General features: G+C 41.2%; 9 protein-coding genes across 9 annotated transcripts; 4 read left to right on the forward strand and 5 right to left on the reverse strand.

The window, feature by feature from the left end:
• Positions 1-12,459: 12,459 nt before the first annotated feature.
• On the forward strand, positions 12,460-12,630 carry K441DRAFT_559184 (uncharacterized protein; the record flags this gene model as incomplete). Its single annotated transcript, XM_067643439.1, has 1 exon — positions 12,460-12,630. A coding segment is annotated over one exon (171 nt), but the record flags the coding sequence as incomplete, so codon positions are not given.
• A 9,127-nt stretch (positions 12,631-21,757) lies between these two features.
• On the reverse strand, positions 21,758-23,608 carry K441DRAFT_489123 (FMN-linked oxidoreductase; the record flags this gene model as incomplete). The annotated part of the gene is made up of 2 exons (XM_067641965.1): positions 21,758-23,398; positions 23,483-23,608. Coding segments are annotated over 2 exons (1,767 nt in total), but the record flags the coding sequence as incomplete, so codon positions are not given.
• An 893-nt stretch (positions 23,609-24,501) lies between these two features.
• On the reverse strand, positions 24,502-26,481 carry K441DRAFT_91759 (FYVE-domain-containing protein). Its single transcript, XM_067654540.1, has 2 exons — positions 25,790-26,481; positions 24,502-25,260 (listed from the first exon to the last, which is right to left on the reverse strand). The coding sequence occupies exons 1-2, from the start codon at positions 26,207-26,209 to the stop codon at positions 24,895-24,897; spliced, it is 786 nt and encodes a 261-aa protein (XP_067504430.1). The 5' UTR covers positions 26,210-26,481; the 3' UTR covers positions 24,502-24,894.
• Positions 26,482-28,637: 2,156 nt separating this feature from the next.
• On the forward strand, positions 28,638-31,432 carry K441DRAFT_705392 (long-chain fatty alcohol dehydrogenase). Its single transcript, XM_067653593.1, has 4 exons — positions 28,638-29,150; positions 29,344-29,422; positions 29,464-29,809; positions 29,864-31,432. Exons 1-4 carry the CDS (start codon positions 28,777-28,779, stop codon positions 31,270-31,272), a joined length of 2,208 nt encoding a protein of 735 aa, XP_067504431.1. The 5' UTR covers positions 28,638-28,776; the 3' UTR covers positions 31,273-31,432.
• Positions 31,433-34,065: 2,633 nt separating this feature from the next.
• K441DRAFT_91824 (uncharacterized protein) lies at positions 34,066-36,388 on the reverse strand. Its single transcript, XM_067654542.1, has 4 exons — positions 35,909-36,388; positions 35,185-35,829; positions 34,348-34,950; positions 34,066-34,297 (listed from the first exon to the last, which is right to left on the reverse strand). Exons 1-4 carry the CDS (start codon positions 35,924-35,926, stop codon positions 34,166-34,168), a joined length of 1,398 nt encoding a protein of 465 aa, XP_067504432.1. The 5' UTR covers positions 35,927-36,388; the 3' UTR covers positions 34,066-34,165.
• K441DRAFT_558945 (kinase-like protein) lies at positions 35,905-36,444 on the reverse strand (the record flags this gene model as incomplete). Its single annotated transcript, XM_067643429.1, has 1 exon — positions 35,905-36,444. A coding segment is annotated over one exon (540 nt), but the record flags the coding sequence as incomplete, so codon positions are not given.
• A 130-nt stretch (positions 36,445-36,574) lies between these two features.
• Positions 36,575-37,551, reverse strand: K441DRAFT_91819 (uncharacterized protein). The gene is made up of 2 exons (XM_067654541.1): positions 37,439-37,551; positions 36,575-37,379 (listed from the first exon to the last, which is right to left on the reverse strand). The coding sequence occupies exon 2, from the start codon at positions 37,254-37,256 to the stop codon at positions 36,705-36,707; it is 552 nt and encodes a 183-aa protein (XP_067504434.1). The 5' UTR covers positions 37,257-37,379; positions 37,439-37,551; the 3' UTR covers positions 36,575-36,704.
• Positions 37,552-37,984: 433 nt separating this feature from the next.
• On the forward strand, positions 37,985-39,385 carry K441DRAFT_659379 (uncharacterized protein). The gene has a single exon (XM_067648518.1). It carries the CDS (start codon positions 38,394-38,396, stop codon positions 39,249-39,251), a length of 858 nt encoding a protein of 285 aa, XP_067504435.1. The 5' UTR covers positions 37,985-38,393; the 3' UTR covers positions 39,252-39,385.
• Positions 39,386-53,759: 14,374 nt separating this feature from the next.
• On the forward strand, positions 53,760-54,026 carry K441DRAFT_659381 (uncharacterized protein; the record flags this gene model as incomplete). The annotated part of the gene is given in 5 exon segments (XM_067648519.1): positions 53,760-53,860; positions 53,875-53,877; positions 53,893-53,896; positions 53,916-53,919; positions 53,937-54,026. Coding segments are annotated over 5 exon segments (157 nt in total), but the record flags the coding sequence as incomplete, so codon positions are not given.
• Between the last annotated feature and the right edge of the window lie 17,148 nt (positions 54,027-71,174).

Below are 71,174 nucleotides of genomic sequence, written 5' to 3' on the forward strand. Positions count from 1 at the left end.
AAGTTAATACGTTAAATCTAGTCCTTATTATAGCGGATGCTATTTAGTACTACTAAAAGCTTTGCCCTCTATAGTAACTATAAGGTTTTACCTTTTAACTACTATATATAAAGCTTAGTAATAGCGAAGACGTAGCTATTTATAACTAAGTATTAGACTATCTTATTAAATAGGGCATCTAAAGCCTCTTTATCTTATACCTCCCCTTCCTCTTTTATAGTTTCCCTCTCTATACCTACAGCTGCCCCTATAGCTACCCCTATAGCTACCTTCCCCCCTAGCTACCTTACCTACTTAACCATCTTCTACCTCTTCTCTACCTACTTACTATTTTTCTATATCTCTTTCCGTTTTAACTTCCGTTTTTAATAGCTAGCAGCCTATAATTCTTAGTTAATAACTTGCTACTCTTATTACGGGATACCCCCGTAACACCTTGCACACGTCTACCTGTTTTTATTAACTTAGCAATTAGAGACTAACCGCGAAATAGCAATTTAATGGCAATCTAATGGTAATCTAATAGCAATCTACGGCATTCTGCTATATTTTACTAAGTTCTACTAAGTTCTGCTAAGTTCTGCTAGGACTATAACCTAAACCCTATTCTACCCTATATATATATTAACTAAGCAACTAAGTTAATAATATATACCCTTTCTTCCTGTTTTTCTACCTTCTTTCCTTATATAATATCTTAACCTCCTTATATAGTTTATATATATAGCTTAATAATATCTACCTTGCTATATATTATCGTCACTTATACTTACTCCGTAATACTACGTTATATTAACTACCTATACTATTATTAATATGCAGAACGAACCTAAAGCCCCTATAACGGCCACTAGTATTATATCTACATTTTAAGAACAATTTATTAGGATATAGAAGCCTTTTATAGACGCCCTTAAATAGAACTAAACTACTTTAAATTAATAATAAGCCGAATAAGAAGTATAATACTAGCAATTAATTAAGGACCTCTAAGAAGAAGTCTGTGCCTTTAAGATGCCTACGCTAGGACCTTAAGACTAAATACTATCTCTAGAGATAAATACGCGGAACGCAAGCCCTAAACCTATAGTAGTTACTTACCCTAAGCTAACTACTACACTAAAACAATCTAAATAACTATTAGATCCTCTAGTATTTACTAGTAAATAATAAGAGCTTTAATTATTTCTAAGCTAGCTTAAAAATAAGCTAACTAGTAATGCTAACTGTTACCTAACTAAAGCTAACTAACTCTGTTACGCCCTAAGTTAACTAAGAGAAGATATAGCTAACCTTATTAAACCCTTTTAGCCAAACTTAGTGTAAAGCCTAGTTATACTTCTTAAAGCTATATATAGTAACCTAAACTACTAAGCTACTACTTAAAGAAAGATAAACTACATAACTTAAGGAACGAAAAGTTTCCTAGTATACTTTTTTTAATTTAACCATTACGTAAAGGAAATAGGCTAGAATAACTCCGTACTAATTAACAGCCTTATTAAATCCCTAAGTCCTAAACTAAAACCCTCCCTAATAGGCGTAGACCTACTAGGAGCCCTTAATACCTACATAAATGTTATTAATAAATGGTATAATAATATACTACGCCTAATACTAAAGTCCGCTCCTTAATATAATATAATAACCCCGTAAACATTTACTAAGTTATTATTTTAGCCTAAGCACCCTAACGCTATAGATATTAACACTAGGACCCTAGGGTACGCCTTACTAGGGTCCTTTAAATAAGAATAACGTATTAAGCTAGGCCTCTGCTTTAAATATAGAAGTAGCTCCTACCTCTCCAACTATTACTCCGTCTCTATACCTAAATCCTAACGCCTGCCCCTGTACATTTTATAGTTTATTTCTGTTCTTTTGCTCACTACTATCTATTTACTAAACGTCTAGTAGGAGTTACCTCCTTCTAAAGCTTCTGCTTCCATTAGCCACTTTCTAGTAGCTATTTTTGTCTTACTTAGAAATAGGAAAAGCGCCCTTCTTCCTTTCTCTGTATAAAAGAGCTTCTCTAGGGAGAGAGAAGAGCTTAATTGTCTTTATATTTCTTTTCTCTCTTCCCAGTATAGTCTATATTCTAGTAATAGGCGCTTAGAAGTCTATATAGCTCTATAGTCCTTAAAGTATCTACCTTCTTTATCCTTCCCTATTGTCTTAGAGAAGGATTTAAAGAAGCCTTTTCCTAGTTTTAGTTAAAAGAAAGCTGATTATAACCTTTTAGGATATTTATCCTTAGGGGCTTTAAGAGATAAAGAGTAGTTTTCTCTAGAGATCCTAGTATAGTATTTTCCTTTGTTTTTTTCTATTGCCAGTTGCTTTTCCACTATCTTAGTATTTTTTCTCTTGCTACTCTCCCTATATAGGCTAGGGATGTATAAGAAGATTATATTTTTCTTCTAGAGAGGCCCTTTTTAGCTAGCTTATTTACTATTTCGTTTCCATAGATTTCTAGGTAGCTAGGAACCCAGTAAAAGTTAATAGAGATATTCTTACTAGCTAGATAAGAGCAGCTTTACGTAATTTTAAAGACTAGTTCTTATCCCCCTATAAGAGAATTAAGCTCTAATCTTTTAATAGCTGCTTGGCTATCTATAAAGATAGCCCTGTATTTAATAAGCACTATTTATAAGAATAAAGCTATAACTGATATCCTATAAGAACTCCACCTTAATTACCTCTAAAAGGAAGGTTTTAAAGCTAAGTTACTCTTTAGGAAGGCTTTACTATAGAATCTTATTAAACGCATTTAACGTTATAAACTCTAACCCTTAGGACCGTAGCATAACTATTAACTACTATCTTTGGCAGAATAGTTAATAGGCTAACGCTTAAATCCTAATTAATATAGGAGCTAGCGGTATAGGATTTATTAATAAAAATCTTTATATAAGATAATAGTTTTACCTTAACCCCCCTTAACTAGTATATTAACGTATTTGGATTTAATAGTAAACGCACTATCTTAGGCTGTATTACCTACGTAGTATTCCTAAGACTCTAATACCTAAACTATAAAGAATTAATTAAACTTTTTATTACCATCCTGGGTTACTTAATAATCCTTAAACAACCCTAGATAAAGCTATATAAGGTAACTATTAATTAGGATAACCTTAAGCTTCTATTTACCGCCTTCTATTATAAGTAGAAGTACCTTATAACTTGCTACTTAGACCTAAAACTAAAATTTAAAAAATCCACCAGGATCTACTAGTCTAAAATTTCTATAACTATCTACCCTATACCTAAGAAATCTACCAGATTCCACTAAATTTTATTAATATAAGATTTCTACTAATATCTACTCTACGCCTAAGGAATTCACTAGATTCCACCAGTATAAAAATTCCACTAATATCTACTAAGGATCTGAAAACTCCACTAAATTCCATAAGTTATTACTAAGCACTATACCGCCCCGAGCTAAGTAAAAGCTTAAGCTTTATACACAAAATACTAGAAAAACTGGTATTTTACCATAAAAAGGATTCTTAAAGAACCCGAACCTAAATCTAATACTAACTCTATACTTAATACCGAACCTAAACCTAAATAAGAAACTATAGATAATCTAAATAAGCCTAACATCCTAGATATCCGCATAATTAGAGCTATACTATTAGCGTAACTTGCTAAGAAACCTAAGTATACAATCTTTGCTATTATAATAGCCGATATTAAGAAGGCCTTAGCACTAAAGAAGTACACCAACCCTACTATAAAGGTACTAGTAGAGTATTATTATCGCCTAGATATATTCTTATAAAAGGAAGCTAATAAGCTACTAAAACACCGACTATATAACTATAAGATTATACTTAAAGAAGGAAAGTAGCCTAGATTTAAACCCTTATATAGAATGTCCTAAAATAAACTCTAAGTGTTATAAAAGTATTTAGATAAGAACCTAAGCAAAGGATTTATTAGAGCAAACTTGTCGCCTATAGCCGTACTAGTAATCTTTGTTAAGAAACCTAGTAGTAGTCTACGCTTCTATATAGACTACTAAGCTCTTAACGCCATTACCGTTAAGAACTAATATCCGATCCTATTAATATAAAAGACGCTAAACTAACTAAGTAAGGCTTATTACTACACAAAGCTCAATATTATCTCTATATTTAACCGTCTCCGCATTATAAAAGGAGATAAATAGCTTACTGCATTTCGTACTCAATATAGACTATTTAAGTACTTAGTAATACCCTTTAGCCTCACAAACACTCCGAGCTCGTTTTAACATTATATAAATAATACCCTACGTCCCTACCTAGATATCTTCTATACTGCTTATATTGACAACATCCTAATATATAGTAATAACCTAACCGAGTATTAGAAATATGTTAACCTTATCCTATAAGCCCTATATAATACTAGTTTATAATTAGATATAGATAAATATAAGTTCTATAAAACGGAAGTCCTATACCTTAGACTCCTTATTTCTATAAATGGTATATAAATAGACCTAAAGAAAGTTAAAGTAATTGTAAACTAGCAAGAACTTAAGAACGTTAAGGACGTAAGAGCCTTTATAGGATTTACTAATTTCTACTAATAGTTTATTAATAACTTTTTCGCCCTAGTTTTACCCCTTATAGCTTTAATCTAAAAGGATAAAGTCTTTATCTTTAATAAGGAATGTAAAAAGGCCTTTACCTATTTAAAGGTTATATTTACTACTGCGCCTATACTCTAACACTTTAACCTAAACTAAATAAGTATTATAGAAGCCAACTTATCTAACTACGTCACTAGAGGCATCCTGTCTTAATATAACGAGGATAAAGTATTATACCCTATAGTATACTTCTTAAAATAACTAAGTTTAGCTAAATATAACTACGAGATCTACGATAAGGAATTATTAGCTATTATTAGATATTTTAAACAATGGCAACCTAAACTAGAAGGCGCTGGATTTTTAATTAAGGTCCTTGGCAACTATAAGAACCTATAGTACTTTACAACTATAAAACAACTAAGTTATTATTAGGCCCGCTAGTTAGAATATCTATCTCGTTTCTAATTTTTAATTATATACTACCTTATTGTTTAAGGTTAGAAGCCTAATGCTCTAACCTAACGCTTATAAGACGCGCTAGCCCTAAAAAAAGCACGCTCTTACTAAAATTAGACCCTACTTTGCCCTAAACTATTTAACCCTCCTACTAAAGATTTTACGGTATACGTCCTTAAAATAACTAATTAATTAATTAAATAGATTATATCTAACAAATACCTAAATAATGAGTTTATCTAAGAGACGCTTAAGCTATTTTTTTTTAAATCCGATTGTACCACACTACGTATAATACTGCGCATGCAGCCTCTAGGCTATAGCGCTATAGTTCTATATACATGAATCCTTTCTAGGCAGCTTAATATGTACTAGTAGCTAAGTGGACACTCTAGCCCGTTTTAAATACTAGGGGGAGCTTCTAGCCTATTAGTGTTTTGTCCTGATATTTTGCTCACTATAGTCCAGTTTATACCAAGAAAATCGCACTAAGGAAATCCTGGCTCTTTTATCTATTTCTGCCGTATTCTGCCGTTCCTAGAGTAGAAAAAGCGCTCTAAAAGATAGTTTTTTAATATAGTTTTATATATAAGAATAAGAGAAACCATATAGCTTACTAGCTTGAAAGTAGCTACCAATTACCCCCATACGACTGTTTAATTCTATACCCTATTCCTCCTCCTTACTAAAGAAATAGGTAGGGAATTAGTAATTAATAGGTACTCTCCCTAAAAGTAACCTACTAATTCTAGATTTACGTTCTAGAAAACGGGTATTTTATAAGGGCGAACCTCGTTACATAAACCTACTCCCATAGGAAAATTTTTTATAAGGTTGTCTGTATAGGGTATAAACACCAATTCGCCTATACACCTTATATTTAACGTGCTAATAGTAACACGGGCCGGTCCCCTTCCCCTATCCCCTACTATAGCTACCCTAGCAGTGCATTATCTGCGGTGCGCCTGCGGCACGCCTGCGGTCCTCTATAGTCTGATTGCCTATAGCGCGATAGCCGTGGACCGGTTACAGTAGAGGTCGTCTGCTCTGCAGCAGACTGGTTATAGGAGGTCGTCTACTCTACAGCAGACTGGTTATAGAGGCAGGTAGTTATATATTAGCTAGTAATACAGTAAAGTTCTATATGCCTACTTATCTAGGCCTCTACGCTAGTTTTCTAGTGCTTTAGTCCTAGTCTATAAGCAGTTGGCTGCCACCACCCATAATATGGGGAATCTCACTAGTTCTTTCGGATATCTTATAACGGGATTAGCCCGAGTACTAGTCCGCCCCCTAGCGGTCTATATAAGAGTTTCCTCCTAGAGTTGGTACGCTTTCGCACGGCTTAGGAGCCTTCCATAGCCTCTAGTTTTACGCCTCTCTTTATCGTTTCCGCCGGCATGGGCATAAGCTACCATTTGCAGGGGTCGCAACTCCCATCTTATGCGCCTACTGGCGTAATCCTATAAGGGCGTCGTGGCTGCATCCTGTAATATAGCTAGGTATACCTTTTACGGTTGAGGCCTAGCCAAAGCCTCTCCCGCCTGAGTAACTCCTGTTTGCTCCTTAAGCGTCCCTCACTAGCGTACTGCCCTAGCGAGCAGTCCCGTCTATTGGTACACCGATACGCGCATCCGTTCTCTCAAGCTACGTAGTAGTCTCTTTAGCCAGGACGTGATCCTGCCTGCCTACTAGGTGCACTAGGGGTTAGAGCCTAGCTAAGGGGTAAGGTCCCTAGAGCCAGCAGTGGCTACTACGCACTACGCCGCGCGGGAGGTTTTAATTCCCGTTTCGCGTTGCCTGTAAGAGTCTCCTCATAATAGGCCGACCGTGTCTTGCAGGAGGGGGCCGTAGACTAGGTCCCGTGCCAGGCGACCTACTTCCCCCTCTCCTACTAACCGAGCTTGTGTCCCCCCTTCCTATAAGCTGGCCTGTGTCTCTAACTGTCGAGTCCTTGTACGACTGGCCTGTGTTTCCTTAGAGCCTCCCCCATATATATATGCGCAGGTTGCGTGCACTACGCCTATTAAGACCCTCCTGTGAGTCACCTGGTCGCCATGGGGCCGTTAAAGCTGGCCTGTGTTTCCGCTGCCTAGAGCTTTGCCCGTGTTTCCACCTCGTTAAGCCGTCTGGTCGCCGTCGCGTCGCTGTCGCGTCTCTGTCGACCAGGTCGCGCGTACTACGCCTATGCTTAAGCTAATATAAGATAGCATTAGACGTTTTAAAAAGATTTCTTTAAGTAAATGCGAAGCCTGCGGAAACCGCTTATATTACTAAAACCGCCTAGTTATACCTAACTATAACAAACTTAAGCTTAAGCTCCTTAAATATATACACGATCTACCAATAGCCGGCTACCTAGGCTAAGGAAAAACCCTAGAACTGCTTTAATAAGAATACTATTGGCCGAATATATATAATATAAGACGAAGGTATATCTCTAGCTGCTATATTTACTAACGAGCTAAAGCTTTATATAAGACGTAAAACGGCCTTCTAAAGCCACTGCCTGTTCTAAACCAAAGATAAAAGGACATCTTAATTAACTTTATTATTGACCTCCCTATAAGTAAGGGCTATATAAATATTATAGTAGTTATAAACCGACTATTTAAGATAAGACACTTAATCGCCTACCTTAATATATTAACACCTACCGTCGTTTAACTATTCTTAGATTATATATAGAAACTCTACAAACTCCCTAAAATAATTATCTCTAATAAAGGTAGCCAGTTTATCTCTATATTTTAGAAAAAACTAACTACCTAACTCTGTATTAAAGCACTATTATTTATAGCATACTATTTAGAAACGGATAGCTAAATAGAATATATAAATACTATAATAAAATAGTATATTTAGATATATACGTCGTACTTATAAGATAACTGGATTAACTGGCTTATATTTACTAAGTTTACTATAAATAATTCCGTCTTAAAAACTATAAAAGTCTCCCCGTTCCTAGCTAACTACGGCTAGTATCTATAAATAGGTTTTAAACCCTTTAGTAATGTTCCTTACCTTGCTTATTATACCTTATAAGTTATAAAAGCAAATAAATTTAGGACAGCGGTGGAGGGACACCCCCTAATTGATACACGGACACCCCCTAATTGATACGCGGACACCCCCTAATTGATACGCGGACACCCCCCACTGATTGAGTTTAGTTTCTCCCTAATTAAGTTAGAATATCACGTGAATTTAGGTTGTTTGTGTCTGCATCGCGAAAATTAAATGATAGGGTCTATAGGGAGTCACGTGACCCACGGCGCACGGCTTGAAGTCTCTTTATTGAGAACTTTAAGCAGCAATAACATTATCTAATTGAATTCGAATATGCTAGTTCTCGTTAATTAAAGCTACTGTTAATTTATTTAGGTCGCCACTATTCATACACCCCCTAAATGATACACGTACACCCCCCAATTGATATGCATACACCCCCTACCTCATTTGGTTTAGATGCATCCTTATTAAGTTAGATGTATCCTCATTAAGTTAGATGCATCCTCATTAAGTTAGAATATTACGTGCGTTTGACTTGTTTGCGCCTACATTACGAAAATTAAAGTGCGAGTTCATAGTATTTCGCTCAAATGCTGAGGGCTCTCTACGAGTTGATCTGTTGACGCGATTGGCAATTGTAGAGCTAGCTATAGGGTTAATTGGCCGACTGCCGCGACGCTCTATAATTGTAGGCTCTTAAATGCGAAGCAGAGGTGTTGATTTAGGTCCCACCGGGCGCAGGCGCGGGCGCGGGCGTGGGCGTAGGCGTGGGCGCGAAGCAGAGCAGCACCCAAATTAGTTTGCGCGACGCCTCACAAAGCACTGCGCAATCCAATTAATTGACTCAGGCGCGATTCAAATTTAGACTCTACTACTTATACTATAACTAAAATCAAGACTTAATCGTGATGTTGCAGCCACAAAACTTACATTGCGCGCACTTTGATTTTCGCGATGCAGGCGCAAACAAGTCAAACGCACGTGATATTCTAACTTAATGAGGAAGCATCTAAACCAAATGAGGTAGGGGGTGTATGCGTATCAATTGGGGGGTGTACGTGTATCATTTAGGGGGTGTACGAATAGTGGCGACCTTTATTTATCCTAATCTAACTTAACTGTTAAGTCTCCTCCCTTAAAGCCTCGAATTTAGGCCGTTGCTATTACTTCTTTTTATCTACTTTATATAATAGACCCTTTTAAAGACGCCCCCGCATATAGTACACGCTCTTATTCTTATGTTCCCGATAGTAAAGGCTTATAGATATGTCGCCCCTCTATAACTATGGCCCCTACGCCCTCTACCATAGCCGTAACGGCAGCTAAAAAGCGCCTATAGGACACTTATAAATAAGAGCTAAAAGACTGTAAGTAGGAGTGTACTTATAAGGCAGCTTTAAACTAGGCTACCCTTAAAGCACTTATTGCTTTTATAGCCTAGGCAAAGTTAGCTATAAAAGAAATACACTAGGCTTGGCTCGCCGCTATTAAGAAGAACTCTACTATAATTAACACGGTAAAGGTTAACTCCAGTAAGTCTTCTCTTCCTTTTATAGTAAAGAGCCTAGACCTACTTCTTCCTAGGATCCCAGTCTCCAAAGTTACTATAATTTAAAAGGGTATATTTATTCTAGAGAACCTTATAAAGCTACGCAATAACCTATCTAGGATTAACTCCAATTAAATAGAGTTAATAGTAGATGGAAGAGTTATTACCTCTAGTAATAGCTTTAGAAAGGACTTCTCCTCTATAGGTATTTAGCTTAAGGGCTTTACTAACTATAGTATTATCGTCTAAACCCTCTAGGCTATATTAACCCCCTTAGCTATCACGATGGTAAAATTCCACTAAGCTATTATAGGCTTCTTTGCACAGTTTATCTAAAACAGCGTCCTTAATTTAGCTATAGTTGTCTACTAAAGAGCTATAAGGCTTAGTTAAACTAACCCTACTAACTAGGCTATCCCTATTAAACTACAAATAGCTAACTATAACTTTACCACTTTACGCCTAGCCCTATTATTCTCCTATAGTAGCTTATTATTAAAACGCCCTTAGGCAGATATATCTACCTTATCCCTATAGGGCTAGGTATATAGTAATTAGAATATAGGCCGGCCGTGCTTTAAATTACTATGTTCCTATTAATATCTCTATAAAGTATATAGAGGGAATTACATTAAGAAAGACTATAAGGGGTCTCCGTAATAATTTATACCCCCTTTATACCCAAATTTAACGCTAAGATTTAAGGCGTTTACCCTAGAGTATTTACTTTATACTTTACTATCGCTATTAAACGTATTGGCCTAGAGGGATAAGCTACTTCTATACCCTAGAGATCTTGGCCCCCTAATTAAGGGTATCCTAACGTATAGCGCGCGGATTAGAGTTACTACCTTACTACTAGCGCGTACGTGTTTAAATTAACTCCCTTCTAATGCCGACCCTAGGGTAATTACTATAAAAATTGCTATTAATCTGCCCATCGGCCGCATTACTATTCGTCCGCCTAAAGCAACCTACTGCTTCCCCTTAGGACTTATACCTAAGCTAGATGGAACCTTCCGCCGTATTTATAATCTTTCTTCACCTAAGCCTCGCTAAGGCCTCTCCATTAACGCTGCTATTCTAGAGGCCTACTCTACCCTTATTTATAGTACCGTAGATAATATTTTAGCGCTTATCCTCCTCGCTAGAAGAGGCGCCGTTATCTTTAAACGCGATCTTAAAGACGCTTTTTGGAATATCCTAGTCGCTATTACTAATTAACGCCTACTAGGATTTAAGTAGGAGAAGATAGTATACGTTAAATACTGCCTTCCCTTTAGTCTAGCCACTGCGCCTTTTCTCTTTAACCTCTTTATAGAAGCCCTATATTAGGTCCTTAAACGCCACCTCTATCTAATTATTGCCTTCTTTACACTAGTTTATTATCTAAATAACTTTATATTTATTTTACGCCTAGACATAGGTACGCACTAGTAGTTTGCGTATATAACTTTATAATTATACTACTTAGTTTCTCTTTTAATGCTGTAAAAGACTCCTATAGCATGGTGTTAGACATATTAGGCTATTAGATTAACATTAATATCTTCTCCCTATCCCTTAGCCCTGCTAAGTAGATAGCACTATAAAATATACTTACCTCCTTTGTTCTTAGGCCCTAAGTCTCTCTTAAATAGTGCTAGTAACTTAGAGGCAGCCTTACTTAGGCCATAAAAGTTATCTAGTTAGGGCGATTTTATTTAAGATCGCTATAGGACCTTATTATAGCTTTCTCTCTTATAAACCGCCGTACTTTGCCTATCTTACTAGCGGTAATCTTTAACCTAGCTTAGTAGAGTAAAGCCCTAGCGCTTTAAAATGGGGTTTGTTTCTTTTAGGAGGATATTACTTACCCCTAGATCTATCTCTTTACAGACGCCTTATCTAAATACGGTTATACTAGCTTCTTCTATAGCTGCCTAGGCTACTCCTTCGCCGAGACCTATTCTACTCCTTATAGTTAATAGCGCCCTTACGCCTCCGCGCTGCTATAAGATAACCTCTTTATAGCATCCCCTACCCCTAAGCACCTCTATACCCATATTAATATGCTTAAAGTACTCGCTATTACTGACGTATTTGTAAAATAGAGCCCTACCTAGTAATATTTATTTATTTACGTCTATATGGACAATATAGTTACCCTTATAGGCCTGCAAAATATAGTGCTTAAAGGCCTTACCAATTTGCTCCTTTAATAAATCTTAGTCTAGGCTACCGCATTTAATATCTAGTTATAATCTTCCTAGATTTTATCTAAAGATAATATACTAGCTAACGTACTCTCCCGCTTTAACTGGGCTATAACTAAAAATCTCTGTCCTTAAATTGATCTCTTAGTGCTAACGGCTTATCTTTAGGCTCGTTAATCGACCTACTGGGCCCGCCGCCTGCGTTTATTACCTAATTAGGCCAATCTTACTTAGTTTTAAGCCTTTTATGGCACGGCATTAAGCCTAGCACCTGTAAGACGTACGCCTTAGGTATAAAGTCATGGGAGTTCTTCTGTGCTATAAGGGCTGTAGCGCTATACCTAGCCTAGTTATCTAACCTTATAGAATGGGTAGCATAGAGAACGTATAGCAATAGTTCTCCGTATATAGGTAGGGTAGCTTTAAAGACCATACGCTTATACCTCGCCGTAATCCGCTTTATATACATTAACTACGTTCTCCTAGTTACAGTATTTAAGAATACGTTACTTTGTTATATACTAGATAGGGCAACCTCTTTTAACCCTAGCCTAAAAGAAGCTACTCTAAAGTTGCTAATCTTACGCAGTATCCTCGCTAAGATTGCAACTAGCAGCAACTTAATCTAAGAGGTAAATACTAACGCTGCCTTCTGCCTTGCCTTCGCAGGGTGCCTCTATATAGGTGAGATCTCCTATACTAATAAGCAACGGTCTAAACTATTATTTGCCGCGACTAAGGCTACCCGCTTAGACGTACAGATTAGCCCCTCTAAAGATTACCTTACCTTCCATCTTAAATGGAGTAAGACTAATAAGGATAAGTAGGGCATTTAAATTATAGTAGCCGCCACGTTTAACGCGGTTTGCCCTATAGCAGCGCTATAAAGGCTTTTTCTCCTAGACCCCTAGGCTCCCTTTACGCCACTATTTACCGCATCTAGTAGCGCGGTGTTCTCCGCCTTATATGCGCAGAGGATGCTTAAATTAAGGCTAACCCTCTATAGTATCTAAGCCGCATAGTATATAGGTTACAGCTTTTATAGGGGCGCGGCCTAATACGCCCTAAACTATAGCTTCTCTAATGAGGTCTAACGCCTAGGCCGCTAGTTATTAAATGCCTTTCGCCTTTATTACTTAACCTTATAGGCTAACGCCTTCCGACTTTTACGGAGGTTTTAACTAGGCACCCCGCTAGCGTTTTCTTTAACTTAGCCTTGCGTATAAGGCTAACACCTAAAATATATCTTTTTACATATATTTTCTCCTAATTTGGCTATAGTTATGCTTTGCTCTTCTTAGACTATAGGCTTATAAGTTTAGGGCTATTTTTCCTACCTTTTTATAGTAAAAACAGCTTATAAAAGCTGGAAAATAAGCCCGCTATTTATAGGCCCCTAAGCCGCAGCTACTAATTAAAAAATTAATAAAAAATTATGTATATAAAGAGATAGATAATAGGGTCTATAGGGAGTTACGTAACCCATAGCGCACGGCTTAAAGTCTCTTTATTAAGAACTTTAAGTAGTAATAATATTATCTAATTAAATTCGAATATGCTAGTTCTCGTTAATTAAAGCTGCTGTTAATTTACCCGCCTACCTAAGCGTTCGCTTCTTTACTTTATATATATATATATTGGGACGGTGCTAGGGCATACCACCTACTACGTCCTATTCTACCACTATCGTTATATAATTGGGCTTGCGTAGAATTACGTAGAAACTAGCTAATTAGGATTTTCCATTCCCGGGATAAAAAATCGCTATTAGCTCGCTTACTACTAGCGCCTTAGCGGCCCCCTCTTCTTCTTCTCTTTAGCTTAGCATCTTTATATAGTTTAGACGCACTTATATAAGCCCGTTATATATATAGCTTATGCCCTACTTCTTATAAGTACGCACCTTCGCTAGTTAGACTATGGGCTTGCAAGTTTAGGGCTATTTTTCCTGCCTTTTTACAGTAAAAACAGCTTACAAAGGCTGGAAAATAAGCCCGCCATTTGCAGCCCCTGAGCCGCAGCCACCAATCAAAAAATTGACAAAAAATCACGTGTATGAAGAGATAGATTACTCTTATGACCGTAACACCTCGATTGCGCAGTACTCTGTGAGGCGCCGTATGAATTTATTTAGGTGCTGCTACCTCTGCTTAATGTTTACGAATTGCCTGTACAGTGCCAAGACATTAGTCTGTGCACACACGAATTCTCACCAAAATTGACACGACTTTGAACAATCGCACAACGCCGCAGCAATTAAATGCAGCCAAATCAGTATGAGATTATTTAATTATAGTTAATACTTTATCTGCCAGCCATGCGCTTTTTTTACTGCCTCCAGCCTTCGGTCCATACTGTCGATTAATTGTCGCATAAGGCCTTAATCGATAGCCAACCACGCCTCTTTATATGCCTCAATTAAACGCTCTAAATCCTCCTTACTTTGTCCCATCTGTTTAAGCTCTAGATAAAGCTTAAGAATCTTCCGTTTTAGTGCTAGCCAAAGGTGCTTAATTGGATTAAGATCGGGCGAGTATAGGGGGAAATCCAGCGTCCAAATACCGTGTATTTCCAACTACTCTTTTATAAGATTCGACATATGGATTGGAGCGTTATCCATTTAGTAGATATCTAAAGGCTTATAGACTGGCATAAGACCCTCTTCTAGGGCCCAAATATAGCTTCGGGCGCTATAGCCTTCCTTCCACGCTAAAACGTCTCTTTCTATAGTAATTAACTCCGAACGGCCATCGTACTAAAAAGCGGCGTAGATTATCTATATAAGATCCTTTTCGTTAGACACCTCTATAATAAAGTCATAATTCTACTTTTATAGAGACGTCCGGAAGACCCAGACAGGCTTCTTTCCTAAGCCTCGTTCGTATAAGCATTCATCAGAAAACTTAACACGTCTCTAAGGGAATCCCTTATACTTTCGAGCCCAAAGATACCTCAATTAAGCTACCGCTGGCGTCAGCTTTAGTCTCTTTTTGGCGAGCCACTTCGTAATATAGTGTTTTTTAAATAGACGTTGCAAAGTTCTATGCTTAACAGTGACCCCTACAGCCTGACACTTAAGAGCTGCATAGTCGATTCGAGGGTTCCTGCGTACAATTCGAAGAAGTAGACGCTTCTGCCGTCGAGTAAGCTTTTCGGGCTGTCCGGGTCTTGGTAGAGATTTAAGCGTGTGGTGGTTATTCCATCGATCGATTGTATTATTGACCCGAGGTACGAGTGGTCTATACTTTCAGGTGTAGGTGTTCAAATTTTCAAACCCCCGCCAAGCTAGCTTCTGATTGGTTGGAAATCCGGCTTCTAATTGGTTAGAAAAAAAGTCGCGGGCGGTATCTACCTGCAAAATACACGTGACGAACTTCAAAACATTGGGTTTAACTAAAGCTCTGCAAAAGCTCTGCAAAAGCTCTGCATCGAGCTCTACTAAAGCCCTGCAAGAGCTCTGCACGAAGCTCCGTACGAAGCTCTGCAAAAGCTCTACCAAAAGCTCTACCAAAGGCTTTACAGCACCTCTGCCCACTCAGTGTACTAGCTACGTAGTGAATGGAGCACGCAGTGCGCAGGGGGGTCTAAGGGGGTCTCCCCCTTGAAGCTCTGCTCGAAGCTCTGCTCGAAGCTCTGCTTGAAGCTGTACTCGAAGCCCTATACGGAGCTCCAAAGCTCTACTAACACGCAGCACTAATATACTAGGAAGTCTCACAATCGTCTCGATGAACGTCTCTACAAACACCTCTACGACGGCTCTACAATTGCCTGTATAATCGTCTGTACAAACGGCTCTACAAACGGCTCTACAAACGTCTACACGATCGCCCATACGAACACATACGATCGATTAATCAAACGTCTATACGATCAATCGACCAGACGCCTATACAATTAATCAGACGCCCGTATAAACGTCTCTACGAGTGTCTATAAACGTCTCTACGAAGGTCTACAATCGCCTATACAATCATCCGTACGAACGTCCGTACGAATGCCTACACGAACGTCTGCACGAACGCCTGCACGAACGCCTGCACAAACGCCTATACAAAGCTCTGCTCAAAGCTCTATACAAAGTCGTTTATAAGGCTTTCAAAAACAAGCCTAAATACAAGCTCTATCAAAGCTCTACATAAGGCTCTATCAAAGCTCTGCATGGAGCTCTACTAAAGCTCTACAAAAGCTCTGCACGAAGCTCCGTACAAAGCTCTACAAAAACTCTGCATAAACCTCCGTACGAAGCTCTGCAAAAGCTCTACTAAAAGCTCTACTAAAGCCTCTACCAAAGCCTCTGCAAGAGCTCTGCCCACGCAGTAAATAGAGCACGCAGTGCGAAAGGGGGGGGGGTCCAAGGGGGTCTCCCCCTTAAGCCCAAAGTTCTACTCGGAGCTCTACTTAAAGCTTAATACGGAGCTCTAAAGCTCTACTAATACGCATTACTAATATCCCTTAACACGTCAATTCGGGTCCTCAGGTTATCGATAAGGAGTAACCAATCAGATCGCCTGAATTTGGTGCCTGTACTCAGGAATATGAGGCCGGTGATATTCGTAATATTTTATACAAAATTAATATATAAGCTTAATCTTTGGAGTTAGATCGCTTAATATGAGGCCTCCAGCAGTCGTCCTTCCTGCAGAACGGTATTTTGCATATACTGCAGCCAAAATGAGTCCTTGGAGGATGCGTACGCGTTGATTTGAAAACGGTGTTCCCGCACGGGCCACTTACTCTGAGGACCCTGACGTGTTAAGGGATACTAGGAAGGTTCTATAATTAGCCGTACAAACATCCAGACGATTAATCGCCGTATAATTGTCTCTACGAACGGCTCTACGAACGGCTCTATAAACGTCTATACAATCGCCCGTACAAACGCCCATATAAACGATCAATTAAACGTCCATATGATTAACAATCAAACGTCTATACAATTACCTATACGATCGTCTCTATAAACGTCTACAATTAATCGCCTATACGAACGTCTACATGCCTATATATAGCTCTATAGAAGCTCTATACGAAGCTTTATATAAAGCTCTACACAAAGCTCTACACGAAGCTCCGTAAAAGCTCTACTAAACGCTCTACTAAAGCCTCCGCAAGAGCTCCGCCTACGCAGTAAACGGAGCACGCAGTGCGCAGGGGGGGTCCAAGGGGGTCTCCCCCTTGAGCTTAAAACTCTACTTAAAGCTTAATACGGAGCTCTAAAGCTCTACTAACACGCAGCACTGATATACTAGGAAGGCTTATAATCATCTACACAAACGGCTCTACAAACGGCTCTACGAACGTCTGTACAATCGCCCATACGAACGCCTATACAATCAATTAATTAATTAAACGCCCATATAATCGATCAATCTAACGCCCATACGAACGATCAATCAAACGTCCATGCAATTGCCTATACAATCATCTCTACAAATGTCTCTACAGTTAATCGCCCGTGCAAACGCCTGCATGTAGCTCCGTATAAGGCTCTACACGAAGCTCCGCACGAAGCTCTACTAAAGCTCTATACGAAGCTCTACCGAAGCTCTACCGAAGCTCTACATAGGGCTCTACAAAAGCTCTACAAAAGCTCTACATAAACCTCTATATAGAGCTCTGCAAACGCTCTACTAAATACTCTACTAAAGCCTCTACAAGAGCTCTGCCTACGCAGTAAATAGAGCACGTAGTTCGCGGGGGGGGGGGGTCTAAGGGTGTCTCCCCCTTAAGCTTAAAGCTCTACTTAAAGCTCTACTTAAAGCTTAATACGGAGCTCTAAAGCTCTACTAATATACAGCACTAATATACTAGGAAGGCTCTGTAATTATCTACACAAACAGCTCTATAAACGGCTCTACGAACGTCTATACAATCGCCCATATAAACACCTATATAATTAGTCAATTGATCGATCAATTGCCTATATAAACGCCTATACAATTAATCAATTAATTAACTAAACGCCCGTACGAATATCTCTACAAACGGCTCTACAAATAGCACTATGCACGGCTTTACGCACAGCTCTATAAACGTCTATACAATTAATTAATCAATTAATTGCCTATATAAACGCCCATACAAACGATTAATTAAACACCTATACAATTGCCTATATAATTATCTCTATAAATATCTCTGCAATTAATCGCCAGAATAAATAGCTATATGTGACGGCTCGAACTATCAAACAAATGTCTCAATAGAGACTTAAACGAATGCTTGCAAGATCAAGCGAACGAATGCTGTATTACGAAGATATTAAGCTAAGGAGCAAGAGAAGGTGGTGAGGCGACGTCTATATACACATGCCAAGTCTTACGCGAACCCCTAACTAGGTGACGCGCTCCAGCGCCGTCACACTATATATCTACACGCCTATATATAGCTCTGCGCAAGGCTCTACACAAAGCTCCGTATAAGGCTCTACTAAAGCTCTGTATAAGGCTCTACTAAAGCTCTATATAAGCCTCTATTAAAGCTCTATATAAGCCTCTACCTAAAGCTTACCCCTTACTATAAAGTAGCCCCCACAGCGTAATACAACGGAGGTATATATATATTACTTCTAAATTAAGCCTAACTTAAGTAGGGCGCCTTAGTTACTATAGTAGATCCTTTTAATAAGATAATACTACCTAGCAGTAACTAAGGCGCTTTAGCTTTACTACTACTTCTAAAAGCTCTATAAGGGGGGGTCTAGGGGTCTCCCTCTAGAAATCCTTATATATATATACAAATATTAATTAGACTCTATATTACTTCTAAATTAAGCTTAACTTAAGTAGGGTGCCTTAGTTACTATAATAGATCCTCTTAGTAAGATAATATTACTTAGTAGTAACTAAGGCGCCTTAGCCTTACTACTACTTTTATTAAACTAAAAACAAGAAGGTTAGGAAGACTTATATATAGATTAATCTATAAAGAAATAGAGACTATATATATATAAGGTAGCTACGTAATAAATAGGTAATAGAAACAGGTGTGTAAGATATTAGCAGGGTAGTAAGATATAGTAGTAGGGAAACCTAATTTAGGTTAACAACTTTTAAATTAAGTAAAAGCTTTATAAAGGGGGGGTCTAGGGGTCTCCCCCTAGAAAACCTTATATCTATATATATATTAATATATTAATTAAACTCTATATATAAGGCTTTAAGTTAAAGCTTTTAAACTCGGGTCAAAGTTTACGTAGGGTACCTAACGTTCCGCATGTTAAATAACGCGACGACTGACGCGATACCTCGCCGCGATTTTAGTCTTCTCCTCCCCTGCTTCTACTGCACTAAGGATTCTGGCTCTTTATGCATCTAAAAGCTCTGCCCCAGGCCTTCGATTTCCGCTAATTTCTGTGCCAAACGAGCGTTGCATTGTAATGTAGGAAATGATTGAATTTGGTGACAATATTGCGATCGTGTGGTGTTGGTTCGCGTGTGCATAGACTAATGTCTTGGCACTGTAAGCATGCCCGCACTCGCGCCTGCGCCCACACCTGCACCCGCGCCCGCGCCCGCACCAGCGCCCACGACTATGCCCACGCGTAGCATACCCAGTGTTCTGTGCGAATGCTAATAGCTCGCGCGACAAGTTAATGTGTTAATGCAAACAGAGCCAGCCGGGCGGCCGCGGAGGCGCTCAGCAGTTAGAGGCTGGGGTGGGAATAGGGAAGGCAAATGCGAGGTAATATTTTGGGTATGGGCACGCGACGTGCGCACTAATGCAGATGCAAACAACCTAAATTCACGTGATATTCTAACTTAATCAGGGAGGAACTAAACTCAATCAGTGGGGGGTGTCCGTGTATCAATTAGGGGGTGTCCCTCTACCGCTGTCCTAAATTTATAGGGAAGATAGAGGAACTATAACAGTTTCTTACTAACGAAATAATATGGGCTTAATTTATCTATAAAACCGTAGCGAATAAGAAACGAATCCTAGCACTAGCCTACTAAATTGGTAACTTTATTTAGCTAAATATAAGAAATCTAAATATAAAATAACCTGCTAAGAAGCTTAATTAGAAAAACGCTAGCCCTTATAAGGTTAAAAAGGTTATCTCCTTCTACGCCTACTAACTAAAGCTCCCTAATACGGTTAAAATCCACACCGTATTTTACACGTTAGTCCTCCGCCCCGCTACCTCTATATTAAACGCCCTACCCAAACAGATATAAGATCCTCCCCTACTAGTTAAAGTAGATAGTAAGAACGAATATTTTATTAAAAAAATTAATGACGTTAAGTATAATAAATAGAAACGCTAATATATATATCTTATAAAATAAAGAGGCTTTATTAAGTCCTTATAAGAACCTATTAACTCTATAGGACTTATATAAGCTATAGAAGACTTTTATAAACTTCACCTAGAACTACTATAGCCCTATCTTGTAAAAGCTTAAGTTTAAAGGGGGGGTACTATTATAGGACACCCCCGTAATACCTTGCACACGTCCACCTATTTCTACCAACTTAGTAATTAGAGACTAACCGTAAAATGGCAATTTAATAGCAATCTAATAGCAATCTAACGGCAATCTATGGCATTCTGCTATATTCTGCTAAGTTCTACTAAATTCTGCTAAGTTCTGCTAGGGCTATAACCTAAACCCTATTCTGCCCTATATATATATTAATTAAGCAACCAAGTTAACAATATATGCCCTTTCTTCCCGTTTTCCTACCTTCTTTCCTTACGTAACGTCTTAACCTCCTTATACAGTTTATGTATATAGCTTAATAATATCTACCTTGCTATATATTATCGTCGCTTATACTTACTCCGTAATAACTCTAAAAATAGGTAAAGCTTATCTTTTATTATCTAGGCGCCATCTATATTACCTTTTAGTCTTATATACTAGTCTTCCTACTTTTTCTACTTTAGCTTATACGCCCTTATAGTATTCATTAAGCGCTAGGCCTTATAAATATCCTATAGCTATTACGGCACCGTAACGGATCTAGTCATGGGGCTTGCTTAAGCCTTAGCATATGTATATAGACGTATCCTTTTCCACCTTCTGCTCCTTATCTTAATATCTAAGTCTATAGACTACCAATTGTACAGGCTTGCGCTCGTTGTATTACAGTGCTAGAGTCTTAATTAACTAAGTCGCCGTGATAATAGCCGCGCTATTTAGGCCTTAAATATGTTTTAAAGGCTATAGAAGGAGGAGGAGGAGGCTAGGGGGGCTTTCTTTAACTATAAGGTAGACCGTAGGGTAAAAAGATTTTTAAAAAAACTCTATCTCCGCAAGAGGTTAGGGGAAAGACGCGTAAGCGCGGCGTGGGTACGGGTAAATAAAGCCACTAAACGCGTAAATATTACAGGAGGAGAAGAGGGCTCTATATTGTAGAATTAGAATCATAGTAGGCCTTTCTATATAAAATTAGAAGCCCTATATAAGCTAAGAGCTAGCGCGGGTATAAGAACAGAAAGAGGGTTAAAAAATATATTGTTAAGGCGACAATAAGGTTAAAGGCGCAATGAGGACCTCTATACTAACCTAGTACTAACCTAGGCCTCAAAAACGCGTCCGAAAAGTAGGGGCCACCCCCTAAAGGGGGGGGGGGATATATGGACGATATGTCACGGACCTTGGGGGGTCGTGCGTAACCTAAGGTTACACCAAGCTTAACCCGGACCTCCGATACTATCGTAGTGTCGTAGACACCTAAAGCCAACTAGACGCTTAGCTTGTACTGTTCATGTCCCCTGATATCAGAAAGGATCGGGAGATCGAGTTGCCTTCTAAAACCGACTCTCTTTGGAATTAGGACGATTGTGCTGGAATTGCTTCTTGCGTGTTCTCCAGCTATTGCCTCAGACGTCTTTGGTGAACAGGTGCTTCGCGTTTGCTGTCGTCACTCAGCGTATCTTCGCTTGACGCCCGGCATCTCCCCTCCATCAACCCCGAATCTTAAAGTCATTAAACCTTCTGCCACTCTTCACCCACAGACCACGCCCTCCCTAGGCACTTCGACCTCCCTCCCCTCCCTCCCATCTTTTACCCCATCTGGCCCTTCCTCCACCACTTCGACCTTCTCAACCCTCCCCTCCGGCTCTAACCCCACCGCCCTAACCTCCGCCTCTTCTTTCGCCAACCGCGCCTTCTCCTTCTTACTCAGCGTCATCGACCCCTTCTCCAGCGCCTCTTTCGGCAACGGCCTGACATACGGCTGGCACACCCACCACGGCCGCTTACACCGCGCCACAGCCGCCAGCGACGACGTGTACGGATCGACCTCTGCCTCCCCCTCTCCCTCTCCCTGTCCCTCTCCCTCCACCCCAGCACCCGCACCCTCATCTCCAGCCCCATTCTCATACTCCACCAATCCCACTCTCACCGCCTCCTCCACCAGCCGCAACACGTTCTCAAACGCCGTAATGTCCCCGACGCGGCAGCGCGCCAAGGCGTCGCGCACGTTGTGGTGCCGCGAGACGAGCGAGCGCAGCAGGTGGAAGAGGTGCGCCTGCATAGCGGCCAAGTTGGGGCTGCTGACCCTCTGCAGCCTCTTGTCCGCCCTGCTCCGCTTCTGCTTCTTGGCGGGGGGTTCGGCGGACGCGGGGGATTCCGGGCGGGGGCGCGCGGGCGCGTCTCCGGGCAGTCCCGGCGAGTTGGGGGGGTCTGGGTCTGGGTCTGGGACGGAGACGGGGATGGCGCCGGGGGTCGGGTCCGAGGGCAGGAAGAGCGGCGCCCGCGCGGGCGGCGCGACGTCCAGGACGTACGTGTATACGATGTCCATGTACCGACGTATGACTGCGTCGACCCTGAACCCGCCCTTCCCGTCGCGCCCACGCCAGTACTCGCGCCCTTCGTCCCCCCTCGGCACCGGGTCCGCGAAGATGGTCGGGTCGGACAGATTGCCCTCGGCGCTCATGACACCGTCCGCGCCCGTCGCCTCCAGACAGGCGTCGATGTCGCCCCGCTGCAGGATGTTCCCGTTCGCGAAGATGACCGTTTCGGGCGGGAGGTTGTCGCGCAGATACCGCAGCACGCTCCAGTCCGCCAGCCCCGTGTTATGCCCCTTTTGCTCGCGCCGTCGCCCATGCACCGTGATAATGCTCGCGCCCGCCTCCAGGACCATCCGCGCATACGCCAGGCTCTTCTCCTTGGTCTCCAGAATCCGCATCTTCGCGGTAACCGGGACGTCCAGCTCCGCATGCAGCGTGCCGATCATGGATGAAATTAACCCCCAGTCCTCCTGCAGAAACGCCCCGTAGTGCCCGCGCCGCGCGATCCCCTGCGGGCAGCCGAGATTCAGGTCGATGGCGTCGCAGAAGGGCTGGACGAGGCGCGCGGCCGCGAGCAGGTCCGCGGGGGTGTTCGAGCAGAACTGCACGAAGAGCGGGCGGTCGAGCGCCGGGTTGCCGTCTAGATAGCGGTCCGCGGCGGCAGGGGGGATCTGTGGCATGTGGGGGGAGGCGTCTGGGGGCGGCGAGGGCAGTGCGGTCTTGAGAGGCTGGAAGTGCGAGGCGCGGTAAGGGGGGGTGTCGGCGAACATGCGCGAGTGGAACATGGGCGTGTAGGTTAGGAGGGACTTGGAGCGGGTCGGCGGGAGGAAGGAGCGCGTGAGCATGCGCCAGGCCTGGTTTTAGGGTGTCGTTAAGCTGGGGATTCTTATATCTAGGAATTTTTTTTATACTTCGGTGGGGGAGTTGATGGGACGTACGAACTCTGACTGGTCTACCATGGGCGCAAGGATGAATTTTGGACTCCCGAGACTCTCGTAGAATGTTCGGCCGTGTAGCTTTGCCTTTTGGGCTGGCTTTGACGAGGCTGCTCCATTGCTGTTCCCAAGAGGGGGTGGAGTTGGGACCGCGGGTGCGGCGTCGGAGGTGCTCATGTCGCGGAGGAATCGTCGAAATTGGAGACGTAAGGTCCAACGCCAGGCCGCAAGGACCTCTGAGGCCCTTGGGTATAGAGAGAGTATGGCGAAGGGGAGCTCAGAGGCTCTTTGGGTCGGTGGTAGTCAGTGTTGGGGTGAGTAATAACTAGGAGAAGCACACCTTGAGGAAAAATATTGGATCCCTGGGTAAAGTTCGGTGATGGAATATTAATATTTTCAACCAATGAAACGTTTATATTTGTCGATTTTTGCAATTCTTTTCCCTTCACGTTTCACCCTTTTTTTTTAGTTTTCAGCACCCTCAGCAAGCAGGCCTTTATTTTGTTATATTATATGCGCATTATTTCAATATCCTCTGCATGTATGGCTCCTACTTAAGGATGGATAGTTCGACTGTCAATAGCTCTTTTATGCAACCTTGGCCGAAAAACTTAGCATTATCGAAATAGGCAGTCCTCCAACGCCACGCCGATTACCGGGATTGAAATCCTATACCCATACTTTACTTCCTCAGCTTCTCAAAGCACAATGGGTCAAACGATGAGTTACTAAACACAAAGATTCCACCAGCATAATATTGTCGCATACAGAGTACTGACGGCAAGCACGATCACTCATACAAGCACTAAGAGCTTACGGTAGAACCATTTATATTTACCATCTCCATTATCATTATACGCACACCGTGGTTCTCATAATCAGCCTATCTTCCCGAACGCCCTGGTCACAAGGAAACCAGCATTACACAAGAATGAACCCATGCAATCCCAAACCAGAGATCCTCCAACGCCGACACCAAACACCAAGCGCCGCATTCCGGTCCAATCCCCTTCTTCTAAACGAAGGGTAGAATAAGACGAAATTCTAGATGAGCAACCAGCTGCTGCAGTTTTCTTTTCTTTAAAAAAAAAGACAAACCGTGATCTGGGATATACGCAAGTCGTGTTGAAAATAAAACCCGAAGAAAAACCAAACAATACAGGATGTCTAGGATGGATATCGTCTCTGGAAGAGTTCGCTGAAGCGGAAATCGTAGAGAAAATGCAGGCCTAGAAACACCAAGACCGAGAGACGCCGATGCCAGGCCGCTGAGAGGCTGGATGCAGAAACATTGGTGGGAATGGAGAAGCAGGAACGATGTTGAGTCCGTGAGAAATGGGTATTGTGGGTATGATTACCGTAACGCCATGAAATCGAGTCGCTTCGCTCGAAGCGATTCAGAGAAGTGGCCGTGTTCAGAAGGTACTCCAAGCCCAATTTGATGGTACGCTGGAGGCTAGGCTCCCAACGCGCAGTGCATCGGGGCGTTTGGCAGCAGTAGGAGAGTCGATGCAAACTGCATTGCTACTCCCAGAGTTCTCGCTACCCGCAATGCTCTTTCGCCGAGATTCCCAGTCTCTGTAGTTACTGAAGCAGCGGTCGCAAGCACGGTAGTACGAACCACTGGGGTGGAAAAGAGCATGCTGGTTCAGTCGAACATTGTTCAAGCTATGGGCGCCACAGAAAATGCCACCACAGCGTCTGCAATGGTGTCGACGATCGAAGAAGGAGAAAGGCTTGTGGCAAGCGGAGGCGCTGCAGACGGAGGTCGAATTGTCAGGCTGGAGTTTGAACAGGGTCAGCATGATTGGACAAGAGCATGTTTGGGGTTATAAAGATGCACAGTAAAAAGTGGGGAAGCGAAGGTGTGATGAAGGGGGCCAGTTGCGCGTAGGCGAAAGGAGTTAGCGTGGGGGTAAATGAAAGAGTGAGACGGCTCGTGGACCTTATAATGCGGGATGGCGCAATTCAGTCAACAGGAGTCGTAAGGGTCTCGCTTCATTAGAAAGGGGAGAGTGCGCCGCTGTTACCTCCGAGTTACACGGAACCACAGACTTCTCATGCTTTTTGCACTTTCGCATTTTCGCAAAGTTGTGCGGAATCCCGAAAACCCGCGAAGAGGAACGCAAAGAAATCCGGCCCGGCACTAGAGGAGCATTGTACGTAACGGCAAAAAAAAGGTGGAAGGGTGACGAAAACAATACAAAGGAAAGCACGCGACATGCTAATAGTACGCTAACAGAGTGGTAGAAGTACGAGATTGTTGCGAGATTGTTGCAAGACTGTTGCGAAATGTTGCGAAATACATACCTTCCAGTGGTTTCGTGACGGAGGTCCCGTCACTGGACCCTGAATCTCCTCATTCCACTCCTCGGTGACAACTCTAGATATGCCCGATTCCAGACTATCACCCGTCGCGCGCCGTCCTGATGCACTCCAGCTGCTATCGGCGCTATCCAAGCCAGAGTCCGCATTCTTCGGTGGCGACTGCCGAGCTGGCTTCTCCGTCGGGCGCAACACGGCTGGCACGTAGAGTGGTGACTTGGGAGGTCGCATGTGAAGGTGAAGCGTCGAGAGGTTGCTGGTATTTCGTGGAGATGTGGGTGAGACGTTTGCGGGAGTAGTTGTGCCCGAAGTCATGGGTGTGTAGGGTGCAGATGTCTTGTAGGCATGCTGCTGGAACGCTGGAGGCGATACAACAGCCGGTGCAGTCGAGAAATCGGCAGCCATGGTGAGAGTGTCGAGTGTAGAAGGTATTGCAACGGCGCGACGCTGCGAGATGTATTAATTAAGATATTAAGACGGTCGGAGGGCTCCGGGGAGTCGAGTGGAAGCTCCGGGAGGTGAATCGAAGTGAATCGGGTTGTTATCTGGAGGCTCGTTTCGAGCACGGTGACGGATCGTGTGCTCGCAAGAGGCAAAAAGAGTAGGGACGAGGTAGGAGTGTCGGAGGTCAGAGTCCTGGTCGAGCAGTCGAAGCAGGAGGTTTTACAGTCGGTTCTGCAGCAGGCCCACAGCCAGAAGAGAGAGGCTGTCCGGCTGTACAGGCTGGGGAGCTCTGCTAAAAAGACGCTCGTCTGAGGTTTGGCGATTGTTGAGGTCGACCGGCGATTGGCGACGCTGACGTGCAGGCGCGGACGCGGTGAGCGATAAGGATGGGCGAAGGGATGCAACGAGGACCTAATCGATACGTCGCTCAATGCAATTGCTAGCAGAGCATTACTCGCAGGACGGCAACGCTCTGACAGCGCGGTTCTTTAGTTTCGCAGCACTGCATGGTCGGGGGAATACGGTGGAGAGAAATAAAGAATAACGGTCTGCACATCGAGGCTGAAGGGTCCACGATCAATCAGAACGATGGCTGTTCTGGGCAGTTCCGTCCAGTCGAGATGCCTGCAGGTGGGTACCACCGGAGCGCTTCTACCGTGGTAGCCAAAGCGGTTTAATTTCTTTGGGCAACTGCTCACGCTCCACGGCCGACAATGGCCGCTATAGAGCCCAAGACAAACCGCTGTGATTCATGTAGTGGTGATGTTATGTGGTGTTTCGCCACGGATTTCGGCCCGCGCGGAGCAGTCATGACAGCGAACGGCCGCCTTTTCTCTCAGCAATTCCATCTCGTTGACACCTGCCCACTCTGAACCGCCTCGTGGGAAGAACTCCTTCCGCCGGGATCATCCCGGATTGCCCGCTGCACGCCAAGCTTGCCATTGCCGCTTTGGGGCCCGGTGACTGGAGCCTTATCTCTGTCCAATCAGAGTGCCTTCCAGCTTGCCTCTCGCTTAGAACCGGGTGATGCGGGTCTCCAGACCCCAGCCCGCCACCTTGATCAATTTCACCGTAGGCCCAGTCTCCCGTTTGGATTTTTATATAAGCTATATAACAATTCTCGAGCTCAAATTAAGTAATAACTATAACTTATATGCTTTAAAAGGTAATTTTATTAAAAAGAACATAGAGAATAATATACTATTAAGTTGTTTACTTAATTTTTCTTAGTTATTGTAAGGGATAAAATCCCTACTGCCCGAAGCCTTGCCCAAGGCCTACTCAGGGGTAGGTCAAGGCCTAGCCTTTGGCTGGGCTTGGCACCTCCTGATAAGCACCTTCCTCTGTACGAGGTTTTGCCTCAGGTATACTCTTTACCATATCGTCCTCTTACATCGACTCCTATAACTCTTGCTCGCCTTGCCTGCTCCCTACCGTTTACCTGGCAATTATGCCTTACAGTCATTTTATTATTAATATAGAAGCTTTATATAGACAGGAACCTAAATCCAATCCCTTGCAGCGGTACTACGGTATCAGGCATAAGTTTCGTTAGTATGGTGGCGTTCTTGGCTTGCAGTGGTAACTTTATAATAAATAGTTAGTAAGAGCGCTGAAAGATCTTATAGGACTGATTGGTAGAAAATCCTAGTAAGAATCCTGGCTAATATTTCACGCTAATTTTCGTACTAACGAAACTTATGCCTGATACCGTAGTACAATTCGTCCCGCTGCTATCGATAAGATTCAGCCCAATCGGATTAAGTCGGAAAGCCTAATTGTTGTTTTGCCAGCGCACGGATCACCTGATGGTAGGACGCAACCGTTGCATAGGATAATAACTGCTAGGCTATTTTAAATATTTTATTAGGCTCTACAACTTTATATTGCCTAAATTTTAGTAAAACCGTTCATTCTTCCCAGCGCTCGCTTCTACCAAAAAATTGAACAGCATGTCAGACGATGAGGGAAGCTTATCTAATCTGCACGTGATGGCCGTCTTGCAGTGAGATAAACAGAACGGCCGTCTAAGCTTCATTGCTAAGTCGTCTGTGCCACCTCCCTCGGTTCGTCAGGATTCAAGTCCCTCAGGCACAACACTAAGCTAGGCCTGCGTCTCCCGCATTTGTATGCGTGACAGACGGATGCCCTCCGCATACGCACGTATTCACCCCATGCCCCGCTGGATCGGCTTGGTAAAGCACGGGGAGCCACTGGACCCCATTTATGCATCTTACACCCTCTCGTCAATTCCGTTGGTTAGCGCAGCCACGTCTGCACGGCTTTTTTGAAGGGGAAGTTTTGGTATTTTTGCTGTTTAAGGGAAAGTTAATAAAACACGCTAACCACCGGACGCGCCTGGGTGCTGTACTTTGAGGGGCAGCCCGATACTGGGTGCAGTTGATGTCTGGTGTGAGCCGGAGACAGCCAATCAAACTGGCCGACGGTCAACAACAAAAACACCTATAACGCCCACTAATGGACTAAGCTAAGCCTCGAGGAAGCAAGCTTCACGACATTCTCCAAATATGTCAGCTCTTCCCACCGAGACGGCTACGCCAAAGGCTGCACCTCTTCAGCCTCTTCCGGAGGTTGATCCTCTGACCCCGGCGCAATGGAAGACACTCCTAGCCATTACCGACGCCGTTATACCATCGATTCAGCCCTTCACTAAGGCCAATCCAAGCTTAGAGCTGGCCATCACGGATAATGGCTACTCCACAGCCTTGAACACGTTGAAAGGGCTCGCCCCACAGGGGACGGACGATGCAGTTGTAACGGCTTACCTGAAGGAAAATGCGTCATCGGACCCTGCATTCCAACAGACGCTTTACCGTCTGTTCGGGTTTTACATGCCGCAAAGTACCAAGAAGGGACTGACTTTGGTCCTGAACATTCTCAAGTAAGCCAGGATCGTTTCGCTGACTACTCTACACTAGCTGTTCGCAAGTCTTTGAGATCCATATATCCCAGCTACTAGTCATGAATCTCTATTCAAAATCTAAAAAAAATGCAATGAGTGTTCCACCATCTCAGTGTCGATCAAGCATGTCTTCTGTAACAACCACATGACTCAACACTAACACGCAATTCAGTAATCGTGCTGGATCGTTGGTGATGACAGGATACACAACCCCGATTTCGGAGCAGCCAACTCACATCCGCGAGGCCATTGTCCAAAGCTGGCTACAGCAAGGCTGCCACTGCTTCGACAGCTCTATCGGTCATTGACGATGCTCTCTAAGCAAACCTGGCTAAAAGTCAGCCCAACTCTCCCTCGTGTGCTCGGCTATCCGCGGGTTCCAGTTGGCATGACTCCAGGCAAAGGATTCGATTACGAGTTCATTCAGGTCCCACCAGGAAGCGGTGCGGAGACCATTGAGACAGATGTAGTCATTATCGGTAGTGGGTGCGGTGGAGGAGTCGGCGCAAAGAACCTCTCGGAAGCTGGACACCGAGTGCTTGTTGTTGAGAGGTCGTATCACTGGACTCCGGAACATTTTCCCATGACAGAGACAGGCGCTTCCAACCATTTGTTCATGAATGGAGCTTTCATATCTTGTATGGCCTTTTCTATAAACATCATTTACACTAACATCGGCTAACATTGACCAGCGGATGACACCACCGTGAGCGTGGTAGCAGGGCAGGCTTGGGGTGGTGGAGGCACGGTCAATTGGTCCGCATCTCTTCAAACCCAAGGCTACGTTCGCAAAGAATGGGCGGAACGAGGTCTCCCTTTCTTCACATCAGCAGAATTCCAGACGTGTCTGGACCGCGTGTGTGATCGCATGGGCGTATCAGCTGACTACGTCAAGCAAAACTACACAAACAAGGTCCTTTTAGAAGGCGCAAGGAAGCTCGGCTGGACCAATAGGCCCGTACCGCAAAACACAGGAGGCAAACAGCACTACTGTGGCCACTGCACACTCGGCTGCGGATCGTGTGAGAAACAGGGACCTGTGGTTTCATTCCTTCCAGACGCAGCCCGAAGCGGTGCCAAATTCATCGAGGGGTTTAGCGCACAAGAAATCCTATTCGAAATGAAAAATGGGAAGAAAACAGCAGTTGGTGTGAAGGGCGTTTGGGCTTCTCGCGACGTAAACGGAGGCGTTGCCGGGCCTTCAACGACGAAGCGGGATGTCCTGATTCGCGCAAAGAGGGTTATTGTATCTGCTGGCACGATGCAGGGCCCGTTGCTTCTCCTCCGCTCCGGCGTCAAGAATTACCACATCGGGCGGAACCTCCACTTGCATCCCGTGTCGCTAGTTGGAGCCATCCACAAGGAAGAAGTCAAACCCTGGGAAGGTGCGATTCTGACAGCAATCGTCAGCGAGTACGAGAACCTAGACGGGAATGGCCACGGAATCAAGCTGGAAGCGACAAACATGATCCCATCATCCTGGCTCATCTGGCTGCCGTGGAAAGGCGGACTCGACTACAAGGTCTCGGCAGCACGAATGAAGCACATGGTCGGATACATCTCGATCTCGCGCGACCGCGACACCGGACAGGTCTATCCCGACCCCGTTGACGGCCGCGTCCGACTCAAATACCACCCGTCGGCCTTTGACAAACGCCACATCCTGGAAGGCGTTGTCGCACTCGCCAAGATCCAGTATGTTGCTGGCGCGACCGAGATCTTCACCGTCATCCCAGGCGTGTCAACTTTTGTTCGCGACATCAATCCCGCCGACGATGTGGACGGCATCAACGACGTGCGGTTCAACGCATGGCTAAATGAGATCAGGAACACAGGCTTCCCATCCCCAGAGTCCATGTTTGTGTCGGCCCACCAGATGGGCACGTGCCGGATGAGCTCGAGCGCTAAGACAGGCGTTGTGGACCCGACTGGCAAGGTATGGGGCACAGAGGGGTTATTTATAGCAGACGCGAGCGTGTTTCCCAGCGCGAGCGGGGTGAATCCTATGGTCACGAACATGGCGATTTCAGATTGGATATCGAGGAATATTGGACGAGAGCTCCAGAGGGAGAGTGTGGTGCAGGAGGGTGCAAAACTGTAGTAGGGAAAAACTCGACTGAGTATTGTAAACTTGAGACTTGTAAATTATGCTAGATGGTTTGGCGTCGCCCTATCGGATATATAAACTCGCTCCCTTCGCTAGTTTATCACTTATCACGTAGGGTGCACAGGTATCAAAACTCCATGAGGTGAAGGTCGCCGTTGGCGACGAATGTGTACGAACGCAATCATGCAGTAGCCTGCAATACGTAGAACGTAGTTCTAGCCCGCAGTGGAGCTCTGCGTTCTAACATAAGTAAACAGTATCCTTAAGGTACTCCAATATAAATTAGTAATAGAGCCTATAGATGCTAGCAGACGTCATTCTAAAGGCTCGGCATGGTCAGAGGATCAGTAGGCATTGAATTTATACCATAAAGTTGCCCTATGGTCTGATATTCGACTATCACCCTTTGGTTCTTGCCGGCGCAGAAAAACTCTATGGCAGCGGCTCTAGCAGCGTTAAACTCTCTACAACCAAGAAATGCGGCGTTCAAACTTGGAATTCCACCAGTTGCCGTTATTGGATGCAAAGTAAACCCTGAACAACAGTCAGTCGGTGTGATTTAAAGGGAGGGACGGGTACTCCATAGACGAAAGATTACAGAAGACTTACTATTCGAGTACGAGCGGAATTGGTTTGCTGCAACGTGACTGCGACGACTTCGAATTCTTATCTAAAAGAGAGTTTCCATTCATCTTCATACCCGATAGGCATCTTCTCGGGTGCGGACTTCGGCAACTAACTTCGAAACAACCAGACAAAACCTTGGATCACGTCCCTCCGATGATCCATCAAGGATGATAGAATAGGTCCATTGCAAGCAACCTTTTGCCAGCAAGCTGGTCCGGGTCCGCATGTTGACCAAACCCAACCCACCAGGTCCGGAAAGCGGCGGCCAGTTCTCCGTCGGACTGGATGATAACAGTTTCGTCTCGGTCGATGTATTTCAACTTATGGGGTACAACATCTTGGGGATATAGCACTTCCACTTCGATGAGGTGTCGTATATCCTCGAAGCGAATTGTTGGCTGTACTTCCAGGGCTCGAAAACCGTATATGGCAGAATAATGCACCTGGATTTTGATCAATGATGGCAAGGGGAGTGGAAGGACAAATAAGGGAGCTAGAGCAATCAGCTTCAGCAATTCAGAGTTTCTCGCCCTCAATCGAGTATATTCCACCATGCCATACGGAGAAATGAAAGGCTATGCGTCTTCGGCCTTCAGCGGATCAGGCTTCTGCGAGGTAGTGCCAGGCTTTGATCATAATTCTAGTAGCAGAGCCATAATATCGTCCCCTTCGTCCACATCGTCGTCGCTGGAAAAGTACTCTTGAGCGTGCAAGTCAGAGACGGGCATTCCGCCAGCGTTTCTGAAGAAAGGAGAGGACAGCGTTGCAAGTTCTTTCCATGCTTGTCTTTGGGCATCAATCTGGCTTTTCCATTTCCTCATCATCTCGTCTGTTGTGAAACGTATAGCCAGAAATTTGAATTTTGCTGCTTCACCCAGAAATATTTGTAAATCATAATGTCCTGCACATTGTGCCGTCAGATTAAATCTTTAAAATATCTAAACCAAAGCTGAGATCAAGGGACATACCGGAGGATCTTCTCAGCGACATAGTCCCCGTGATTCTTTTAATCCACACAACACCGCATAAGCGAAGCGTCGAACTCACTGTTCCGCCGGAAAGCTTCTTGCGAATCCTACCTGGAAATTCCTCTAACAAGAAGAATAGAATGAACTCAAAAAGATAAATTTTGTACTATTCGGAAACTCGGTTATTAGTCCTCGCATTCGAACGCGCAGTGTAACGCAAAATTATACCACATCACCGGCAAAAATTGAATAAGCATGTACGGATATAATTCTCTTACCTCGCGCGGGCGTCCGTCGACATCTTTTTGCACTTGGAAAGTGCCATGAAGTATTAGTTTTCCGTAGTCTCCAAGACACATGCCTTTCCTATCCTTTACTCGGCGCACAAAATCGGTCGCTACGTCTCCGAGCCAGTGATGCAAATGGACCGGTTCTATTTTGGATTGGTTCGGTTTTCCAATATTCAAATCTTGAACCGGTTCGGAGCTTTGATTGGTCTAATTTGGATCGGTTTTGGAGCTTGACGCGAACCGGTTCAACCAGTAAAACCAGATCTAGAGGTAGTATAGAGCCTAAGTAGTGAGCCTAAGGAGCCGAGCCTATTGAATCTGCTATACACTTACCAAGCTGTATATCAAGGATTGTTCTGTAGTGCAGCGACACCCCGATTTGATCCGCTGAAGCCTTGTAGATAATCCTCATCGCGTCACTCTCGCGTCGCTCTCGTCGCGTCGCTCTTATCGCGTCGCCCTTATCTTGGCACTCTTACTGTCGCCCTTATTGCTGCCCTCATTGTTTAATACCGCCAATCCTATGGAGAGCTCCGTCACTGCGACCGGCCGAACAACGCGTGGAGGTGGTAGTAGTCATGCTAGTAGTAGCCGTGCTACGGGCAAGGCTCCTGCTCAAAAGCGCATTAGTAAGGTCTCTGGTAGTAGAAAGCAGAAGCACCAGAAGATGGGGACAAATGCAGTTGAGCCAGAATCTCTCACCTGCTTCTCAACACCATGCCAAGACTAGTGATAGTAAATCCGCGCCTCTTATCAATTCGTTAACCATTAAACTAGCCGCTAACGTCGCTCAAGCTAGATAGGTCCTAAACCGTTTTATATCTCTATTTAACTACTCCTTCCCTCCCTTAAACTCTTCTACTACTTTATATAGTACATTATACTCAAATATATACTATTTTATCTGGTTTATCTGGTTGAACCGGTTCTAGAACCGGTTTGGAGCTTTAATTTGATTTTTGGATCGGTTTGAAGGCAAATTCTAGAACCGGTCCAAACCGGTTACATCACTGCTCCGAGCTTCTCTCGGGCTACTACTAGGCTAGCATGACCAATAATTTCCGATAACGCCTCTATTGCTACCGTCATTTCGTCGTTCTCATTTGTGCCAAGCTCCAGAGTGCTGCGAAATTGCTGTATACGGTAAGCACGAGAATGAAATAGCTGATCAAAGAGTTTTGCACCATTAGAAATGACCGATATCTCACTAAGCGTTGCACTGGCCGCAATAGAGAGGATATTACATGGCTATGTTCTGTGATTGATTCGAAGAGCTTCACTGGTGCTCCTGCTGTTGTAAAATATTTATCGAGATTTCGTGTCGCCACCCCTACATTACCTTTTGAATCATGCAGGAAAGGTAACAATGCACCACCGAACGCTTGGCCTTGAAAATAGAAAATCTGTGTCCAATTCCGCCGATGTTCTGGAAGAGCATACATTTGCTCGATCCGGAGTAACAGGCGATATTGAAATTCCAAGGTTGAGCGTAGCCCAAACAAAATTCCACGGGCGTCGTCATTGAGGATTATGTCTCTTTTCTTAGCAATTTCTTTGAACGAATATAAAACCTCGAGATCCTGGACGTATTCGCGTTCGCTGCTGACAAACTCGTCAACGATGCGCACTCTTTCCGAGCTATTTCGGACATGAGGATTCCCATTGCTAGAACCAGTTTCTTTATGTATCCGCAGAATCGATTTCGATGCTATAACATTGACATGTTCAGGCCTTAGAACGCTTGCTTGATCTAAGAGGTTGAGGATATGATCGACCAACTTAAAGACCTGTAACATGTTCAGGCCTTAGAACGCTTGCTTGATCTAAGAGGTTGAGGATATGATCGACCAACTTAAAGACCTGTAACATGTTCAGGCCTTAGAACGCTTGCTTGATCTAAGAGGTTGAGGATATGATCGACCAACTTAAAGACCTGTAAATAAATGTATTAGTTCAGGTCGCTTCGGCCGTTTCACGCTTTCGTCAACAGTAAAGAGGAGCATACAAGAAAAAGTGCTCACCTTCTTGAATCCTACCACATCATCATTAAACAGGTCGTTGGGGCAAAAGTATAGAAAATCATCAATCTTGGGATCTTTCTCGCAAGCGTCTAAGAACGAGTCGACGGCCCATGCTCTCTGCTCCTCCGCCAGATCTGGTTTTATAGCTATCTGACGAGCAGGGTCTAGAGCGTTATACAGCCTTACCAAGGGAATCCCTTGTCTGAAAATCTGCCAGAGCGAAGTAACTGGGCCCAGTGTTGTCTTGATGTTTGAGATGCTTTGGTTATTGTCTTCCCACCAATGATCTAATCCGGGAACTCTACTGAGTCGCTCCTGAAGAGCAGCGCACCGATGATACAGAGATACAACTCTCCTGCTATTCATCGTCCTGCCATTTTTTTCCATCCCCTCAGTCTCCTTAACAAGACTCTCGGCGGAGAACGGATCCGGGCCAGTACCCAAAAGGCAGCATGGGGTGGGAGCTTCGAGCCAGGAAACCACAGTATCTGCAGAGGGACGGCGAAGTGGGTTGGCATCGATCATTTGCCAAATCCTATCCCGTAACGGGCTGAGTTCGATGAAATGAGGACTACAATTATTAAGCCCATTAATCTCCCGCAGCCACTGGGTCACAAGCGGAATGTTTCCATGATACGATCTGGGCTGTTCCTCATCAGCCGAAAGAACTGCTAGCAAGTCTTTTCGCTTTGATTCATTATCTGATTCAGCAAAGACGGCTAACATTTCTGTGAAAACGCATCCAAGAGAGAAAATGTCGGCGCTTAGTCCTCGCTTGCGTTGGTCAACAACTTCCGGAGCAGCGTATAACGGTGTAAAGGAGGTGGGCGAATCAGTTTCAGCATCGGCGGCGCGCTTGTACGAACGCGTAATTCCAAAGTCGGCGATATAGATCTTATAAGGACCTTGAGAAGAAAGCGAGTTGTAGCGTAAATCCTTTATAAGTAAGTTCTTCGGTTTAATATCCATATGCTTCGTAGCATTGCTATGAAGAAAGTTGATGGCCCGACTAAGGCACGAAAAGAAGGTTACCATCGCCCGTAACTTTGGCTGAGTTTCCTCCTTGTGAAGATAGTTGGTCGAGCCAGGGGATTCGGCAAGTATAGACTCCATAAACGTCTCCAAATTGAATTCAGCTGCAGGATATAACAGGATAGCAAGGTCTTGCTTAAATGTATAAGTTCCAATAACCTGAACTATATGAGAATGCTGAGACCGTTTTAGTTGTTGTACCTCTCTAATTGCATCAGTACGTTTCATTCGACGGTTGCAATATATGGTTTTTCGGGCGAGAAGAAGTCTTCTACATCGAACACTTTCAACGAGAGCATATGCTGAGTGTCCTAAGCGCTCCTCCACTACTAGCAGCTCCGATATCTTGGACGCTTCATTCGGTTGGAACTCGGCATGTTCGCCTCTACCAGACCAGTCTTTCTCGTCCAGAGGGTCTGGAATTAAATCCTCGGACTTGAGCCAATTATACCATGAACTCCTGCAAGATCTTGTTAGTATTGTACTAATTAGAATTCAATCCTAAAGAGGATAGTGTTGCACCTTGACAGTGTAGACTCGCGGTTGATGCTACGCTGTCCTGACGTTGCCGTCTCGAAAGTTGCTACGCTACTACGGATACTTCTCGCAGTGATATAAGTTGAGCTACTGGATCTTTTGCTTCCCACGGTATGGACGCTAACTGAAGTTAGCCGCTTCAGGTTTCGTTCGTCGGATATGCTGTCGTTCGATATCTTCGAGCCCTCTGGGACGATTTCTGCAGCAGCCGAACTAGCAATACGTCCATGCATCGGACGCAATCCGGGCTGGGGTTCTAGCTCAGACGTGCAATCCGCAGCACTGTTTGCAGCTGGTTCCAACTTCAGAGCTGACCCAATTGTTCCAACCGTTGAAATGCTCTTCCTCCTAATTTCCGGTTCAGGAGGGGTCTGCGGAACACATAGCTCAATAGACTCGCGTGTAGCCGATGTTCGAGCAGATCTAGACCCTTCTGCGACCCCAGCCTTCTCTTTAACCTGGAATTCCCCCTCAACATGATTCATAGCCATTGTACGTCTCATTATGAGCCGAGGACCAGAGAAGCCTAATGATGTGATAAGAGAGGTCTTGTTCGAGGATATGGTACGAGAGCAGAGGGGAGAGTATCTTCACGGGGATCGGGTAGTTGAACACAGGGTCTCCCACTACTGCTCGTATTAGCTAATGAATGTACACAATACGATACAGAAATGGATTGGCCTACTCGAGCGGCCCAAAATTGAAGAGCAGACCACCGCAGCATCGAAACCAGGACTTAAGAGAGCCAGAAGAGCCCGTCGAAAGTAGTTGTAACAGGACCAACCCCCGTGAAATGGTAGATGAGGCTCCGAGGCCCACCATCTCTCGTAAGACTTTCTTATGTTGGTCCGTGCTTACATTTTGTTGACATCCAGAACGTGATCATTTGATACTTCGGTACTGATGCTAGATCCAATGGACATGGCTGCTCCAACTTGGTCTAAAAGTCCTTTCAGAAACTCCACAAGCGGCAGAGAAACAAGAAACATATATCCCCTTTCGGCGACCAATTCACATGTCCTTAGAGTCCAGTTGTACTTCTATGTTGTGCTTGTAGCTAAAAATGTATTGGTTGCTCTTGGTTGCTATTGGCTGCTCTCAAATCAGCCGCTTCGTGCCTGAGGCCGCCAAGTTGGACCCCGAAAAGCCGGGCTAAAATCAGGGTCCAGAAGCTCCCATGCGGCGACGTCATACCCTTTCAGACCGCCTGACACAACACTACACGCTCTGGCGACAATCCCGCCATCGCCATCCCGCTACCCCGCCATCCCCTCCTTAGTAGTTCTGTAATAAAAACCCCGGGGTCCAACGGGAACGGCCTAACAGACTTTTCCATCTCATGTGTTTTTCTTGGCTGCAGGGCGTCAGCCCATGTGGTGTGCCTTGTTAAAATACACCTAATCCACGCCCTTTAATCCTTCAGAGTCTTTTTCCCAACCTACAAACAACACATCCCCACTCGCAGTCTCACAAGGTGGAGCGCCCTTCGGACTGCTGACGCTACTCCAATAAACTCAAAAAGAAAAAGACTCCGGTCCTACAATAACGACCATCTGAGCGCCCCAGCGCGCTCCTCAATATAAAACCGAGCACCCACCTCCTCCGCGCTTTGCAACCACAGCTTCCATCTCACCTACATCATGTCCACCGAATTCCTAACCCTCCTCCCACCCCCTGGCGCCGCCCTCGCCGCCTACAACCGCACCAAACGCTCCGACCAACAACCCGGCTCGATCCCCCAGCTCTTTAAAGACGCAATGTCCGTACGCGAAGCCGTCTACGTAGAAGAGCAAGGCGTGCCCCTCGCGAACGAGCTTGACGATGACGACGCCCGCAGCTGGCACTGGATCGTATATGCATCCGTCGGCACAACTTCCACCAGCAGCAGCAGGTCGCCGCCAAAATCCCACACCTGGCACAAAAGGAGAGCGAGCAAGGAGGACCAGGAGGATGCGGACCGCCGCCGCAGCTCAGCCACCGCGTCCCGCGTCCCCGTCGGCACAATCCGCCTCATTCCGCCGCCGCACCCACCGAACCCTTACATCACGCACGACCTGCACTCCCTTACAACATCGACAACAACAGCAGCAGCAGCAGCAGCACACGACCCGCACCCGGACGCCGACCCCCCCACTCCCGTCCCGCTCCCCACCGAGCCCTTCGTCAAGCTCGGCCGCCTCGCCACCCTCCCCGCCTACCGCAAACTCGGGCTGTCGCGGCTGCTAATCAACGCGGCGCTCGAATGGGCCGCCGCCAACCCGACGCAGGTACTGCGGCCGCCGTCGCCGGCGACCTTGGAGGCGGCGCGGCTGGAGGGCCGCGAGGAGGAGGAGCGGTGGCGCGGGTTGGCGATGGTGCATGCCCAGGTTAGTGTCGAGGGGTTGTGGGCGAGGTTTGGGTTCAGGGAGGAGTTCGAGGGGGTGCCGAAAGAGGGGAGGTGGTGGGAGGAAGGGATTGAGCATTTGGGGATGTGGAGAAGGTTGAGGGTTAAGGAGTAAAGGGGGTACGGGGGTTTTGGGGAGTTGGGGTGGTGAGTGACTGTTGGCAGGCCAGATTGGGTTCGCTTTCCTACTCTCGTCTCTTGCGTTCTTGGGCCTTTTGGATGTGGAGGTGGAGGGGAGGAGTGCCGGGGTGAAAAGCTCGGTGGAGCGTCTCTTTTGCATCTTTTCATGACTTACGGTCGTTTATGATTACGACCAGACTTACTAACAAGCAAACCGATCCAATCAACCAGAAAGGTTCAAATTTTGCAATCAATCAAGCTTTTGAAGCTATGATTCACTGATTGAAAGCATATTGATTTTATATGTATATAGGTGGCGAATATAAAGTTTGTGGTAAAATTTTGTATTGACTTTGTTGTAGGGCTGGGTGCAAATATAGCAAGCATACCGCTTTAGGCAGCTGGAAGCACACGGGGTTCAAAAAGGTCACTGATTTGATGAGTAAGTAGAGCAATTTATCTTGAGGCAGTAGCTAACGATGCAACAGGTGCCTCTTGCACTCCTGCGTCCACTCCGCGAGCCTCGACACTATGCCAAGATATAGACCCTTCCTCTGTATGAGCTGCCCCATCAGCCTTGCGACTCCAACGATTGATACATCATAATTGGCAAGATTTCAGCTACTGGAGGACCTTTTGTGCACCGCTCTGCCATATAGCGAAGCTATGTCGAATTTGGTGTAGGCTCCATAATCTATACAATCAATCAATCAATCAATCAGTCGAGAGACCGCCCAGATAGGCAATCAATCAAGCCGAAGGCTTGCGGGATTGATTGGTTGGTTGTTAGCAAGTCTGATCACGACTCTGTGGCACTCTTAATAGACAATATCCTGGATTCCGCTTGGCTTATGTAGACCAAAAGTTGCCGCTTTACGCTCAGAATAGCTCGATTCGTTTTGGTAAAGTAGTGGTAGGAGTTAGACCGAGATGCTTGGGATCAGTGTGGTCATCGGCTGTCGACCTGTGAAACTTTAGAAGTCGCATCAGCCCTTGATCAAATCACTGACGTTTGAGGCTTTAACTAAGTAACCAAATACGTCGCAGATCAAATGAAGCTAACGACGACTTCTTGACGTATATAGAGGCCCTAGAGCCATATTCAATACAGCAGAGTTGTCGACCTGAGTCGGGTGTCATGCCGCCGACTCAGTTACCTACCCCTTGACTCGGTCACCGACTCGGTCACCGACTCGGTCACCGACTCAGTCACCGACTCCCTATTACGTACCCCCCCCCCTGTACCTGCATCTACCTTATGTATATATAGCCTCTTTTTCTTCATAGATCAATCGACACACGAGTTCTTCTTTTCTTACAATNGGTGCACGGACTACCGATTGACAGTTATGAGCCTGGGGTTGTTTCCTATGCGCCGATTATTCTTTTAATCAGCTGTTCCTATAGGCTCGTGTCCGGGTACTTTAGCCATTAACGTACTTAAGATTACCTTTATATTAAACGACGTCCTTCTACCAATATTACGACCGACGATGCCTATAGTGCTATAGCTAGTAGAGCGCGCCAGAGACGAGACAGCTAGATATAAGGCAGGTGCCAGGAGCTAGACACGAGGCAGCAGAGCTAGACACGAGGCAGGTGCCGGGTGCTAAACACAAGGCAAGAGTTAGAGACGAAGCCGCTTAAGAGTTTAAGCTTATGGGGTAGCGACCTAGTATTAGATAGGACTAGACGCTGGCACCGTACTACTAAGGACTGACAAGACTCCGCGCTGATTTGCCTACGGATACTAACCAGTCGCTAGTATTGTACTGCTATTCTACCTCGGAGCTAGCACCTTACTACTACGTTATTATAAAGCTGGCGCATTGCCACTTTACCCTAGAGCTAGCACATTGCCGCTTTTACCTAGAGCTTGCACTTTACTGCTATGTTACCCTAGAGCTAGCACCTTACTGCTATATTATATTAATGCTAGCACTGTACTGCTAAGGATAAGATAATAACTAAGCTACTACGGCGTAGCTAGATATTAGATGGATAATTATTAGACAGTATAGGAGGATCTAGGTATAGATAGACGATTATTAGAGTGTATAGGAGGATCTAGGCATAAATGGATAATTGCTAAACTGTATATAAGAATCTAAATACTAGTACGGCTAGTATTAACTAGACGAAGACTAATAACGTAGCTACTGACCTGCGGCCTTATTAATAAAGTTGGCCTATATATAGCCTTACCGACGATATCCTATTTAAGATTTGGATTTGGATTTAATTTTAATTATTAGCTTAAGTAGCACTGCTGCTAAGCTAGGAGGGTGTGTTGACCTAAGTCGGGTGTTATACCGCCGACTTAGTTACCTACCCCTTAACTTGGTTACTGACTTAGTTACCGACTTAGTTATTAACTCCCTATTACGTACCCCCCCCCCTTATACCTACATCTACCTTATATATATATAGCCTCTTTTTCTTTATAGATTAATTAATATATAAGTTCTTCTTTTTTTATAATTAGTATATAGACTTCCGATTAATAGTTATAAGCCTAGGGTTGTTTCCTATACGCCGATTATTTTTTTAATTAGCTATTCCTATAGGCTTATATCTAGGTACTTTAGTTATTAATATACTCGTAATTACCTTTACATTAAACGACGTCCTTTTACTAATATTATAACCAATAATACCTATAGTGCTATAGCTAGTAGAGCGCGCTAGAGACGAGACAGCTAGATATAAGGTAGGTACTAAAAGCCAGATATAAGGCAGTAAAGCTAAATATAAGGTAGGTACTAGGTGCTAGATATAAGGTAAGAGTTAAAGATAAAGCTATTTAAGAGTTTAAGCTTATAGGGTAGCGACCTAGTATTAGATAGGACTAGACGCTAGTACTGTACTATTAAGGACCAACAAGACTCCGCGCTAATTTGCCTATAGATACTAACTAGTTACTAGTATTATATTACTATTCTACCTTAGAGCTAGTACCTTACTACTACGTTATTATAAAGCTGGCGTATTACCGCTTTACCCTAGAGCTAGTATATTACCGCTTTTACCCAGAGCTTATACCTTACTACTACGTTACCCTAGAGCTAGTACCTTACTACTATATTACCCCAGAGCTAGTACCTTACTGCTATGTTATATTAACGCTAGTACCGTATTACTAAGGATAAGATAACAACTAAGCTACTACAGCGTAGCTAGATATTAGATAGGCAATTATTAGATAGTGTAGGAGGATCTAGGCATAGATAGACAATTACTAAAGTGTATAGGAGGATCTAGGTATAGATAGACGATTGCTGAACTGTATATAAGGATCTAAACACTAGTACGGCTAGCATTAACCAGACGAAGACTAATAACGTAGCTACTAACCTACGGCCTTATTAACAAAGTTGGCCTATATATAGCCTTACCGACGATATCCTATCTAAGATTTGGATTTGGATTTAATTTTGATTATTAGCTTAAGCAGCACTGCTGCTAAGCTGGGAGGGTGTATCGACCTAAGTCGGGTGTTATGCCGCCAACTCAGTTACCTACCCCTTGACTCGGTCACCGACTCGGTCACCAACTCAGTTACCGACTTCCTATTACGTACCCCCCCCCCTGTACCTGCATCTACCTTATATATATATAGCCTCTTTTTCTTCATAGATCAATCGACACACAAGTTCTTCTTTTCTTACAATTGGTGCACGGACTTCCGATTAACAAGAGTCCTCATTCTTAATCGTCCTGTTTGACATCGGCTAACCCTAAACTAAACGTTTTAAGCCACGACTTATTAGTAAACCCTGCTTAGACGAATTGATGGGATTTATACTACGTGTAACCAAGCAGTATGTAGTTTAGTAGATAATTGCAATAAAGAGCTGCTATTATTATCTTAAGAATTTTAGAAATATTATTCACCCGTGTAATATAGAAAAATATATACTTTTAAGTTCTTACTTAATACTACGCTCTGCTATATAGTATTAATCCAAGTTAATCGGTTCATTGACCACGCTGCTTAGGATGGTCGAGGAGAAGTACTAGTTCGTGCTTCTAGGTCAATATCTAAATATAAGTTTTAGAGCAGAGCTGTCGACCTAAATCGGAGTTCCATACTACCACAGTTGTATTATATAATAGTTAAGTAGCAGACCCCCAGCAAAGGTCTTTCGCCTTTTCTTTTTTTTTGGTTTTTTATTTCCATTCTCTTTAAAATATTTAAAGTTTTTATCTCCTATATCTGTTCCTTAGCCACTACTTATTTTATATAAAGTTTTCCATTTTTATATTTTATATTCCTAATAGCCCTTTTATATTTAAATTTATTATTATTTTTAGACCTTTCTTTATTCTCTTTAATCGGCTATATACTTTTTATAAGCCAGCTATATATATTATATTTACTACATTAAATTTAATTTTTAATTATCCTAGCTTTAAACTAACTGTAGCTATCTATAGGGGTCTTTTTACTAAGCAACCCCTCCTTTATATCCTTTATATCCTTTATATCCCTTATATTTTTATTCAATCTAGCGATTTTATATAGCATTGCTTTTAGCTTATTAAGGCTTGGGATAGCCTAATATTAAAGGTAAAAAATGCCAAAAAGCCGCCTACATCCCCCTAGTATATTATCTATTATTTTTATTTATATAACTTAGCATAACGTAAGTAACAGAGTTATAACGGCGATAGGGTTATAACAATCGGCTACTACCGCCTTCCTAATATAGATAGAACACCAAAATACTGCCAAAATGCCTTATAAGTTGCCGTTGGGTCGTGCACAATACGACAGCGTGCACGACCCGACGGCGTGTACGACCCAACGGCTACTTCTGAGGCATTTTGGCAGTATTTTGGTGTTCCATCTACATTAGGAAGGCGGTAGTAGCCGACCGTCATAACCCTATCGCCGTCATAACTCTGTCACTTACGTTATAATTATTCCCGTAGCTATTAGGCCTTTGCCTTCCATCTCCTATATTTTATATAGTTTTTTCTTTCTTATGCCTTATATATGCTTTAATAGCAGTTTATGCATTTTACTTAGTTTTAATTTTTATAATATCTTGTATTATAAGGGCCTGTACAATAGCTATACAGTAAAAACTAGTTAGTACAATACGGTTTATACGGCTAAGCGTATCGTTATACTAATAGTATTGTTATATAAAGAGTTACGTTGGATTAATAAGCAATAAATAGGGGGGCTTTATACTTAAAAAGGCTTAGAGCGTCTACCTTGCTAGCTAAATTAGGCTCCCTCCCATAGAAAATCTCTACTAGTTATACCGATTTTGGTAGGAGAGACTTAACAATATTATCAAAAGTTAGAATATCGTAATATTATACCAAAAACACTTTAATTGGGGGATGTAGATCATAATATAGAGTATATCATTGTAATTAGATATCGTACTAATCAGTTTTTACTATAAAATATTTGTATTGCATATGTGGATTAGATATAGCCCTATTATAAGCAGTAATAATATTAATTTAAGTATAGGCTGTAGTTATAAAGTCTTATATTGTATATAAAGCCATTTATAATGATTCCTTTTTAAATAAGAAGTTTTTGCATTCCTAATGTATATATACTAACAATAAAGGAACTATATATTTGTCTAGTGTTTTTTTAGCAAGTTTTTATATAACAGAATCCCCTAGAAGGTACATATTAGATAAGACCGTAGGAGGTTTTATTTATATTCTATCTACGTCCTAAAAGACATAGTTAGATAGATAAGGGGTAAAGGATTTTATTAGTATCCCAGAAGGATTATATAGAGAGCTAGTTCTCCTCTAGAGAAGAGCTAGTAATTAGTCTCTAAATAGAAGAGGTTAAAAAGCATTTATCCTTTATTATATAAAGATTATTCTACCTTAACTTATCTTCTACTTACCTATAACTCTTATTTTATACTATTAATTAAATAATTAATTAATTCTTCTTTAATTAACGTCTGATATAGATACTATCTAGCCCTACGCAGACTACTCCGTATATAAGGGAAAAGTAATATTAACGGGAAAAAACCCTTGCTGCTAGGGGGGAGGAAAAACCCTATAAGCCACCTCAGTAGGATGAAAAACCCCGATTTACCATATCTGTCCATAGCGGCGGCCCTACGGGTCTACGGCTACGTCCTGTCCTCCTTAGATGTTCGAACTCCTTAGGAACCACTACTTTCTTCTCTAGCTTACCCTAGCTAGGGTTTACTACGTCCCAGCTAGGCCTTACCAATTAATTGCCGTACTGCTGTTTCCCGTATCTTAGCTATCCCCTATATACTATTTCTTGTCTAACTATTACCATATACGCTATGCCTTCCCCCCCCTAGGGCCTATTAAAGGCGTAAGGGGGATTTATCCGTTCTAACTACCGTAATACTAATAAGCGAGCGGGATATTGTATATTTGGGTATCTTTTATGCCTAGGCCCCAGCTAGGCCCTTTCTAAGGGTCACCACTCCGTTAAAAGAAGACAGGGAAAACCGTGGGTCGCAATCCAGGCTGCTAAGTAGTATTTGGTAGAAAAAACGGCGAGTGACTGCATACTCCGCGGGCGATCGCCCTAGGGGTTAGGAGGGGCCGTATATTTACTCATTTGTCTACTTATTCGCTCGCGATCGCTTATTTATTAATATAAGAGGTCGTTAATGCTTTCTATTAGGGGTCAGGGGCAGGTAGTTATATATTAGCTAGTAATATAGTAGAGTTTAATATACCTGCTTATCTAAGCCTCTACCCCAGTTTTTTAGTGCTTTAGTCCTAGTCTATAAGCAGTTAGCTGCCACTACCACTTATATAGGGAATTTCACTATTCTTTTAGATATCTTATAACGGGTTATTAGCCTAAGTACTAGTTTACCCCCCAGCAGTCTATATAAGAGTCTCCTCCTAAAGTTAGTATACTTTTATATAGTTTAGAAGCCTTCTATAGCCTTTAGTTTTACGCCTTTTCTATTATTTCTACTGGTATAGGCATAAGCTGCCATTTCTAGGGGTCGTAACTCCCGTTTTACGCGCCTACTGGCGTAATCCTATAAAGGCGTTATAGCTATATCCTGCAATGTAGACTTAGGCGCACTTTCTATAATTAGGCCTAGCTAAAACCTTCCTACCTAAGTAACTCCTATTTGCTCCTTAAGTATATCTTACTAGCATACCGCCCTAAAGATGGACGGTTCCGTTTATTAATATACCAACACGCGCATCTATTCTCTTAAGCCATATAGTAGTCTCTTTAGCTAGGACGTAATCCTATCTACCTACTAGGTGCACTAAGGGTTAGAGCCTAGCTAAGGGGTAAGGTCCTTAAAGCCAGTAGTAGCTACTATACACTACGCCCCACGGGAGGTTCCCGTTTTATATTACCTATAAGAGTTTCCTTATAATAGGCCGACCGTGTCTTATAGGAAAGGGGCTGTAGAGATACTAGGTCCCGCACCGGACAACCTACTCCCCCCTCTCCTACTAATTAAGCTTATATCCCCCCCTTTTATAAGCTGGCCTATATCTCTAACTATTAAGACCTTATCTAACTGGCCTGTGTTTCCCCTATAGCCTCCCCTATATATATGCATTAGGTTACATATACTACGCCTATTAAGACCCTCCTATAAGTCGCCTTATATATATGCGCATTAGGTTACGTATACTACGCCTATTAAGACCCTCCTATAAGTTACCTATAAGTTAACTAAGTTGTACGCCATAGGGCCGTTAAAGCTGGCCTGTGTTTCCGCTGCCTAGAGCTTTACCCGTGTTTCTACCTTATTAAGCCGTTTAGTCGCCGTTACGTCGCCATTATATCGCTATTACGTTGCTATCGTCCAGGTCGCGCGTACTATGCCTATTAAGACCCTCTTTTAAGTTACCTAGGTATACCGGATACTAGATAGGCCCTCGTAGAGGGGCCTTAATAAGTTCTTTGGGTAGGGCCTTAATAAGTTCTTCACGGTGGCCTTAGGGTCTTAATAAGTTTTGTATAAAGTATCTGCGACGCGTTAACCTTAATAAGTTCTTATAAAAAGAGGTTCCCTACACCCTTACCGTATCCTCTTGGTCTTAGAGCTAGTATAAGCCTAAGGGTGTCCTGTTATACGCCTAGGGCGCGTCTACGTTAACTAGCTAAATAAGGCTAGTTTCGGGCCTAGCTGCGAGCTAGGTAGTTATACGTTAGGCGGTTTTCGTATCCTAGTTTCCCTTAATAGCCCCCCTAGATGGTATGGCAGGAGCCCTAAGTAGGGGCAGTAGGACTCCTAGTGTTGTTAAGGGCGATATACGCGTCGTAGGCTTAATACCACAGAGTCGCAACACCAGCGCGCTGCGCGCGCTGCGACGGCTCTCCTCTATCGCCTCTGCACTTAGCCATTATAGGGAATGATTTCCCGATAATGTTTCCACCCGCGGCGACGTGGACGCGTGCAGTAGGGCTTCGCAGGCTAATTAAATAATTATATATTCTAGTTAGACTAGCCTCTTATAATTTTAATTACTTATAATCCTTTATAGAAGGAACGTATGGCTATTAATTAACGATAACGGGCTATACTTCCTTACCCCCTAAAATAACGCCCCTACCGTAAGAGGCTTAGAGAGTCTCCCTAAAGGAGTATATTCCCTTTTCCTATAAAGAAGCTATCCCTTACATAGATAGATTCGTCCGTAGAATGGTGGCCCAAGCTTAACCAATTAAACAGCTGCGTTTGTTAGCGGTAAGGCGTTCTGCTATACACTTAAGATTTGTATAAAGCTTTAAATATATATAAATATTGTCTATCTACAGTTAATCTTTGGTGTTAATTTAATCGATATATTCCTGCTAGTAAGGCCCTAATTTACAGAGCGGTATTTGGTAGAGTCTACACCCAAATTTAGTCCTAGCAGTCCTTTAAGGTCTCTTCCACTACTTACGAGGTTTCCGAACGGTATTTATTACTAAATCGCCTAAAGGCTTCCTACCACCTAATCTCTTAGTAGAAGCTTTTCTTTCTGCTTTAGAGCACGCTAAGCAAGCTATATCTTTATTGTTTATCTTCTTTAGCTTATATCTATACTCTACCGCTAGGTACTATTATATTTGGCTTATAGGAACGCGCTAGCGGGAGGCCTTAGTGACGCGCATTAAGTGCTTAAAGAGGGAGTTAACGAGTCATTCGATAAAGGCTTTATGGCTAGCCTTATTTAGCTAGCTTAAAGCAGCAAAGGAGGACATCTTAAAGCAGTTGGTGACGATTATATTAATAAAGAAGTAAAATAGCGGTTTTTAAGTCTTCTGGTAACGCTTAAGAGAGGAATAATATAACCTTATCTAGTTAGTAGCATTAATACCTTTTATAAAGCGATTATAGAAGTTAATAAACGCTGGTATCTATAACTACTTCCTGGCGTTATTGCCAAAGATCTTCCGAGTCTGTGTAGCGCCGCTAGCCGTTATAGCTGGCCGTCTTTATAGTCGCTTAACCTTTTCTAAAGCTAGTAATATATAACGTTATTAGCTCGCGGGTATGGTATTAAGGTTTTAGAAATTAAATACACTTACTATTAGCGATAGTACTTATAAATAGGACCACCTAAGCGTCCTTTTAGGCGAACTCTATTACCGTACTATCCTCTAAAGTCTCTGCGTATAACGTACCCCAAGGAATTTAAGAGTTGTGTATTAATTTTAGGTCGGCTAGCAACGAGTTAATTTACTTAATTGGCGGTAGATTTGTTCCTAAATTTAATACTATTTTTTGCTCTCTAGCCTCCTCCTACTCCTTACGTTTTGTTCTAGTTATATAAACAGTGCCTATACCGCCAATTCCAAGCTTTTAAAGTTGTTAAAGAAGTCGGATAAATGTAAATAGATTATTAAGCCAAACTATATACTTATTAGGAGGATAAAGGCGCTCGCCGGTAACATTGTCTCGCTATATAAGGAAATTAAGCACTACTGCCTGCGTCTTTAAAAAGCCTTTATCTTAATGCTAGTGTAGATCTAAATTATATAGGCCTCCTTTGCTGCCTTTTATATAAAATATCTAATTAAGTACGTAGCCCTAATTGCCTAATACCTATATTTTAAAGCCCTCTAGCGTTAGCTTAGTAGGAATATTTACTATTTTAGGTACACGGCCGGTAAAGCCTTTAATTGTCTTATTAACGGCGAGGTTAATTCCTAGCTAATAGAACTCCCTATAGTAAAGGCGGAGGTACTCGCTAAGGTTCTATATTCTTTTAAAAGTATTCTAGAAGTCCTTATTGTCTTCCTCCCTTAGTATGGTGCAGTAAAAGTAGTAATTAATTTGCTGCTACCGGTTGCATCCTATATATTGTCTAATAATATACATTATACTATAGCTAAAGTCTTTATACCAGTAATCCTTAATAGTAGGTTCTATATGTAAGCCTATATATATAAGCACTGCTAAATACACATAAAGCTCTAGCCTATATACCGGTTTCCATAGCTAAGGACTATCTTTTAGTTTCTTCTCTTTAGGCGTTAGGTGCAGCTTAGCGTTTTAGTTTATAAACTTTATAAGCTTATCTAGTAGCTTGTTAGTCTAAAACAGTTTAAATATTTAATAGGGATTACTAGAATTGATATAGTGTGGAAGCTTTAGGGTGCTATAGGTGTTTTTATTATAGATAGGCAGAGGCTCAAAATAAGGCAGTGGTTTTAGCGTAGGTGGTAGTTTTTTTCTTTATCCAACGCGATAACTTAGGATATTAAGTGGGCGGAACAAAGTCCTTATTGTTAGACGTACGATTTCTGACTATATTAGTGGTTTATTTAATTAATGAAGCTATCTAGTTGCTACTAGTGTTAAGGAAGTTAATGTTCTTTATTTGGTGTGCATGGGCCATATCTATACGGCACCTATCTATATAAGGGATAGCTAGTCTATCTAACCTTGCGAGACCTTTAAAAAAATTACCGCTAGGGAGTTATTAGAGTAGTTATTACGCGAAACCCTATAAAAAATAAAGAAGTTGGAGATATAATTAAGATAAGTATATTAAGACTACTAAGAACAATTGTAAGTATAATTAAGAAAAGTATAAATACCCCAGACACGAAGCGGACTTAAAGGGGTAACGCTATACTACGTTATAACGTTAGAAAACCCTAAATTCCGTATAAAGGAACCTAATAAGTATAATAGTAATAGTCTCTAGAACTGTAATTGTTTTATCTATTAATATAAAATTAAGTTTTAGCTAGATCCGAAACGTTACTTTAATAAGTATAATTAGATACTAATTGCTTTTATCTTCCTATATAGCACTGTTAAGAGCTTATAGACATGCTATAAGAAGAAACTTACTATACCCCTTAAATTTAGCGAACTTAAGTCCTAGTTAGTTAATTAGGTTTAAGACCATACTAATTAAAAAATAGATTATAACTAGTAATACTATAACGCTAAATAGCAAGAAGGCTAGAGTATAGTCTAGTTTATAAACTACTTAGAAGAACTAGAAGATAATATACCCTACTTAAACTTATAGAATAATACTATATAACTTTACTAGCTACTTACTAAGTTATAACCTAAGATTTAATAGGCTATATAAGAGAAGGGCGAAATTCCTACCTTTTAAGAAAAGCTTATCTCTAAAGCTACTTGGATTAAAAATACTAAAAGAGACTATTTAGGCAAGTAAAAGGAATAAGACGCTAATAATAAAGAGCGTAGGACTAAACCTAGCTTAAATAATAGGGGTAGATTCCAACTTAACTACTCTATAAAAGAATAATATAAGTAGGCTTTAAAGCCCTAGAGTAATGTTAGTTAGCCTTAGAATAATAATAGGTAAAAACCTAATCTAAATAGGTAGAACTAAGAGTTACGCGTTTATTATAACTGCGGTAAAAAGGGCTATCCCTTACACCGATAATAACGTCCTATAAAATGTGGCCCGTGCGCACCAATTATATATGGGCGGTAAGTCGTTCTGCCGCATCACTAGAACTCTTAAATAAAGTTACAAATATATTGAAATATTGGTATATATTGTATATAGAGCTTTATTCTTTGGAGTTAAGTTAATCTACATACTCCTGCTAACATAGGCCATCTTTACATAGTGGTATTTAATAGAGTTTACACCCGTACATTGTTCTTAACGCCCTTTAAGGTCTCTTAAAGTCCTTACTATCGCGCGGTCTCTTTATTATATTTACTAAAAGATCGCATAGAGGCTTCCTGTTTAAAAGCTTCTTTATATAGCTCTTCCTTCCTGCCGCTAAGCATATAGAGTAAGCCTTCTACTTCCGATTGATCTTAACTGCTTTATATCCATAATATACTACTAGGTACTACTATATATCCTGAATAGAAACCTATACACGGTCAGCTTAAGCTTAAGAGGCAGAGTGTTTAAATAGAGAGTTAACAAGAGCTTCGCGGAAAGCTTTATAGCCGGCACAGTGCACCCAGCCACGGGTACACATAGAGGATAATTTATAGGAGTTGGTAACAGTCGTATTAAGGAGGAAGTAGAAGAGAGGCTTCTAGGTACGGCGGTGGATCTTAAGTAAGGTGTAATAGGATCTTATTTAGTTAGTAGTATTAACGCCTTTTATAAAGCAATTATATATATTAATAAACTCTAGTATTGGTAACCACTTCCTAGCTACATCTCCGGATACTTTACAAGTCTATTAGGCGCCGCTAGAGGTAGTAGCAGGTTATTATCGCTTACATTTAACAAAGTTTAAACTTATAATATATAACGTCATTAACCATAAAGCCTTAAAGTTAAATTTAAGTACAAACCATCGCTAATAGTACTTATAAATAAGACCATATTAGCGTCCTTCTAGGCAAATTCTATAACTGTTCCGTCTTTAGAAAGCCTTCTATATAATTTGCCCCATTCAATCTGGCTCTAGTATATTAATTTAAGCTCAACAAGCTATCGGTCAATTTGCTCGATCGGTAATTAATTTTATACCTTTTTCCCCTGCCCTTTTTTATTGCCTTTTACCTCATCTAATTCCTTACGCTTCGTTTTAGTTGTCCGTACCATTCCTATACCCCTAATTCTAAGCTTCCGAAGTTACTAAAGTAGTTTAATAGAGGTAAAGAGGTTATCTAGCCAGATGATGTGCATATTTGGCTAATAGAGACACTGGCCCGTCTTTAGATCTTCCTAAGTTAACAGATCTATTACTACTACCTATATCTTTAAAAAGCCTTCTTCCTCTATCCAAAACTTATCTAGATCTACTAGGCCTTTATTATTACCTTTTATATAAAATATCTAATTAAGAATATAGCCTTAGTTACCTAATAGCTATATCTTAAAGCCCTTTAGTATAGGCTTCGTCGGTATATTTACAATCTTAAGAGCGCAACCAGTAAAGCGTTTAATTATCTTATTAACGGTAAGGTAGATTCTGGGTTTATAGTACTTTATTAAGGTAAGGTGTAGTTCCTTACTAAGTTCCTTAATCCTCTTAAATATATTCTAGAAGGCTTTATCGTCTTTAGACCTTAGCTTAGTGCAGTAGAAGTAGCGATTAAGTTGCTGCTATTAATTTGCTAAAATATAGTTTCGAAGAATATGCATTATTTTATAGCTAAAGTCCTTATACTAATAGTCCTTAATAGAGCTTTCTATGTGCAAGCCTATATGAATTAGCACTGCCAAATATGTATATAGCTCCTGCCGCGATATAGGCTTTCACCTACGAGGGAAGTCCTTATCCTTAGGAAGTGGGTAGAGCTTTATATTCTTATTCGTATGCTTTATAAGCCGGTTAATTAATTCGTCCGTCTAAAACAGCTTAAACAGCTGCCAAGGATCCTCAATTATTGATATTATCTAGAAGATTTGGCTTACTGTATTCGTTCTCGTTGTATATAGGGAGAGGATTAAAAGGAGGTAGTGGTTCAGACTCTAGCGGTAGCTTTTTTGCAACCTAATTTTTGGAAATAATATATTGGGTAGGCCGGGCAGTCTCCGGGCACATTCATCCCACATATCTAAGATTAGTAAGCGCTTACTAAGTCCCGCACGGGCCGCTATCGCGAACTTGATTTAAATAACAAAGCACTATTTATATGTGTAATACTCCAATATTCGGCCGTCTATTTCAATAGGATCTTTTCCCTTTTTATTACCACGCGTTCGCTTGGCCTAAGGGGACCTAATAGCAAGTATGCTAGCTTTATAAGCCTTATACGCGTCTACAGAAGCTCCCTATCGCAGTCGCTTTAATTTCAACGGAATGACAATTTCCTTTAGCTTGGTATCACTAGGACCCTTATTAGTATCACTTAAGATTAATATAGAATTACCACGGGCTAATTAAGTATAGGTCCTTTAAGCTCTGGTGCGCGCCGCTCTACCAGATTAATAGAGTAGGAGAGGTAGCGGCTCTTAATAATTATTAGATACTAAATAGTTCGCAATAGGCTCCTTCTCACCAATATTTTAGTAAGGGTCGTCTAATATAGTACCTTAGAGTACTTCCGCGTTATTAAGCCACGAGTTATCGTCCTCCCCCACTTCTAAAATAACCACTTCGTCCTCCAACCCCCCTAAAACTTCGTCATATAGTACCGACGGCTCGTTAAACGGTTGCTCCTTATCCTCCTTAATATCCTCATCCACTTCGTCGGCCGGTTCTTTGTTTTAGATCAAAAAATAGCTAAGATTTACACTACCGCTCAGTTGAGTAGGTTTAGACTCTACCTTCTCCTTCTACTTCTAGGCCTCCTCCTACCTTTCCTTTTAGAGCTCTTGCTCGGCTACATCGGCAGCACATTTAGCAATCTTAGCACTTGTTTTGCCCCGCTAGTTAGCCTTACCATACTTCTTTTTAGGTAGTGGCTGCCAGCGAGCCTTTAAAGGAACCTTAAATGGAGCGCCCTTGGGTAGCAATCGAAGCTCTACCTATCTATTTAAAATAGCCATTTAAGCTACCTTAAAGTCTTCAAATTTCTTAGCAAGCTCGCTTATTTCTTTAGTAAAAAGGTCCTTAATAATATTAAGGAGGCGGAGAACTAATAGCCAGATCCTAGTAAGAGCTTCCAGGTGCTCTAGCAGAGGGTCGCCTTAGAACGCCATATTCTCAATATATTGCGATTGCCAATCTAAAGCAGCAATTAGCTTTATCGCGATATACTAGCGAGGATAGATTAAAGCCGGCGATATAGGAAGCCTCTGCATTAAGCACTAAATAAGCATATAGCGGTAAGGGAGGCCATATTAGTAGGGGTCCTCGCAGTTATAGTCGTCCTGCTTCTACTCCCAATCAGCCTACTCCTGCTTTTCCTTATCCGTTAAAGCTCTCGCGCCACACATAGAGTTAAAGATTCGCTGAAGCGCGTAGTATATTACTACACCGTTAATCTGCGCAAAGTGGTGCTAAAAGAGATCTAGGGTAATAATTTGGGGGAGGGACGTTTCAGATATATATTCGGATTTAATTAATTCCTTACATAATATTAAAATCCACCTCTTTAGCTTAATTATAGTATCCTTAAGGCTTAATTAATAATTGGTAAAGCATTTTAATCCTCCGTTAATACCCTTACCTCATTAACTTGCCACTATACCTAAATTTAGAAGGTATCTAGTAAGGGAGTAAGCGGTTAAGGAAAAGCTAACGTTAAAATAAGGTTTTTAAGCTGGAGAGTAGGATGCTTTTAAGTATCCTACTCCCTAGATTAAAATAAAACTTACCTAATATAGCAGGTAATCATCTGGCTCTCCTTTTTAACGTATATAGTCTAAAACCACACCTTATTACATAGGTATAGCTTATCTAGGACTACCTTTTAATTGGCTTTAAGCTCTACTACCGTCTTAGATTTTAGGTAGGGCCAAAACAGTTCCTTTACTACCTTCCTCTCTTCCACTAAGTAGCCATATGGCCTCTTAGCCTTTATCTAGATCCCCTTATCAATCCGCTTCTTCATTACCTTCGCGGCGTACTATTGGCAGTACTGGAGAATAACTGCGATTAACTGCCCTACCAATAAGGCGGCTGTAAGGCCCTTACCAAAATCAGCGACAATAACTTTAGGTAGCCGTTTCTAAAGCTTCTACTAAGCAGACTCTAGTAAAAAGGTCTAATCTAGCTAAGACTCGCTCTTAATAAACGACTATATTACTAGAAAAGAGGACCCTATATTAGTAACGCCAGTAATAATAGCCAATAAGAGCTTAGATTGATTGGTATTAAATATAGCATCCATTTAGCAGCTAAAGTCAGTAATAAACCTTTATGCCAAATCTACCTAGATAGAAAGCCAGAACACAAGCTACTAGAGACTCCGGGCAATTAAACGACCTAATTCTAGATTAATTGTATAGGTATATTAAGACCAGTACTTAAATCTATGCTAGTAAAAAAGCAGCTTAAGCGCGCTAAGCGCTCGCGGCTGGCCCTTAGCTCCACTAGGAAGGCCACTTAACAATTGCGTTAAGCTATAGTATTTCTTCTTACTTATATATAACTCTCGGGCAGAAAGCTAACGCTATGCAGTAAGATAGGTCTCTTAAGTTACCCTAAGAGCGTAGGCTTCTGCGGCTGCCTCTTTAGCCTCTGGTAGTTAATCCTAGTAGCCGATATAGGCAAGAGGATTCGCGGCGAAGTTGTGTTTTAGAGCCTCTAGAGCATTTAGATTACAGTACTTAGCACGCGTAATACTCGCCACCTATCCTTTAACATCACCTATATAGCTAGGGAGCTTCTTTTAGGCCACCTGAGTACACCAGCCGCAGTTCTTTTGGTGTACCTTAGTAGCCTCTTGCTGCCGGTTGCTATTCTCACCGCGGAAGTTATCTAACTTGCGGTAATTCCGGGTGTACTTACTATAGTATTTACAGCCAAAGACATAGTATGGCCGTAGGCTAGTTTTGTTGCTAGAGGACAGTATAATAATAAAGAAGCCTTTGCTAAAAGCGTAGTCCTAGTACTAGTTAAAAGCGGCGTTAATATCCTTAAAGATCTCGCCATCGTACGGCTCCAGAAGATGGTGGGCGGGTATAGAGTCAACCACCTTTTTTACCACTAGAGCTAGGTCCTAGTATAACTAGGGGTTCGGCTACCATTCTAGACATTAGATCTCAACTTCTAGCAACAGCGATTAAAGCCACGGTAGAAGAGGATTATTTATATTATATACCGAAGCAGTAGAAGCAGCGTAATATTTATAATGGCTAGGGGGTAAAGTTATAGGAGGAGAGAACAACTCCTACGCAGAGGCCTACGTTAAGCTCTCTACAACCGCCTAACAATTATGCACTATACGCCATGGCTGGCGAAACCAGGATAGAGTTAATAGAGCCTAAGGAACCTTATACCAAGCGGCCGGAACAGCCTAATGAAGGGGGGATAGAATATTGAGGATTTTAATAGGGTTGCTCTGGCGGTCACTAGGTTTTCGCACTAGGGCAGTAGAGGCAGTATAGGCAGCAGGGCGACGCTATAGGAGCTTATTAACGTCAGGAAGAGTCGAATCGATATTAAACAAAGAGCTATCGGCCATGCTATATAGTAGGAAGCTGATATAGGCTTTGCAAGGTGTAGATTTAGAGCGACTTTATAGTAGAAAACTTTCAGAAACTTGCTATTAAAGTCGTCCAATTTGGCGTTATATCTTCAAGCCTAGCACTAATGTTTGCTTTATAAGCTGTTTAGGACTTTTAGTCTGCATAATAAGCTATTAATTCCGTGCCCTAGACTAGTCTATTTACTACATAGTTGCATAGATATTCTGTGGTGTAAGTTGCGGTAAGAACATGCTTTTTTGAAGTTCTTCCGCATTCGCGATGGCGGCCCATGCGGGACTTAGTAAGCGCTTACTAATCTTAGATGTGTGGGATGAATGTGCCCGGAGACTGCCCGTGGGTAGGCTGCACAAAATCTAGATCATTGGATATATAGTTACGAACCATCTTGGTGGTGTATTTGATTGATAAAGTTATCTATTTACTACGCGACGCGCCAGAAAGTTAATGTTCTTAACTGCGTGCACGAACCACATTTTATAGGACGCTATCGGTGTAAGTAGAAGAAATAAGAGTTAGATTAATTAGGAAAAGAAAGAGCCTAGTAGATTTTTACTTCCTTACACTAGACTAGCAAGAGAAGGAGGGAGTAAGCTGCTGTATAGTTATTCCTATCTCCATTTAAGTTAATAATAAATAGGTAACGCGAGACTGCTTTATAGATTGTTAGCGACTCAGTCAATCGAGACATAAGCACGGCAAAAAGGGTCGCGCAAGCCTGTACGATTGGATTGTCTATAAACGAGAATCTAAAGCTAGGGAAAGGAAAGGAGAAGAAGAGCAGCGCCGTTCGGTGTTTTATAAGATCTTCGCGTCACGTGATCGCAATATGCGGCAATCTGTGGCAACTTGCCGATGCGAAGTTCTGCCAAGTTCTGCCAGTGCCGTAACATAGATAGCGGCGCGACCATAGGGTTTATTTTTTAATTACTAGTAAAAGAATTGGATTTGGACCTTAGCGGCTTATAGATACGCACTATTTAAAGTATTAGAGGTTACTAGATTCTATACTATAGGGAATAGGCTTTTTCTATAGCTAGTTAGGACCGTGATAGTCTATAGGATATATAGGAGATGCACTTCTATACCGTAGGAATTAAGGGGTATAACCTTATTTTAGGATACCTATAGCTTTACTAAGTTAATCTAGATATTAATTGGCCTTTAGCCTTATATTAATATCAGAAGTCTTAACCGCGTATTATAGTTAAAGATTAAAAGATTTTCTTAAACTATATATAAGAAGAAGGGTAGGTATATACTGTGGTAGTGTAGATTAGACGTCGCCTACTGTCTTTGTTACGGCACTGACGCGCGTAACCTGGATAGGGCCTAGTTAGGGGGGTTCGCTTACGTCTTAGCTCCATATATATAGACGTGTCCTTTCCACGACCTTCTTCTTCTCCTTATCTTAATATCCGGGTCTATAGACATTCTAATTATATAGGCTTGCATACGTTCTAAACGGCGCTCATGCCTTAATTAACTAAGTCGCTGTAACATTATATTAAGATCCCTTAACCAATTGCAGGCTGTTATATCCTAGGTTAAAGAAGCCCTATAGCCTAGGGTAGTTAATAGGTAATGGAGCCCTATATACTAGCAGGTAAAGAAAGAAAGGAGAGCCTAACTCCTATACAGCGATGTGCACGACCAGCTTCCACCCCCCCTCAGAAAACCTCAGAAAAATATTATTTCGCTTCGGTACGCGAGTTGTTTGTAGCGAACGCATATGCCTGCACGCAAGGGCCTTTTTGGTTGCCCTGGAGAACCGCCTTAGTTGGCCGGGAGAATCGCCTTAGTTGGCCAGGAGAATTAAATTGAAGACGTACGCTCCCTCTTATTATGGTCGCCAAAACGCGAATACAACGCTATCTCCGTAATAGCTGACGAAATTTAGCAATATCGTACGGGTGGAAACCTTACGATATTTAACAAAGATCACAATACTGCGGAGGAAGGCCAATCGCGAAGTCTGCCAGAAGTAAAGTTCTTGCAGCTAAGCATGGGCGTTCGCTACAATTTCTAGCGAGCCCGCGTACCGAAGCGAAATAATATTTTTCCAGAGGGGGGGTGGAAGCTGGTCGTGCACATCACTGTAATAAAGAAGGTAGGAGATATATACTCTAAGACAAAGCAGGAATCATTATTATTAAAGTCCTATAGTAGCTAGGTATGGAATTTTTACACTATATAGGCACCCCTTATGCTTATTATTACCGTAGTCCTATAGTGGCTAGGTATGGAATCCCTATACTTATAGATACCCTCCCTTATATTCTCTTCTTTTTTTCTTTTCTTTTTACTAAACGGCCGCCTATGCTATGGGGAAGCACGTGCCGAGTAGTAACCTCTTTCCGACCGTATGAACTCATCGACTGACTAAGTAACGCGTATATCTGTTAACTAAACGTGTGTGCCTACCTACCTACCTACTAATTGATCGACCGATTAACTAACCGTACGTCTCTCTATCGGACGCTTGCACTATACTGCTACCTAAATAGTCCTTTTTAATGGATACTAAGCTACGTATACTTACGAGCTGCGAGGAACGAAATTACCAGGACTATTAACGCTAGCACCACTCTGCTACTGCCTATTGACTATACCGCTTTGCCTATAGTCCTATAGACTAACGTCCTACCGACCGTACGATTATACCGTTACGCCTATAATCTACGACTTTTGCTTATATCGTACTGCTATAACAAACGATTGCCCTACTACAGTCAATGAGACCAATTAATAGCCTAAGCTTTACGTTTGACTTACTATTATAAGACAACCGATAGACAAGCTCTATACTTAACCACTATTATTACCGCCGCTAGTACCGTACTACTACCTAAATATAGCTGCTCCTACCTGCAGCTAAACCTTAATTTAACTATTACTACTCCTACCTATAGTACTATAATTGACTTCTGCTACTACGCCTATAGCACTATAATCGACCCTTGCTACTCTGCCTGTAGTATTCTAACTAATACTCACTACTCTACCTATAGCATCTTATTAACTACTACTGCCCTACCTATAGCAAATAACTATAACTATATAAGAGGTAGAAGATAAATACCTAAGAATAAAGCTTAAGGGCAAGCTTTTTTAAAGGGGGGGGTAATATTACGGCACTAACGCGCATAACCTAGATAGGGCCTAGTTAGGGGGGTTTATTTACGTCTTGGCTCTATATATATAGACGTATTCTTTCTATAACTTTCTTCTTTTCCTTATCTTAATATCTAGGTCTATAGACATTCTAATTATATAGGCTTATATACGTTCTAAACGGCGCTCGTGCCTTAATTAACTAAGTCGCTATAATATTATATTAAGATCCCTTAACTAATTACAGGCTGTTATATTCTAGGTTAAAGAAGCCCTATAGCCTAGGGTAGTTAATAGGTAATAGAGCCCTATATACTAGTAGGTAAAGAAAGGAAAGAGAGCCTAACTCCTATAATAAAGAAGGTAGGAAATATATACTCTAAGATAAAGCAGGAATTATTATTATTAAAGTCCTCTAGTAGCTAGGTATAGAATCCCTATACTATATAGGCACCCCTTATACTTATTATTACCGTTATAACGGAACCTTGTAGCAAGTACTACGGTAGGTTCGTTATTGGGCTAGGTGTATAGGTAAAGCAAATTAAGTTAACAACGTAATAACAATTAGTAGAGTGGTTACCTAATAGATTAACTCCAATTGTATTCTAAGAATTACTACGAGGAAGGAACTATCTAGGTAGGGACTAAGGGTCCTTAAATACACAACCGTACTCCTAAGAAAGTCGTTACTCTATCTACTCTATCTACTCTATTCACTCTATTACAGATCTTATAGATTATATAGATTATACAGATTACATTACGTGACCTTACTTACTATTCCTCGTCATATAGTTCCACGGGTTCCATCCTGGACCGTACCTATATTAACTAACTAGCTTCTTCTAACTTCTCTTTAAGTAGTTATAACATTATACTTAAAGCGTCCGTAATACTATCTCCCTTCTCTCTATCTTCGTCCTTAAAGATTCTAAACATCTCCAAGTTATTTATTAGAGGTATAATGTCCGTCTAATTAATTTGGTTAATATTATTACTTATTATACCTAAAGCATCTTCTTCTTCTTTAACTCTTTGTTATACGCGTATAGTTTCGTCTATACTATTACTTAGTGAAATAATACCGTCTCCATATTCTCGTTGTGCGAAAGAGAGGTTAGTCTGTGTTATGTTGGCGAGTCCTTTATCTTAGTAACCGTTCTTTTATTTAGAGTGCACTAAAGCAAACGTTTAATTGCTCTATAACGTTTGTTTTATTTCTAACGCTAAGTATATACGTCCTATTACTTTTAATAGTTATTAAGTTCCCTAAGTAATTTATTATAGGGTCTTATGTTTAATCTACTGCTATAAAGCTTAATAATAAGCTGTCTATTGCTCTAGCGAAACTTTATCGTTTTTATAACGCTAAGAAGGAGGCTGCTAATGCTTAATAACGTGCCCTTAATTCCCGTCTTACTGCATCCGCTTAATTAATCCGTCTTAAGAAGGTCTATAAGAAGGTTTATTTTAAGGAGTGGAAACTTATAAAGTAAGGTCTATAGGAACTTAGTAATAAAAGAATGGATTCTCTTCTAATAGAAAAGGGAACAACTCTAAGTAGTTCGGCAATCGTTCCTCTTAGGTCCCCCTTAGGTAACTCGTTCTTTGGCGATTTTTCTTTATTAACGCTTCCTAACCTATTCTCTTCCGATACTCCTATACCTTTCCTATAGCGTTCTTTAGGTTCTCTAGTAGCTCCTAGGTAGTCTTATTATAGCCTATCTACTTTACTTCGTACTATATTTTATTGTTAACATCCTTATAGCTAACGATCTTTAAAACTTGCTATTTGTCTTCTTCCTATCCTCTATACATGTCTGCTTTGTAAACTAGTAGCTTAACATTACCGTATGCTAGCTCTAGCATTGCAATATACTATATAGGGTAGATCTTTATTTTAGCTGGTAGGTTCAATTTAAACGTAACTAATAAAATTTTCTATATAATTTTGAAAGGTCCTAGTCTAACGTAGTCTAACTTCTTACTTAGTTGTTAACTCTTAAAATTTTTGTGTAGTAGCTATACTTTATCTCCCTCCTTAAGATCTGGTCCCTTAGATCTCTTAGCATTATAGTACCTTTTTATCCTTTACTGTACTACCTTAGCTATTTCTATAAGGTTTATATAAAGATTTATTAAATTCTCTATTCTTTAATTGGCTGTGCTACTTATTTTTTTAACTTAATATAGCAATAATAAAGTCCTTAGTTTATATCCGTAATTTGCCTTAAATAGTAATATACCCATTTCTTCTTGTAGTGTTATATTATATATAAACTATATAACTGGTAATAGTAATACCCAATTATTCTATGCGTAATTAATATAGTGCCTTAAATACTGCTCTAGTATCTAGTTTAATCTTTCTATTTAACCGTCTGTCTGTAGATAATATATAGTAAAAGTTGCTGCTTAAACTCCTTACTCTGCTAAAAACACTTCCTAAAATACTGCTACGAATCTTAGATCCCTATCCGATATAATCTTACTTAGTGCTCTATATTTTATAAACACTTCCTTAATATAGATTCTAGCGACATCTTCCACTAAGATTTCTTCTATATATACTATAAAGTATCCCTACTTTGTAAGCTTATTTACTATTACTAAGATTATATTATAATCTTGTCCGGTAATAGGGTCTCTTAATTTTGGCAACTTAATAATAAAGTCCTATAATATAACCTCCTATAGTCTCTCTGGTATTTTAATAGGTTGTAGCCCTCTATATAGCTTATGCCTCGTTGGTTTATTTCTTTAGTAATTTAGATACTCCTTAGTGACCTTCCTAGCTATCTTCTAAATTCCGTCAATAATGTACTCCTTCTAAAGTCTTAACACTAAGCCTATAGCTCCGTTATGTCCTTAAGTTAGTCCTTTATAAAAATCTTCTATAAATTATTCTGCTATGCTTCTTAGGATATACTTTGCTTCTTAGTTTTTGTATATATCTAACTATAAATCTTCTAGTTGTGCTTTTAGAATTCTTTATGCTTAAAAGCTTTTTAGTATCTTATAGACTTTCTCTAACTTATCCTCTTAAGTTACTGTAATCTTTAGATAATTGTACCTAATTAATCCGTCTATATCTTTTCGCAGTAAAGCCCCTAATGGCTTTTTGTTATTCTGTAGTTTAGTTTTTCTACTTAGAGCATCTGCTCGTATATTCTCCATACCCTTAGTATACTAAATCTCGAAATAGTATTCTATAAGCATCTCTACCCATCTAACCTGTCTTTAGTTAAGTTCCTTTATTGTTAGAAATCTTGTTAGGTTCTTATAGTCTATTCTAATTATAAATAGTTTCTTTATGCCTTATAAGAATGCTCTCTATTTTTTTAGTGCTGTAACTATACCTAATAACTCCTTATTATAGATGTTATAGTTTAGTTCCGGTGGTGTCATCTTTTAACTATAGTATACTACTAGGTGCCATCCATCTAAATGCTTTTGTATAAAGTAAGCCCCTAGTATAAAGTCTAATGCATCTATTTCTATAACCGTTTTTAATTCTAGTTAATAGATTTTAAGAACTAGCTCTTAGGTAAACAACCTTTTAACTTCTTAGAACAGTTTTTATTATTCCTTTCCCTATGCCTATAGTTCTTCTTTCTTTATTAACCGCGTAAATGGCTTAATATTTTTTAACCATTACGCTATAAACCTTCTACAGTAATTATAAAACCCTAGGAGTAATCTTAACTGCGTAACGTTCTCTAGTTTTTACCAATTTACTATAGCCTCGATCTTCTTTAGATCTATACTAAGTTAGCCTAGTTTAATAATAAATCTAATAAAATCGGTCTTCCTAGTAAAGAACTCGCATTTCTTAATTGCTACTGGCATCTATTCTTCTTATAATCTCTCTAAAACCCATTTAACGTGTTTTCCGTGTTCTTCCTTACTTATTAAGTAGATAATAATATCGTTAAGGTATATTATAACAAATTCATCTAGGTATTCTTTTAACACATTATTAATACGCTTCTAGAACGTTGCTAGTGCGTTTATAAGCCCGAATTATATAACTAATGGTTTATATAGTCCTTCCTTTAACCTAAAAGCTGCCTTTTATTTGTCGCCTTCCTTAATTCTAATCTAATAGTACGCCTATCTTAGATCTATCTTTGTAAAGATTTACGTATTGCCGATCCTATCTTAGATTTCGCTAATTAAGGGTAAAGGATACCTATCCTTTCTAGTGATGCTGTTTAACTATCTGTAGTCGATATATAGCCTTAGCTTACCATTTTTCTTTAGTACGAATAGTACTAGATAACCCGCTAATAACTGCGATGGTCTAATATATCCCTTTTATAAGTTTTCTTAGACAAACTCTTTAAGTGCTTTACCTTTCTCTTTGGTAAGCTTATAGATTAGAAAGAATCTTAGACTTATTCCTAGTTCTAATTCTATCTTATAGTCCTATGCTATATACTCTAATAGCTTTTTACTTTCTGGTAACTATAGTTTTTTGCTGTACTTATGGTATCTCTTTAGTATATAGCTTAGTCCTTTTTCTATTTCTTTATAGGTCGCCCCTACTTAGTACTATACTAACTTAGCTTATTATCGCTTCTTACGGCGTTAAGTATCTTTAATATTAACCTAACCTATAATCCAATTAATCTTTAGATTGTATTTCTGTAACTAAGGCATTCCTAACACTGCCTTATTATTCCCTAATAGTAATATATTAAAAGACATCTTAACTAGTCTTCCTTTAATAGTTAGCTAAATAGGTCCTATTTTAAGATTAATAATGCCTCCTTTATAGGCTATTAGATCTCCTAAAATCGTTACTAATAGGTAAGAATATTCCTTCTATCTGTGTAGTAACCCTATTCTTTTAACTGCTATTAACAAGATGTGGTTCCTTGTTGCTCTACTATCTATTAATACCTTAAACTACTAATCTTGCCACTTAGCTTGTAAATTTAGGTATTATCTTTAAATTCCTTTAAGGGTCTAAGGCTTTACTACTGGTTCCCTCTAGTCCCGTAGGCCTTTACTTTTCCTAACTATTAGCTGCTTAATCCTGTTTGTACTTAGTCTAACTTATCCCAATACTTAGTTTGCTTTTTATCTTCGATATACCACGGATAGGTATTCTCTAGATATTCTTACTATTATCGTCTATTTAGGCATTTTTCCGTAAGGAATCTTCCTGGTTAAAGTGTTAAGTCCCCTTATTCTTAAACTTCTACTAGGTGCCAACTATGCATATACTTAACATTTCGATATTTTGCCTCATCCGTTATCTAATATATTCTCATTAGATACTTCTGGTTTTTGTCCTTTAGTGCTCTATATATATTACACACATTATCCACACATACTATCTACGATAGTGTGTAATATGCTTAGTGTTTTAGGTTAACTCTTAGCTCGTCTTTATCCTTAAGTTTAAACCTTTCTCGTGTTAATCTGAGCGTTGCAACTTCGTTCGTAGGTACTAAGATTTATTTCTTATTTCTCTAGTCCTCTAATTGCTCCTTTAGATCCTTTAACGTTATAATTAAGGCTCCCTTAATATAAGTTATAGCCTTCTCTATAATCGGGTGGTTTTAAATAACTTTTTCGTCTAACCACATATAGAAATCTTCCCACTCGTTATTGTGCCTTTGCCTATACTACTTTTAATACAGCTGCTTAAGTGTATACGGTCTATCCATAAGGAAGTATCTTCTTATTACTGCGTTATAACAACCTTTAGTATATCATTTCTTAAACCTAGTTAGAATCCCTAGATCCTCTTCTTATTCTAGTTTAGTAAGCCACTTAGCTCTTAGTATGCCTACTTTTGGCCTATTAGTAATTCTTCGTACTAGCGCTCTATCCCTTATACATCCCAATATACTAGATCTCTTATCTAGTTTCTGTTCTTACTATAAGGTAATTCTCGCTCTAAATTCCTCTATAGTTTCTTTTCTTTTACGTCTTACGAGTAGATCCTTAAAGTCTTTATACTTCTTAATCACGGTATTAAACTTTTGATCTTTAGACTAAACACTGCGTTCTCCTAGTAAGTCCTCTAGGTCTATATATCGGTCTCCTAGTCTAACTGCTGTTTATATTACAGATTCTCTAATCTATAAAGAAGCTCCTTACCTTTTACCTATGGGTGTCCTTATTCGTACTCCAAAATCTTAGTCCCTTAGATTCTTTAATCCTAAGCTTACTTCTAACTTAAGCTTAGCTCCCGCCTTAGTCTAACTAGGCGTTTATAGTGTTCTTATCTTATCTTAAGAGTCTTAAATCTCACTTATCTCGTCTTAAGAGTCTTATACTTATGGGAAACTTTGTCCTAAGCTCATTTATATATTCTTAAACTAAGCTACTACCCTACTCTATCAGTTTTCGTCCATTATGGGTCCTTAGGTGCGCCTTATCTCGTTTTAAGAATCTTAGTCGTCTTTTATCTTGTCTTAAGAATCTTAAGCCTTTGGCCTTTTGCCTTTATTAAGTAGTAAGCTAGCACTAGCAGTCGTCTGCTTGCTTAATCGTCTTTAGATATTACTCCTTCCGTCTTATAAAGTAATAGATGCCGTATCTAATGGTGTTATAATGCCCGTTACTAAACCTTACTCTATAGCGGTCTTAGTTTCTACTTCTATTGCGTTATTAAGGTTTAGATACCCCCAGTTAGTTCCTTTACTGTCCTTATCGCTGTTAATTAATAAGTACTCCGACTTCATTGTTATTATTACTAATTATTATCTGTACGTTACTATAATATCTTAATCTAGCTTATAGAGTTAATCTTATTCTTTATCTAATTCTTAAGTCCCTTTAAATTCTCTTAACTCTGGTTCTTATAGCTAATAGCTTGCGCCGTACTTAGCGTCTTTATAAATTCGGCATATATTATTATAACAAAACGCAAAACTTCTAATTAAACACTCTTTTGTTCCCCGTAGTACACTATTATCCCTCTATACATGTATATCTCCTACTATTAGTCTAGTTCCCTTTATTACATAGTAACTCTAACTATCTTTATAATCCCTTATAAAATGACCTTATTTCCCGCAATTTATATAAGCTCTATCTTTAAACTACTAACTCTATTATGGAGTCCGCCTAAACATCTTCTGCTAATAAGATCCCTAGTTTAGCCTATGCTCCTTAGTCCTATAATTACTAGATCCTTAACCTCTAGGTTTTTATAGTTTCTTACTTTATCTCTTATAGGCTTCTTTAGTACTACTTAGGTCCATTAGCTCTACGCCATACTATAGTTTCTAACTTAGCTTTTATTGTTGCGTGCTCTGCGCCTTATATAACTATAAAACTCTATCCTAACCTCTCTTAGTCTATTCCCTTTAAAAGATCCTATTATTAATCTTAATCGCTTAATCTATTAATTCCCTTAGGGTGTCCGCATCTTCTATTAGAATAATTACGTTCTAAACTTTAGCCTTAAGTCCCTATTTATATTATGCTATAAGCGCCCTATTATTCTACTTAACTTATATCGCTAACGTTTAGAACTATATTATATATTTAATGGCTAAGGTTTATTGCGTAATATCTTAGAGTTTCCTTTCCGCTGTAGTCGTTGCCTCTAGATCTCTAAACATTTATATAAGTTACTCTATAAATCTATTCTAGCTTAAGAATATAAACCGTACTTCCTAGTTCGTTATTATTATTCTATTTACTTATATCTCTATAAGGTAAAGCTTAAACTATTTAAGTGCTCTTCCTAACAAGAATAATCCTGCATACGCTATTTAATCTATAGGTGTTGCCAGCTTTGCTCCCTCTTACGCAACCTTAAAGTGCATTTGCGTAAGGAATCCTTTAAGCTTTAATCTCTCTCCTAAGAATCTTTTAATTAATGGTAACTTAACCTTTACTGCTCCTATCCCGTTAATCCGTTGTTTAAGTGCCGTATTATTTTCCGTTAGTTAATTAACTATCTCTTATAGTTGTCCAACCGTTATAGGTTGCTATAAGTTAGTATCTGCTATATTAGTATTACCTCCTAACCTTAAAGTAGTTGCCGCCGTTAATGGCATTGTGGTGGCTGCTTTTGGTGGCATGTTATTCGACTTCTATATTTATTACCGTAACTAGGTAGTAATTGTGTAACGGAACCTTATAGCAAGTACTACGGTGGGTTTGTTATTGGGCTAGGTGTATAGGTAAAGCAAATTAAGTTAACAATATAATAATAACTGGTGGAGTAGTTGCCTAATAGATTAACTCTAATTATATTCTAAGAATCACTACGAGGAAGGAACTATCTAGGTAGGGACTGAGGGTCCTTAAATACACAACCGTACTCCTAAGAAAGTCGTTACTCTATCTGCTCTGTCTGCTCTATCTGCTCTATTATAGATCTCGCAGATTATATAGATTATATAGATTATATCACGTGACCTTGCTTACCATTCCTCGTTATATAGTTCTACGGGTTCCATCCTAGACCGTACCTATATTAACCAACTAGCTTCTTCTAACTCCTCTCCGAGTAGTTATAATATTGTACTTAAAGCGTCCGTAACAACCGTAGTCCTATAGTAGCTAGGTATGGAATCCCTACACTTATAGGTACCCTCTCTTATATTCTCTTCTTTTTTTCTTTTCTCTTTATTAAACGGCCGCCTATGCTATAGGGAAGCACGTGCCGAGTAGTAACCTCTTTCCGACTATACGAACTCGTTAACTAACTGAGTAACGCGTATATCTGTTAACTAAACGCGTATGCTTACCTACCTACCTACTAATCGATCGACCGATTAACTAACCGTACGTCTCTCTATCGGACGCTTGCACCGTACTACTACCTAAATAGTCCTTTTTAATAGATACTAAGCTACGTATACTTACAAGCTGCGAGGAACGAAATTACCAGGACTATTAACGCTGGCACCACTCTGCTACTGCCTACCAACTATACCGCTTTGCCTATAGTCCTATAGACCAACGTCCTACCGACTATACAATTGTGCCGTTACGCCTACAATCTACGACTTTTGCTTATATCGTACTGCTATAATAAACGATTGCCCTACCATAGTTAATGAGACCAATTGATAGCCTAAGCTCTATATTTAACCTACTATTATAAGACAACTAATAGACAAGCTCTATGCTTAACTATTATTGTTACCGCCGCTAGTACCGTACTACTACCCAAATATAGCTGCTCCTACCTGTAGCTAAACCTTAATTTGACTACTACTACTCCTGCCTATAGTACTACAATTGACTTCTACTGCTACGCCCGCAGCACTACAATTGACCCTTACTGCTCTGCCTGTAGCATTCTAACTAATACTTACTGCTCTGCCTATAGTATTTTATTGACTACTACTGCCCTACCTATAGTAAATAACTATAACTATATAAGAGGTAGAAGATAAGCACCTAAGAATAAAGCTTAAGGGTAAGCTTTTTTAAAGGGGGGGGTAATGTTACGGTACTGACGCGCGTAATCTAAATAGGGCCTAGTTAGGGGGGTTTGCTTATATCTTAGCTCTATATATATAGACGTGTCCTTTTTATAACCTTCTTCTTCTCCTTATCTTAATATCCGGGTTTATAGATATTCTAATTATATAGGCTTATATATGTTCTAAATGGCGCTCGTGCCTTAATTAACTAAGTCGCTATAACATTATATTAAAATCCCTTAACCGATCGCAGGCTGTTATATCCTAGGTTAAAGAAGCCCTATAGCCTAGGGTAGTTAATGGGTAATAGAGCCTTATATACTAGCAGGCAAAGGAAGAAAGGAGAGCCTAACTCCTATAATAAAGAAGGTAGGAGATGTATACTCTAAGATAAAGCAGGAATTATTGTTATTAAAGTCCTATAGTGGCTAGGTATAGAATCCCTACACTATATAGGCACCCCTTATACTTATTATTATCGTGGTCCTATAGTAGCTAGGTATAGAATCCCTATACTTATAGGTACCCTCCCTTATATTCTCTTCTTTTTTTCTTTTCTCTTTACTAAACGGCCGCCTATACTATAGGGAAGCACGTACTGAGCAGTAACCTCTTTCTAACTGTATAAACTCGTTAACTAACTAAGCAACGCGTATATCTGTTAACTAAACGCGTGTGCCTACCTACCTACCTACTAATCAATTGACCGATTAACTGACTGTACGTCTCTCTATTAGACGCTTGCACCGTACTACTACCTAAATAGTCCTTTTTAATGGATACTAAGCTACGTATACTTACGAGCTGCGAGAAACAAAATTACTAGGACTATTAACGCTGGCACCACTCTGCTACTGCCTACCGACTATGACGCTTTACCTATAGTCCTATAGACCAACGTCCCACCGACCGTACGATTATGCCGTTACGCCTACAATCCACGACTTCCGCTTGCATTGTACTGCTATAATAAACGACTGCCCTGCTACAGTTGACGAGACCAATCGATAGCCCGAGCTCTACGTTTGACCTACTATTATAAGACAACCGATAGACGAGCTTTGTACTTAACCACTATCGTTACCGCCGCTAGTACTGTACTACTGCCTAAACATAGCTGCTCCTACCTGCAGCTAAACCTTAATTTAACTACTACTGCTCCTGCCTGCAGTACTATAATTGACTTCTGCTGCTACGCCCGCAGCACTATAATCGACCCTTGCTGCTTTACCTACAGCATTCTAACTAATACTCGCTGCTCTGCCTGTAGCATCTCATTAACTACTGCTGCCCCACCTATAGTAAATAACTACAACTGTATAAGAGGTAGAAGACAAGCACCTAAGAATAAAGCTTAAGGGCAAGCTTTTTTAAAAGGGGGGGTAATGTTACGGCACTGACGCGCGTAACCTGGATAGGGCCTAGTTAGGGGGGTTCGCTTACGTCTTGGCTCTATATATATAGACGTGTCCTTTCCACGACCTTCTTCTTCTCCTTATCTTGATATCTGGGTCTATAGACATTCTAATTATATAGGCTTGCATACGTTCTAAACGGCGCTCGTACCTTGATTGACTGAGTCGCTGTGATAGTCTTGGCATTTTCCTATATTTATAAAGCCTTCGGCTTCCTTCCTTCTTCCCTCTAATATACATATCACGACCTTACCAGTTACCGGAAATACACTCTTTTCTTTCTTTCTTACTGACTGTTTTACTAACTAATTATAACCGACCGACCGACCAACCGACTAACCGACCGACCGACCGACAGACAGACTGACGGCACTGTGACTTTCCCATCTTAGAGAGGTCGTACCCTCCCACAATACTATATATACTACTCTTAATACTAAAAACAGGGACACAGAATATTTATTTTTG

Source organism: Cenococcum geophilum (genome assembly GCF_001692895.1).
Source record: "Cenococcum geophilum 1.58 unplaced genomic scaffold K441scaffold_19, whole genome shotgun sequence".
NCBI classification, from domain to species: Eukaryota; Fungi; Ascomycota; class Dothideomycetes; order Gloniales; family Gloniaceae; genus Cenococcum; species Cenococcum geophilum.

Excerpts from the sequence above, each read along its gene's own strand:
- K441DRAFT_91759 (XM_067654540.1), bottom strand. The coding sequence starts at position 26,209 with ATGGCTGCCGATTTCTCGACTGCACCGGCTGTTGTATCGCCTCCAGCG. Across the intron at positions 25,261-25,789 it reads CGTCACGAAACCACTGGAAG|CCTGACAATTCGACCTCCGT; the intron begins GTATGTATTTCG and ends TTCAAACTCCAG.
- K441DRAFT_91819 (XM_067654541.1), bottom strand. The coding sequence starts at position 37,256 with ATGAGACGTACAATGGCTATGAATCATGTTGAGGGGGAATTCCAGGTT.
- K441DRAFT_705392 (XM_067653593.1), top strand. The coding sequence starts at position 28,777 with ATGTCAGCTCTTCCCACCGAGACGGCTACGCCAAAGGCTGCACCTCTT. Across the intron at positions 29,423-29,463 it reads CTCACATCCGCGAGGCCATT|CTCTATCGGTCATTGACGAT; the intron begins GTCCAAAGCTGG and ends CTGCTTCGACAG. Across the intron at positions 29,810-29,863 it reads GAATGGAGCTTTCATATCTT|CGGATGACACCACCGTGAGC; the intron begins GTATGGCCTTTT and ends AACATTGACCAG.
- K441DRAFT_659379 (XM_067648518.1), top strand. The coding sequence starts at position 38,394 with ATGTCCACCGAATTCCTAACCCTCCTCCCACCCCCTGGCGCCGCCCTC.
- K441DRAFT_91824 (XM_067654542.1), bottom strand. Across the intron at positions 34,951-35,184 it reads ATGTGGTAGGATTCAAGAAG|GTCTTTAAGTTGGTCGATCA; the intron begins GTGAGCACTTTT and ends AACATGTTACAG. Across the intron at positions 34,298-34,347 it reads GATATCGGTCATTTCTAATG|CAATTTCGCAGCACTCTGGA; the intron begins GTGCAAAACTCT and ends TACCGTATACAG.